Below are 69,321 nucleotides of genomic sequence, written 5' to 3' on the forward strand. Positions count from 1 at the left end.
AGCTCTATGTGCATCCGTTGTATGGCAATCACTACTCCTCGCATAGCTTCGATTATAAGACTTCCTCTTGTCTAATGATCACTTATAGCTTTGTGAGCCTTTCTTTCATTGGCCTTCCAAACCCCCATTAACGTTCTTTATGCCATAACATCCTGGTGCCAATACCAAATGCTTGCGCTCACCGGTTGAGTAGACTTCGAAACAGTTGATTCATGATGTTCATGTTTATGTTTACTTGACTGAATCCTTCTTATGTTGTGAAAATTTACTTGATGCTTAGAATGAAGGATAGAACTTCTATGCTGAATACTTAACACATCTTTAATGAACTTTGTACGGTTTCATGTCTTTAAAGCAATAGTTCATGAAAACTTCTAGCTTGTTTAACTCTTGCATTATCATCTCTTATATCAATATAGACATTTGCTTTGAGTGATTTGATCTCAGTTCATATGCTTTACATCATTATTGGATCAAGATTGTGTTGGTAGCATGTCACTTCAGAAATTATCTTTGTTATCGTTTACCTACTCGAGGACGAGTAGGAACTAAGCTTGGGGATGCTGATACGTCTCCAACGTATCTATAATTTCTTATGTTCCATGCTTGTTTTATGACAATACGTACATGTTTTATTCACACTTTATATCGTTTTGATGCATTTTCCGGAACTAACCTATTGACGAGATGCCGAAGTGCCAGTTCCTGTTTTCTGCTGTTTTTGGTTTCAGAAATCCTAGTAAGGAAATATTCTCGGAATTGGACGAAATCAACGCCCAGCATCTTGATGTCTACGTTCCCCCTCCTTTCCTGTAGATAGTGTTGGGCCTCCAAGAGCAGAGGTTTGTAGAACAGCAGCAAGTTTTCCCTTAAGTGGATACCCAAGGTTTATCGAACTCAGGGAGGAAGAGGTCAAAGATATCCCTCTCATGCAACCCTGCAACCACAAAGCAAGAAGTCTCTTGTGTCCCCAACACACCTAATAGGTGCACTAGTTCGGCGAAGAGATAGTGAAATACAGGTGGTATGAATATATATGAGCAGTAGCAACGGTGCCAGAAAATAGCTTGCTGGCGTGTAGTTGATGGTGGTAGTATTGCAGCAGTAGTAACACAGTGAAACAGTAAACAAGCAGCGATAGCAGTATTTAGGAACAAGGCCTAGGGATTACACTTTCACTAGTGGACACTCTCAACATTGATCACATAACAGAATAGATAAATGCATACTCTACACTTTTGTTGGATGATGAACGCATTGCGTAGGATTACACGAACCCTCAATGCCGGAGTTAACAAGCTCCACAATTTGTTCATATTTAAGTAACCTTGTAGTGTAAGATAGATCAACAGACTAAACCAAGTACTAGCATAGCATGCACACTGTCACCTTCATGCATATGTAGGAGGAATAGATCACATCAACATTATCATAGCAATAGTTAACTTCGCAATCTACAAGAGATCATGATCATAGCATAAACCAAGTACTAACACGGTGCACACACTGTCACCTTTACACACGTGCAGGAGGAATAAAACTACTTTAATAACATTGCTAGAGTAGCACATAGATAAATTGTGATACAAAACTCATATGAATCTCAATCATGTAAAGCAGCTCATGAGATCATTGTATTGAAGTACATAGAAGAGAGATTAACCACATAGCTACCGGTACAGCCCCGAGCCTCGATGGAGAACTACTCCCTCCTCATGGGAGCAGCAGCGGTGATGAAGATGGCGGTGGAGATGGCAGCGGTGTCGATGGAGAAGCCTTCCGGGGGCACTTCCCTGCTCCGGCAGGGTGCCGGAACAGAGACTCCTGTCCCCCAGATCTTGGCTTCGCGATGGCGGCGGCTATTTAAGGTTTTCCGTATCGTGGTTCTTCGCATCAGGGTTTTCGATCCAGGGGCTTTATATAGGCGAAGAGGCGGCGCAGGAGGGTCGAAGAGGCGGTGGCACCATAGGCTGGCGCGGCCAGGGCCCAGGCCGCGCCACCCTATCATCTGGGGCCCACAGGGCCCCCCTCTGGCGGCTCTCGGGTGTTCTGGATGCTTCCGGTGAAAATAGGAACCTGGGTCTTGATTTCGTCCGATTCCGAGAATATTTCGTTACTAGGATTTCTGAAACCAAAAACAGTAGAAAACAGGAACTGGCACTTCGGCATCTTGTTAATAGGTAATTCCAGAAAATGCACGAATATGACATAAAGTGTGCATAAAACATGTAGATAACATCAATAATGTGGCATGGAACATAAGAAATTATCGATACGTTGGAGACGTATCACATCTTATAATTCCACGAAGCTTCCAGAACACCCGAGAGGGACCAGAGGAGAGCCACAGGGCCACCACACATGTGGCCGGCGCGGCCCAAGGGGGGGCGCTCCCCCCTATTGTGTGGCGCCCCCGTAACCCTTCCGACTCCGCCTCTTCGCCTATAAGAAGCCCCCTGATCTAAATCTTCGAAACGAATAAGCCACGGGACGAGAAAAGGTCTGCAGCCGCCGCCATCGCGAAGCCAAGATTCGGGGGACAGAACTCTCTGTTCCGGCACGCCGTCGGGACGGGGAAGTGCCCCCGGAAGGCATCTCCATCGACACCACCGCCATCTTCATCAACGCTGCTGTCTCCCATGAGGAGGGAGTAATTCTCCATCGAGGCTAAGGGCTGTACCGGTAGCTATGTGGTTAATCTCTCTCCCATGTACTTCAATACAATGATCTCATGAGCTGCCTTACATGATTGAGATTCATATGATGAGCTTTGTATCACTATTAATCTATGTGCTACTCTAGTGATGTTATTGAAGTACTCTATTCCTCCTCCATGATGTAACGGTGACAGTGTGTGCATCATGTAGTACTTGGCATAGGTTATGATTGTAATCTCTTGTAGATTATGGAGTTAATTATTACTATGATAGTATTGATGCGATCTATTCCCCCTTTCATAGTCTGAAGGTGACAGTGTGCATGCTATCTTAGTACTCGGTATAATTGCAATGGTCTATCATGCACTCTAAGGTTATTTAAATATGAACATCGAATGTTGTGGAGCTTGTTAACTCCGGCATTGAGGTGCTCTTGTAGCCCTACACAATTAATGGTGTTCATCATCCAACAAGAGAGTGTAGAGAAAGTAGCATTTATTTATTCAGTTATGTGATCAATGTTGAGAGTGTCCACTAGTGAAAGTATGATCCCTAGGCCTTGTTTACTGTTTTACTGCATATTTACTTCTTGCACGCCAATAAGCTATTTTCTGGCGCCGTTGCTACTACTCATATACATCCATATTACTTGTATTTCACTATCTCTTCGCCGAACTAGTGCACCTATACATCTGACAAGTGTATTAGGTGTGTTGGGGACACAAGAGACTTCTTGTATCGTGATTGCAGGGTTGCTTGAGAGGGATATCTTTGACCTCTTCCTCCCTGAGTTCGATAAACCTTGGGTGATTCACTTAAGGGAAACTTGCTGCTGTTCTACAAACCTCTGCTCTTGGAGACCCAACACTGTCTACAGGAATAGAAGCGTGCGTAGACATCAAGATCTCTAATTTTTTTGTTTTTTCCATTAAGCCTAACTAGTAAAAATAAAAACAAGAAACAAAAAGATGCAATTGCAGGATCTAAAGGAAATAGCTTCGAGCACTCACACACCGGCAACAATGCTAGGAAATGGCTTAGTAGTCGGAGGATGTGAATACCTTTTACCTTACCTCCCCGGCAACGGCGCCAGAAAAGTGCTTGATGTCTATGCACACTCATTTTCCTGTAGACAGTGTTGGGCCTCCAAGAGCAGAGGTTTGTAGAACAGCAGCAAGTTTCCCTTAAGTGGATCACCCAAGATTTATAGAACTCAGGGAGGAAGAGGTCAAAGATATCCCTCTCAAGCAACCCTGCAATCACGATACAAGAAGTCTCTTGTGTCCCCAACACACCTAATACACTTGTCAGATGTATAGGTGCACTAGTTCGGCGAAAAGATAGTGAAATACAAGTGGTATAGATGAATATGAGTAGTAGTAACGTCGCCAGAAAATAGCTTATTGGCGTGCAGGAAGTAAAGATGCAGTAAAACAGTAAATAAGGGATGACTGCAGTATTTGGAAACAAGGCCTAGGATCATACTTTCACTAGTGGACACTCTCAACATTGATCACATAACTGAATAAATTAATGCTACTTTCTCTACACTCTCTTGTTGGATGACAAACACCATTCATTGTGTAGGGCTACAAGAGCACCTCAATGCCGGAGTTAACAAGCTCCACAACATCCGATGTTCGTATTTAAGTAACCTTAGAGTGCATGATAGACCATTGCAATTATACCAAGTACTAACATAGCATGCACACTGTCACCTTCAGACTATGAAAGGGGGAATAGATCGCATCAATACTATCATAGTAATAATTAACTCCATAATCTACAAGAGATTACAATCATAACCTATGCCGAGTACTACATGATGCACACACTGTCACCATTACATCATGGAGGAGGAATAGAGTACTTTAATAACATCACTAGAGTAGCACATAGATTGATAGTGATACAAAGCTCATCATATGAATCTCAATCATGTAAGGCAGCTCATGAGATCATTGTATTGAAGTACATGGGAGAGAGATATGAACCACATAGCTACCGGTACAACCCTTAGACTTGAGGGAGAACTACTCCCTCCTCATCATAGGAGACAGCAGCGGCGATGAAGATGGCGGTGGTGTCGATGGAGATGCCTTCCGGGGGCACTTCCCCGTCCCGGCGGCGTGCCGGAGCAGAGAGTTCTGTCCCCCGAATCTTCGCTTCGCGATGGCGGCGGCTCTGGATGTTTTCTCGTCCCGTGGCTTATATGTTTAGGGTTTTCGCGACGGAGAGCTTATATAGGCGAAGAGGTGGAGTCGGAAGAGACCTGGGGGCTCCACACACCAGGGGGGCGCGCCCCCCCTGGGCCGCGCCGCCACCATGTGTGGGGCCCACCTGGCTCTTCTCTGGCCCCTCTTCGGTGCTCTGGAAGCTTCCTTGAAATATAAGATATTGGGCGTTGATTTCGTCCAATTCCGAGAATATTTCCTTACTAGGATTTCTGAAACCAAAAATAGCAGAAAACAGGAACTGGCACTTCGGCATCTCGTTAATAGGTTAGTTTCGGAAAATGCATAAATATGACATAAAGTGTATATAAAACATGTGAGTATCATCAATAAAGTAGCATGGAACGTAAGAAATTATAGATACGTTTGAGACTTATCAGGGACCCTTCTAAGCCTATATAATGGAGTGGGGAGAAAAGGAAGAAAATATCATCCATTCAAGCCACCACGGTGGAGCCCTGCCGCTCCACCGCCTCCATAGCCGATGCCGCAAAAATCTCCACCATCAGCACGACACAAGAGGAGAAGCGACTTGGATACTTGGAGGCTTGGGCATCATCTTCATCACCGTCAGCTGCACCAACACCGTCATATCCATCATCATTCCCCATCTTGTTGTATTTCTTATACTTTGGTGTCGATTTGAACAAGTATCCATTCATCCCCATGTAGTTGATCCATATTATTACTAAGATGATGTTGCTTACCTCCATGTGTGAGTAACTCCTTCGTTCTTGCCGAGATGGATTAACGCTAGTATAAATTATTATTTGAAATGAAGATGGTTATACTTTGTTTATGTTTTGTGTATTAGTTTTCTCTCTTGATATTGTGTGAAGACGTCCATGCAATATTTTCCTTAGGGATAAGAGAGGGAACTACCTCTAGACATATGGTGGTAAGGCCGGAGACGTCTAGTGACACTCTAACACTAATATACCATCATGTGGTTAGAGGGAGAATAAAGGAGACTCGCAAAGTTCATCCATAACCATGGGATCCCGGTGCAACCCTTAATAGCAATGTCTTGGGGTGGCTTTCCCTTTACATTACTGTGGTTATGAGGGGTGGTTGATCAGATGGCTGGTCGTAATCACCCATTTAGAAGCTCCTCCTTTTACATGCATAGATAAAAGGCTGATATCACCTTGTTAAACACATAGTCTATATTCTAGTGGTGGAACCAACACTCCCCGCGAACTTCTTCACCATATTGCTACACTCCACAACCATACTCGCCTGCTTTTGTTCTTGTTTAGTAATTAAATTACTCTTATTGTTCTGGTTTATTATTGCTTTATCTACAAATATTATTACACGCTTTCTTGGAATCGATGACATCTTAAAGGCATTCTTTGGTGATGGGTAACGAGGGGCATAAAGACCATAGATGATAGGTTCTCTGTGGGATCGATACTCTTATTTAGAAACTAGCTACATCCACATGTGCACTTGCAGTTATCATCAATCTAATTTGCTTGAAGGGGCTCATGAGTGGTCAGTTTATCTGCACATGCATATGCAGCTGCTCGGTCCATGAATGCATCATCAACGTCCATGCCTACTCATGTGCAACGCAAGAAATGAAGTTTGGACTCTCTCATACCTCAAACTCGTTCCGGCGCCTGGACGAGCAAGTAGTGGGCGCACGGGCTAGCGACTTGCCGGCCAAGCGTTTGGATGGAGAAGAGTTGGTTGCATGGCCACTGGGGGGCCGGATGGATGCAAGTAGGCATCCAACTTCGGCAGCACGCGGGGTATGCATCGGTGCTGGAAATGGGGGAGAAGTCACGATGATGGTCGGGCACAACAACTGCCAGTCATCCCTTCTGATGATGGTGCAAAATAGCGGCCAGAGAACGTGGTTCCTAGACAGCAGGATCCGCTATCCGCTGATGGCAACGGTGACCCAAAGCGCAGATGGCGGCGCTGCATGCCTAGGGTGGTGGCAGAGATGGCATGCGAGGGTTTGGGGCATGTGAGTAACTTCCGTCTATTTTGTGAGCCACTGGCGGGAGGTCCTGGGGTGGCTAAAGGGAGGACGCAGGAGGACGCGCATGTTGTCCGGTCCGACACATCAACGGCCCAAATTTGGTGGATGGATGTGTCGATCCCCGCGAGTTGGTCCATTTAGGTCATGCAGCTCAAGCGTGCGGTGCCTGTCTACCAGTTCGCGCAGACCGTTTCACACAACCTAAGACAGGATGGGTCACCCCGCTGAAGATGCCCTTATGTCTAGCCTACCTATGGTGTAATTTCACCTATAATGAAGTGTTCAAATGAATATACTTTCTCGTTCCATGCTTTTGCTGGTATTTTAGAGAAAATTTGTTGCCTATATTTATTAGGATTTTTATATTTCTTACATTTCAGTTTTTTTTTGTTTAGGGCATTTTGTATCAAACACATCAAATGGGGGTTAAGCTCCATGTAGCTATTTTTTAAAGAAAAATACAAAACTTCACTCTTTTTACTTTCACAAATCTAAAAGAGAAAACGCGTGCAAATTTGTATATCTAGTACGACATGCAATTTTTTATTTATCAAAATATGCTCTAGTTTGTGACCTACAAAAAAAAACAAAGGTGAAGAATAAAAATATTCTTTTAATGCCAACTTAGGGTCACGTTTTTCTGATTTTCGCAGAATCTAACATACGACATATAAATTTTACATGTACATATAAATTATCTTTATGTATCTACACAGAAAAGGATTTTTGAATAAATAAATATGACTTTTAGTTGTTGAAAATAAAGAGGTAAATATCCACACTTGACGATCCTGAGGGCCTGCGGAACCCTTACCTATCTGGCAAACACTCCGATGGTTAGCCCTTGCTGGGCCCTAAAACTATTCGCGTGCCCCAGGCCCCTACTCACTGCAAAGCGTGTTTGCTACAAGCAAACCAATTTGGCACGCATGATGGAGTTATGGAGGCTCAATTATTTCACTTGCTGGATTTTGTTTTCAACTTCTTCAGTCCATACATGTTGGTAGCAACAGTATACATCAGACAAGCTGGCACCAAACAAGCATCAACCATCACCAAACACCTGCTGATGCACAGTGCCACTGTTTTATCTGCAACCGAGCTAGGGCTCTCTTGGAAGAACACATCTACCATCAGTAAACTGTGTTGTCTATTGTGTCATACTAGGAAGCAGTGGCATGACGACACGTCGGGCCCGTAAGGTAATCACGAGATGATTAATAACAAAACTATATCAATAGCAAAAAAAATCGAATAGAAGAGACGACCCACAATGTAGTAATATTTTGTTGATGTTGTTGTGGTAGAAGGTAGTAGTATTCCCGTAAGATAACGATGAGGCGATACAAAAATATATTTTTTGAGTAAAAGAGGTGACGATAGTGGAATATTTTATTTCTCGGCAGTAACGATTGCAGAACCATGAACCTACTATAGAAGAAGGCAACTAAAAATAGATAGGTACGATCGAGAGATTATAGAGATTGTTGCCCCTGCACCTTTTAAAAGTACGACTAGAATGTTAGCGCTAAAAAATACTGCTCGTGCACCTTTGAAAATTACCGCTGGAAAATTAGACATAGTTGAAAAAGTATTGTCAAATACTTATCATAGGGAGAGGCTGATGATTTGCGTTGAATAACTACCGGCGCGCCGATGAAGGATTAATGTCGAATAATCACTGCTGAGATCGGAGATCCGTGCCGAGAAATAGACATAAAAAATTAAAGAAATCACCTTCAAAATTAACAGGGTGAAATCACGCCAGGGAACATGTGTCAAAACATTATTCCTAAAGAATAGAATAGGAACAACGAAATATTATATTAGTGCTGGAGAAATATTGTCGAAGAATTACTTACCGTCGAGGAGGTACCGTGGGGTAACTACCAGTCGGAAACGGCCGAGAAGTTATCTTGAAAAGTTGCTGTAAAAAAACAAAAGGAAAAAAGTTAAAAAAAGAAGTAGTTGCATATTTTTTTACAAAAGGATGACATGGCGAGCTCTGATGGAAGAAAATGCGCCTCTGCGGTGTCAAGCCGTGGAGCATTGTGAGGGTCTCATTTCATCCATCCTTGATATATAGATAGAAAGTTTGCTGTTGCTAAATAGTGTCGTGTTGAAATAAGTAATCTAGTTACTGCAGATTTTCATAGTAATTTGTTGGTAATATACTAGTTTTACTGAAAGTGTTTTTCAGCTTAAGGAAAATAAAAAAGATGTGGCTTTAAGTTTTAGAAAATTATGAAAAAATCTCATATGTACCTATGGACTATGGTTGTATTCTACCCACCAGTGATTTTTTGTGCGTGAGGTTACTGAGGTATTAAGTATAACATGGTTTTGTGATGTTAACCAAAAAAAAATCAACATTGAGATGCCACAGAGCAACTTTTGTATGCATCAATTTTGTTCTTTATCCAAGGGAAGATGGAATGCATGTTCTTGCACCATAACAACGTCTACATGCAGTATTCAGTCATCTACATGTGTGGTTATTTGAAAGTTTTTGAATAAATAAATTATTATGACTATTCAGCGAAGACCAAGAGCTCGGGAGTATACTTAGCGTCTTTCAGACGACCACAATATGTAAAACAGAAATAAATTGCTGGAAAGGACCATGCAAACTATAGGTTGGTTCTCCAAATTTCTGGAAAATTCACTGCATTCGATTCATATAGCCCATTTGATGGATTTTAGACGGGTTATCTATCATCACACATTCATTCCTTCCAGCATAAGATACGCAAATACATGTGGACATAGTGTATTTCACAATAGCTTCCCTAAAAAATTAAAATAAACAATATAATAACAAGCATAATAGTACACGCATGCGTGCGTACACCGCAGCAGGGCCTGGCACAAACCCTACATATCGATCCACACAAACCTACTCGTACATCGGTCTTTGTTACAGATCTTGGAGCCGATCGAGCGATGAATGGATGAAATTGCTTGACTTATTCCACGGGCAACAGAAAGCAGGAGAACAGATTTACCATGGCATCGATCGTACGTAGGAGTTTGTCTTGAACTGAATCTGTTCACGTGAAAACATTGGGGAGCTCTAGCCTTTAGGCGCTGTCGTGTAGCCGCTGGAGTAGCGCGGAGCGGAGTGCTGCGCCGTCGTCGTGCTGCAGCGCGGCCGGCACCTCCACGACGACATCTTGCACGGTGACGCCCAGCACGCGGCTCACGCACGCGTGCTGCACCGGCAGCTCCAGCGACCGGAGCGCGCCCATCAGCCGCGCCGGCGCGTGCGGGGCGGATCCCGCTGCCGTCGTCACGCGCAGCGCCGCCGCGTCCCGCCCCACCATCCGCACCTCCACCGCCTCGTCGCCAGCATGGAGGTTCTGGAAGGAAGCGCCGCCGCCGTGGTAAGCTGCGCTCGTCTCCCACCTCGCGGCGGTCACCTGCTTGCTCTCATCCTCGAGCCGCGCAACGCGGCCGCGCAGCTCGGCGATGTAGGCGGCGGCGTCGGCGAGGAGGGACGCCTTGTCCATGCGGGACACGGTGGGCACGGCAGCGCGGAGGTCGCAAAAACGGCGGTTCAGCTTGTCGCGGCGTTGCCGCTCCGCCTCCACGTGGCTGACAAGGGGCCCCTCGGGGCGGGGCCCGGGCTTCCGCCCACGCCGCTTCGTCGCCGCCCGCGGCGTTGAGGACGTCGAGACCGAGAGGCTCTCCGGCGGCAGCTCGGGGAGCTCGGAGTCCGGGGAGACCAAGGACCCCGCGGGCCATAGGTTTCCGTCCTCGTTCTTGGCTGCCACCATGATATCGCCGAGCAGCCATTGCTCAGGGACCTCGCAGGAGTCGAACTCGAGAAACTGGTGGCTGCTCTCGAGGTCGACTGGCGAGAACTGGGAAGGGGGCGACGGCGGGAAGTAGATAGAGCACGGGGAGCGGAGCTCGTCGTCCATGTCCTGCACTGCCAATACGCGCGTACACGGAGATGCGGCATCGTTCAACTATATGTGCTCATATTTATACCGGCGGCACATTTACGGTTAAGACCTCGGAGAGAAGTTTATGTCACGGAAGGGCTCGGTCCTTTACCATTTTTCTGCCCCCAGAAGCTACAAATACGAATTTTGGGGCCCACAGGTTATAGGGGTCGTCATGACTACCATGTTCCACTGCTTATTTCGTCCTCATAGTCTTAGAAGTTTGACGAGTTTGGAACTCATAGCGATACTAGCTAACTGAGATTCAAACTCTCAAAGAAATGTGCAAGTCTAGAGAGCAAAACCTCTACCACCGAAATGAAACCCGGTAAGCACTGAGCATCAAAACTGCGACCTGGCTAAACTTCACGATCCGTTCACAGTTTCACATCGAGTTTTGATGCTCAACACCTAGGGAGATTAAGGATTTTTTTTCCTGAACTCTTGATACAGAGGCTATTCTCGGCTTACAGGTTTCAACATCACTGATAACACACTTTGAAACATGGGTGAGGTTGTAGCTAAACTTTTAGGGTATGTGATTGAGAGATTTGTTGGGATTAATCATGGAGGGTCGTTTTAATATTGGAGATATACGCTACGTCTAGGGTTATGGAAGCGCGGGGCGACGCTGAGGCGATCGCGCGCCGCCACCAAACAATGGACGGGAGCGCTATGGATTTGAGTAGTCTTGGAGTCTACGATGGTCAACAGGAGTCTAGATCGAATACTTCTTTCAAAGGAAGAGATAAAATCCGTGCTCCCCAAGGGAACATACCAGATTGGATCGGGAAGATTGGGGATAAAAAGGCGGCCTGCGATGGCCAAGTCTCGAATCTAATCAAAGCCTTTGAGAAGCCAACAAGGACATACGACCCAGGAGCTGCTCCAATCTCGACGCCGTCTCAAGGTACGATGCTGGCCGGTGGTGGGGGTGAAAATGGGGGATCTGATAAGGAACCTGCCCACCCGAAGCTGTTGGTAGGCACCGAACCTGTGGCGGCCCAGATAGATCGGCAGCTCGTGACAATACGACGGGATCAGATGGATGCTTTGGAGGGGAACTGGGACGGGCCAGCGATGGAGGAAAGGAACGCCGGACCAGAGGCAAGGCTGACTGGCGAGGTGGAGTTGGAGGATGAATTATGTATGGAGGAGGAGGCTGAGGAGGAAATTCCGCCTGCAACACCCACGGTATGGCGTCTACTAGCCGACCCGGAGGAATGGAACCTGGGTGCGCGCGCACCCATTTACGAAGAGTTCAAAAAATTGCTATTTAAAAGTTTCCAAAAAATGTGAAGTAAAATTTTGCATGTAGATATTATGTTGATACTTACTCGTGTGTGTTTTCACGGAAAAATACCATTGTGTGTGGCCTGCATAAAAATGACAAAATGTCCAAATGAGAATAGTGAACAGGAATTGTACTATTCACAGGAATAGGAATTTGCAATTTTGTCATTTTTGTGTAGGTCACACACAATGGTATTTTTCCGTGAAAACACACATGAGTAAGTATCAACATAATATCTACATGCAAAATTTTACTTCACATTTTTTGAAAACTTTTAAATAGCATTTTTTTGAACTTTTCGTAAATGGATGCGCGCGCACCCAGGTTCCATTCACCATTTCCGGTCTACTAGCTCGCTATTACTCGATTAAGGCTGCCAATTACACTCTCCTCCACCAGCCCTTCTCAAGAGTATGGCACATGCGCACCAAGATTATTTTCAAACCTCTGAAGAACAACTTCTTTATCATCACCATTACCTCTGAAGGAGATTACAAATTTGTGGAAGAAGGAGGGCCCTGGATCCACCAAGGAACTGTATGTCTGATTGCCCCGTTTGTTAACAATGCACAACCATCTGAAACAGTCATGAACTCTCTTTGCATGTGGGTACAATTCTACGATGTTCCCTGGAATAAGCAGACGAAAGCCTATGGTATGTTGCTTGGTTCAAAGGTTGGGAAACCACTAGCAGTAGATGTTGATAATACCGGAGTTGAGCTTGAGGATTACCTGCGTGTCCGTATTGAATGGCCTCTGAAGCAGCGACTGCTGGCAAGGTTTAAAACCACAATTTCAGGCCAGCCAACACCACTGGTCTACCCGATGCGGTATGAACGTGTTCCTTTTTTCTGCTTCCATTGTGGTCTGATAGGACATAATGAAGATCAGTGTGAGAAGAAGGCTCGTGGCACGAACTCGCTGAACTACGATGCCACGCTACGGTGCTCGCCCAAACGCAAGTACCAGAATAGAGCAGTCTATACAGAGGAGACTGCCGCCAAACGTAGCCTGCGTTTCGCAACACCTGAGGGTAGTGTGAACTCTTCATCCTTGGGGATTCCGTCGTATGCTGACAGGTCTAGCAAGGGCGCTAATATGAAACCGACAGTTGAAGACCCACAGGCGGTGGATGCACATGACGGCTTTGAAGACCAAGAGTGCAGAACGGAGGAGTAGAAGCAGCGCTTGCCCGCACTGTTGAGAGCATGAACCTGAAACTGAACAAAGACAGGGGTACGGCTAAGGCTAACCAACTCCCTAGTGACACCAACATGAGACCTGGTATTTTGCATGTTTCATCATTATTGGAGGATCAAGCACCGGAGCCAGGATTCTGCTGGAAAAAGCACCGTCAGAATACAATATTTCGGAAGATCAACTGTGGGAGGAAATTATACCAAAAATCCTATTTTTCAAGATGACGAAGGAAGCCAGAAGGAGGGGCCAGGAGGACCCAGGGTGGGCCCACACCATAGGGCGGCGCGGCCCATGCCCTGGCCGCGCCGCCATGTGGTTTGGGGGGCCCACGACCCCTTTCGCCTCCTTTTCTTCGCGAAACCCTTCGTCCCGAAGACCTAAGCCACAGAGGGTACCTCGCGAAGAGTTACAGCCGCCTCTGCGGGGCGAAGAACACCAGAGAGAAAAGAGCTCTCCGGCGGCCAGGAATCCGCCGGGGAAATTCCCTTCGGGAGGGGGAAATCGACGCCATCGTCACCGTCATCGAGCTGGACATCATCACCATCACCATCATCATCATCTCCACCATCATCACCGCCATCTCCTCCGCAGCACCTCGTCACCGCTGTAGCAATTTGGGTTTGATCTTGATTGTTTGATAGGGGAAACTCTCCCGGTATCGATCTCTACTTGTTATTGATGCTATTGAGTGAAACCATTAAACCAAGTTTATGTTCAGATTGTTATTCATCATCATATACCCTCTGATCATGTTCCATATGATGTCTCGTGAGTAGTTCGTTTAGTTCTTGAGGACATGGGTGAAGTCTAAATGTTAGTAGTGAACTATGGTTGAGTAATATTCAATGGTGTGATATTTAAGTTGTGGTGTTATTCTTCTAGTGGTGTCATGTGAACGTCGACTACATGACACTTCACCATTTATGGGCCTAGGGGAATGCATCTTGTATTCGTTTGCTAATTGCGGGGTTGCCGGAGTGACAGAAACCTAAACCCCCGTTGGTATATCGATGCAGGAGGGATCGCAGGATCTCAGAGTTTAAGGTTGTGGTTAGATTTATTCTTAATTACTTTCTTGTAGTTGCGGATGCTTGCAAGGGGTATAATCACAAGTATGTATTAGTCCTAGGAAGGGCGGTACATTAGCATAGGTTCACCCACACAACACTTATCATAACAATGAAGATTATTTAGCCGTATGTAGCGAAAGCACTAGACTAAAATCCCGTGTGTCCTCGAGAACGTTTGGTCATTATAAGTAAACAAACCGGCTTGTCCTTTGTGCTAAAAAGGATTGGGCCACTCGCTGCAATTGTTACTCTCGCACTTTACTTACTCGTACTTTATTCAACTGTTACATCAAAACCCCCTGAATACTTGTCTGTGAGCATTTACAGTGAATCCTTCATCGAAACTGCTTGTCAACACCTTCTGCTCCTCGTTGGGATCGACATTCTTACTTATCGAAGATACTACGATACACCCCCTATACTTGTGGGTCATCACTATGAAAGAAGTATGGGAGCTCCCAGCTGATGCTACCATTAAAAATGCTGGGAAGGAATGGCTGCTGAACCTCCTGCATGCCATACCCCTGGATCAAAGAGCTAGGACCTTAATGGTAATGTGGAGAATTTGGCATGGGCACAATGAGCTCACACATGGTAAGTCCTGCCCTCCAATTGAAGGATCTCGCCGATTTCTGATAAGCTATTTGAACTCTCTCCTCCTAATCAAGCAATGGCCGGAAGGTTCCATGGAGAAGGGTAAGATGGTTGTAGATGCTGAGCAAGGTTTTAAGAAATTCAAAACTGACAATGATGAGCGACAGAAGGTAAGGAAACGCTGGATGCCTCCCAGCCTCGGCAAAGCCAAGCTAAATGTGGATGGGGCTTTTGGTAAAGTTGGTGAAGCTGGGATAGGCATTGACTTGCGCGACTGCCAAGGGGACATGATAGTGGCGGCCTGTCGTGAAGTAAAAAATTGCAGGGATGCTACCGAATCAGAGCTTATGGCGATCGAAGAGGGTTTGAAGATCTCTTATACCTGGACATCAATGGATATCACCGTCGAGACAGACTGTTTAGAAGCTGCGGAGTTGATCAAGGAAAGCACCCCGAACACCTCTATTTACGCGTTTAGAATAAATGTTATTCGTGAACTTCTTCGGGAAAGGGATTCTACTTTGGTAAAGATTAGTAGAGATTGTAATCAGGTTAGTCATGAACTTGCCCAAATGGGAAGGTGCATGCGTCGGACTCAAGTCTGGCTGGGCAACTCTCCACCTGAGATTTCTCAAGCGATGCAAAATGATTGTAACTCTGTGATAAATTAATGAAAATACCTTTCCCCCGCAGAAAAATCATGTTCATGACACGAGAAAAATCATGTTCATGACATGAGAGCAGCTTCACTAAAGGCAGCTTTGGAAGGTATGTTTCTTGATCATGGCTTGTCTATGTTCAAATTGAGAGGGCAAGGGTATAATGGAGCTTCTAACATGAGAGGGCCATTTCGTGGCTTGCAAAGGTTAATACTGGATGAAAATCCATATGCATTTTTCATTGATTGCTTTGCCCATCAGTTGCAGTTAGTGGTTGTTGCAGTGGTCAAGTGTTGTTCCTCCATATTGGATTTTTTAACAACACCACTTTGATTTTCAATACTATTAATGCTTCTTGTAAACGATGTGATGAAGTAGCCCAACATCAACATGACACAATGGTGAGCAAACTAGAGTCTGGAGAAATATTTTCAGGAAGAGGAAAAACCAAGCAACCAATCTTGTAAAACCTGGGGATACACGGTGGGGCACACACCATAAAACTTTGTGTAGATTCATTTCAATGTGGGGATCTGTTCTTCATGTATTAGAGAATGTTCATGATGATGCAGAAAATCTTACACAGAGAACCACAGCTGGTGGCTTGATTACTCAGATGGAGAGCTTTGAGTTTGTTCTCATATTGCATCTTATGATCAGATTATTGGGCAAGACTAATGATTTATCACATTGTTTGCAAAAGAAAGATCAAAACATTGTTCGTGCTGTGAGTTTGATAGGCGTCACATTGGAAAATCTTCAAGGTATCCGAGAAAATAGTTGGGATGAACTCTTCAATGAGACAAATGACTTTTGTGTCAAATATAAATTGTAGTACCAAACATGGATGATACAATACCCGCTCGAGGTCGCTCCAGGGGTCATGAAAGTACAATGGTAACTTACTATCACTTACTATCACCGCTTTAGATATGAAATATTCAATGTTGTGCATAACCAAATTATTGTTGAGTTGAATAACCGCTTTGCTGAAAAATCAACTCAGCTGTTGAGGTGCATCGCTTGTCTTGATCCAAAGAACTCATTTGCTAACTTTGATGAAGACAAACTTATTGAACTTGCTGCGATGTATGCTGATGACTTCTCCATATATGAGATCTCTTTTGTTCTTAGAAAGCAACTTGAGACATTCATTGCTGATGTGAGAGGTGATCCGGATTTTTTGAGTTGTCATGACCTTGCTAATTTTGTTGCGAAGATGGTTCAGACTGATAGACACACTTCTTTTCATTTGGTTTATCGTCTTATTGAGTTGGCATTGATTTTGCCCGTTGCAACGGCATCAGTAGAGAGAGCTTTCTCGGCTATGAACATTATCAAGACCGAGTTGAGAAATAAAATGGGTGATGATTGGATGAATTATAACATGGTATGCTATATTGAACGAGACGTATTTCACTCTATCAATGATGATGATATCTTATATCATTTTCAAGGATATAGCTCACGGAGAGGAATTTTACCTCGTTGTTTCGGTAAGTTTTCATATTTGTATGAATGATTTTCTATTGCACTTCATGTTTGCGCCTTTCCATAAGAAATATTCTTGCTTTCTTGAAGGTATAGGTTCCTCTTCTAGTGTTGATGAGGTTGTTGACGAAGTCATGGGAGGCACGGACGCACAGAACTAGTGACTTGGTACCATATTTTGTATCCCATTAAACTATTTTAAGTTTTTTAGTTATTTCTTATGCATGTTCTTGGAGAATTAACAATGGATATGAAAATATATTTTCATTCTTGCTACTGTACCAATTATTATGTGCTATTACAAGATTTTTTTTAGTAGTTACTTTTGCGCTTAGTTTTTTGCCCGGGGCTTGCTTCAATCCTGGCTCCGCCACTGGCTAAAAGTAGCTAAAAACAAACGGTAGCTCCAGCATCAAACCGGTTACAGCAACAATCACATAAAGCGTATCTTGTAGAAATTTCAAAGATTAAGATAGTAAAGGGTTGAGTCCTAACCAAGCAAGTATTCAAGTTTCACTAGAATCTTAGATATCTTATATGTCTGTTTTATACTCAGTGTGATTCTTGCAACCACCAGCATTAATAGTCATCTATACTAGTACCTTCAAGCCATGCTTTCTCCTTAATTAACTCTTTGAGGGGAGGAGAGACATGAGTTAAATTATCAATGTAAACTTTGTAAATCGTCCAAGATTGATGGTGCTACCATATGCTAAATTGCTAATTCATTTTCCAACTTGGTAAGTTGGTATAAATGCCAAAAGCCTCTCCTCCGATCCTTTTAGACTAGTCATAGTGGAAAATAACAAAGTAGTATCTTGGAATGTGATGTTACAGTAACTACCTATGTTACTCTATCCTCCTCTCTTCTCATTAACTTACTGCCACATAAGCAATTTAGTGAGTTGAACACTTAGTTTACTAATGAAGTTACTCTCACTATGAGTAGTCTTACAGTTGAGATTGAAAGGTCACGGAGATAACATCCAACGGACAAGTGAGTCTATAAATGGCTTTGAAACTCACCATCATGAATGATATTCCTCCTGGCGTACCAAATCGTCCACATAGAAATCGTGGCTTTTTCGTAAAACTAGATAAAGGACATCTGAAGAACTAAATAAAAATATCTCGGATATTCTTTTTATCTAGTATAATATTGTTAGATTCTTATGAAAAAACATCTGATCGAAAAAACATAGGAGAAAGCTTGCTAACCTTTTACCTTTTCCGGAAGTACCTGCGCCAGTTGCCCGAGATAAAAAAGAGCTCAGATGTTCTTTCAGTTAACAGCTCCGGCCGTCTCTCGTGTGTGTGTTTAAATTCAACACGCTTCACTAGCTAGTTCCGTCGTATGTGGGGCTCCATGCGTCTCTAAAAGCAAATCTTCGATCTCTCCGACCTAGACATGCATGTTGCAACCTTTACGACACATTCTGACGTGCTTCTATCAACACCGATGATCTCGTCTCACCCGTAAGTTCATGAAGCATGAGTTTGCGGATCAGCCAATCTATACACAAAACTCTTGACGTTATCACGCAACAAGACAACAAAGTGCACTTTTTTTTTCATCTTAGCTCGACTAGCAGGTGGCCCTAGCAGTAATCTAACTAGAAAAATCGTACTAGCTTCCTAGCAAGATCTCTCCGAGCCTCTTATGGATGTGTCGTGATCATCATCCAAGCTTAGATCGATTGTCAGTCAGATCATGGATTCGACGTGCTAGCTGCCAGACTTGATTGACGGCGTTATGCATATGCATCGATCGTTTAGCTACTCATTTGACTACGGACGTACGCTACCCAACAAACAACTTTAAGATTGCAAATAGTAACACCAATTTTTTGGAATTCCGAACTACGTTTTCAGTTAAAGAGTATGAAAGGGAAGGAAGAAAAACTAAGTTTTAAACATAAGACAAAAGCCCAGCTTTAAAATAATAAAGCCACAACAGCAGAGTTACAAGATGCTGAAAAACAGCTTACAAACATCAAGGACCAAGCAACCGAAAGATAACAAAAAAACACAACTTGATCTCGATGCCATCATCTGAAGGAGAAGGCAAAGCTTAGGAGAAGCCATGCCGTGCAGCTCGCCACCGGAGCGCCCTGTCAACATCAAGTCTTGGCGCAACGCAACCAGCCAGCCATCCGCCTCCACCTCCAAAGAAGGCCCTAACCTTCTCGCCCTGGATCGTAGAGCGTCGGACCATCGGCAGGCGGAGCAGCTCACCGTAGAGCACGCATGAGCACCTGGGCAGAATGCCAAGAACCATCGCCAGACAAGATCACAACACACGAAGAACAACGAGCAGTGCCACCGACCACCTCACCGACACCCAAAAGACTTTAGCTTCAGGACAGAACTCTCTAATTAAAGAAGACACAGCAAACGCCGCTACCAGCAGACCAAACAACACCCGCAGTATGACCACCTCCCGCCGTCCCAAGGCGACGTCTACAAGGAGAAGAACGACACCGCCTTGGGACAATAATTTAAAGTTCTTGATGTTTACATTGGTCAATCATAAGATAGGAATAAGACAATAATTTATATTTATTCAGATCAAACCGCAACACTATTGGAGTAAAAAAAGGAACCCCAGATGTTGTCGAAATACAAAATCGTCAACAAGGGCGTTCTAGTGTGAAAGCGTTGATTTCAACGGCAACGGTCGGTGCCGCAATCATATCCACCAATCCAATCACTGATTTGAGATTTGGTAAGCTTTTGGCATATATCTAATATACATAAAACACAAGTGAGCCTTTTATGAAACTAAACTGATACATGGTAACATTGTGAAACTATTTGGTAACAGGTGAAACTGGTGATGTCATTGCTTACGTAATTGCGGTATGTTTCACAGAAAAAATCTTGTTTCAGTTATATTTAAATTATGATTCAGTTATATTTCATAATTTTGCAAAAGGATTAACCAGCACATGGGTGACTCGTTACTCGTAAAAAGATGTTTTCGGTTCTAGTGAATTGTAGATTCCAAATTTCAGAATGCCAAAAAAAAGAGCCAGAGTCAAAAAGAGGATCTTTCTCTACCTTGTCTCAGCTATTCATATGCTAGGCTCCTCCACACTTGTGGAAAAGAAAATTGAAATGAAAACATCTTCGAAAAACGGACTTTGTATTTACTAAAGTATATACTTCAACTTTCATGCGAAGAAGTTCTTCAAATTCCTTGAAATATGCAATTGAAAGAAGTTCTTTAAACACGGAAAAACATCATTGGCTTGAAGCAAGTGAATGTTTAAATTCAAGTTATTTCACAGAATAACACTATAAGAGGTAGAATTTCTTCTTTTTTCAGGCTATTTTTTCAAGAATTTTGGGGCAAAAGGTCGCCTTCTATTTTTTTAGTCTTTCACTAGAAAAAAGAGTAGTTAATAACCTATTTCTTGTACCATATCTCTATCCCGTGAAATTCCAAATTGTTTGAAGCTGAAACCATTGAGGTTGAAAGGTGCGTTATGTGTGGAGAAAAGGTCACTTTTTGAGGTCTAGAAAAAACAAAGAGTCACTGGTTAAAGAAAAACATACATACATATTTAGTACCGCCCGGTGAGTTTAAGAGATGCTATTGATTAAGTACTATTTCCCTATTTAATTTTTTTGAAATTTAAAAAACCCATTTCTTTATTTGTGCTATCTTTAGACTAGGGTTTGTTTTTGATAGTGGCCATGGCTATACAATGAGTGATAAGGGGTTGCCCGATCTTATCAGTAAGCACGATGGTAGTGACGAACACACGATGAACACAGCAGATGTAACACGATGAGGAGGTGGAGATAACTTGTATGACGTCGATGAAGTCTCTCGATCGATTCCTATCACCAATCCAACAGCTCTCAACCCTGCAAAATATTCGCAACTCCACACACTTGCGCACGTAGCCACCGACTACGAAGCGATAAATTGCAACCGTCTAATTCCCATGAAACGGCAGATCACACAAACTTTCAGTAGCAAAACACCAGATCGATGCGAATTGGTGTATAGATTCAATAGAGTTGCAAAACAATCAACTATGAACTAGAGTTTATCTTAAACGTGGTCTAAAACTATTATGGGGCATCCTGGGCACTTATATAGGGTTCAGGACGATCAGAAGTCGAAAAACAACAATAATAACCAACCAGAACGGGATCTGGTCGACACTACAGGAATGGCCGGAGACGCCGACGGCCAGAGTGTACGCCGACGGCCAAATGTCGGGGCCGTCGGCGTACGGCCTCGCCAGGCCAGCTCGGAACGCCGACCGTCGGCGTAGACATACCGTCGGCGTAGAGGTTGATATGCCGAGGGCTGCCGTCGGCGTCTACCTGGCCCTCGGCGTAGGCACCGGCATGGCTCCTGTTTCAGCCGCGACGCAACGGCACGCTCACGGCGTCAGGTAAGACGCCGAGGGCTACCCTCGGCATAGGGCCTGGTCCCCCTATGCCGACGGCCACCCTCGCGAGACTGACTCGGACACGGCCGGCCTGGGGGCCGGTCGACCGAACCAGGGGCCGGACGGGCCGGTTTGGACCGGGCCAGGGACCGGGCTGGAACTGGACGGGGTCGCCAAGTTTCCTGGACTATGCCCGGTTCGCACCGGTGCAGGACCCGGCTAGCGCCGGGCTCATCCGGCGTAGGGGCCGGTATGGCTGGGCGTGGGGCCGGGCCGGCTGGCGTGGCGACCGGTTCGGCCGGGCGGGGCACCGTCCTCGACTTCTTCTCTCTCCCTCGTGCATGACTCCCTCTCCTCCCTCGCGCGTCCATGGGATGTCTTCATGTCTAGCTTCATGTCCAGCTCCATGTCCAGCTGCTCCTCTTCTCCTCGTGTGATGCTTGCTCCATCTTCGTACCTGATCATACATAAGTAAACGATTTAGGCAGTATAAAGTTCTCATCGATCAAAGTACCATTTAGGAGTGAATTCGCCTGCTCCTTAAGTAGCTTTGCATGAGCCCTTGTAATGGGTCCAATCCTGACTTCATTGGACTTAAGCTTCACAGCAGCATCGTCTTCATCTTGTAATGACGGAGGTAGTAGTTTGGTAGGGATGTCCTCATCAATGTGGCAATGGGCTACTATCTTGTCAACGACAAATATCCAGATTGGGCAACATTTGTGAAAACCATCAAGCTACCATACAACCGAGTTGAAGCTGCATTTGCAAAGACACAAGAAGCATCCAGAAAAGACATCGAGAGAGTTGTCAGTGTTCTGCAAGCTAGATTTGCGATAGTTTGAAGTCCTAGCAGGTTTCGGGACAAGAAAACCCTCAATGACATAATGACCACTTGGGTGATTCTCTTCATAATATGATCATCGAGGATGAGAGTGGTTTGAACTTGGAGTTCTTCTTTCACATTGTTAATATTCTGGTGAAGCAACCAAGAAACTCGGATAAAATCCAGACATTTCTTGAGACATACTGTGGTATTGAGAACTACGGCGCCCACGAGACCTGCTTCAGCATTCATCACCATTGACGGAGGCTCGACACTCAATAGTGTGGCACTTCTTTTTTATTTGATGTCACATTCATCATGTGTGATTTAAACCATTATTTTTATTCCAAACCATTCTTTTTAGTCTAATTATTTGAATTTGAACTATTGTTGTAATTTGGATTATTGTTGTATTGTGTGATGTTTAAAACTAGTATCAAATTTTAGATTATGTTGTTGTCATATTTGTATTTTTATAAACTATGTCATACATATATATGGGCTGAAATGTTGCATATGCGATTTAACGTCTCGTGGGGGTCTGGTCTACGCAATGCATTTTCAGCCCCAAAACGTGTTTGCCGTGTCATATATCCGCGATTTTAAGAGCTTCGGGATGCGGGGTCTATTAGAGATGTTCTAACTCCCTAAGTCGCATAGAGATAAACTTAGTTATCAAGCTAAATAAAAGTAGAAAAAAATATCCCATGGTATCGATCAAATCAAGCCTTCATTGTTCATAATTTACATGGTTCTTGCCATCTTGGACCAAGCTGAATATAAAACGTTGACCAACGGGGGAATGATCCCTCCTTTGGCTATACGTTGTCAGGTAGGATGAGACTCTCCCCACGGATGGACGCGGATGGATGATAACCCGGTTTATTCGTCCCTCCTGCGAAATTACCGCGGATGGGGATTCGAACCCGGGTGGGCTAGCTGCGTACTCGCTTGCCTTGCCACTGAGCTAAACTGAATATAAATCCGTCAATCGTCTGATTTATTCCATGTAGATAAACACTAGGAGAGCTGATTAACCGATGTACTGTAGTATCCTAGTATTTGTATTCAGATGTACGTTAAACTCCCGGAATGGCGAGTCCGTGCGTGTGCCAAAACGTAGGGTAGCTTAGCTTCATCTAGGTTAATTAGCTAGGCACTGTCGCGTAGCATCTTCAGCAGCGCGGAGTGGAGGGCGCCGCCGTCGTCGTTCTGCAGCGCGGCGGGCACGTCCACGAAGACGTCCTGCACCGTCACGCCCTGCACCCTGCTAACGCACGCGTGCTGCACCTGCAACTCCAGCGAACGGAGCGCGCTCATCAGTCGAGCCGGCGCGTGCGGGGCGCCCCCCGCCGTCGTCACACGCAAGGCCGCCGCATCCCGCCCCACCATCCGCACCTCCACCGCCTCGTCGCCGGCCAGGCGGTGCAGGGAGTAGCTGCCTCGGCTCGAAGCAGACCTGCTGCTCGCCTCCCACGTCGCGGCGGCCTCCCGGCCCTCCTCTTCAAGCCGCGCGACGCGGGCGCGCAGCTCGGCGATGTAGTTGGCTGCGTCCGCGAGGAGGGAGGCCTTGTCCATGCGGGACACCGTGGGCACGGCGGCGCGGAGGTCGCAGAAGCGGCGGTTCAGCTTGTCGCGGCGCTGGCGCTCGGCCTCCACGTGGCTGACGCTGGGTGCCTCGGACCGGGGCCCGGGCTTCCGCCCACGACGCTTCGACGTCGACGCCGGGAGACTGCACGGCGGCATCTCGGAGAGGAAAGAGTCCGGGGAGAGCGTGGAGCTCCCAGCAGGCCACACGTAATCTCCACCCTCGCTCTTGGCCGAGAGGACGATGTCGTCCAGCAGCCATTGCTCGGGGACCTCACAGGAGGCGAACTCGAGGACCTGGTGGTGGGAACCGTCGGCGGGGGAGAACTGGGGCGGCGGCGACGGCGGGAAGATGATGGAGGAGCAAGGCGAAAGCAGCTCGTCCATGGCCGGCACGCCGCAGTACTTACGAGCGCACGTGTCGCTCCTGTAACTGAGGAGCTCGAATTGGCAAGCTAGCTCAGGTGCAGACTCTGGCTAAGTGTGGGCGTGTTCTTATAGTGGTGTCACATTTTGGTGTTAAGCCCTTGCTCAAACATACGTGTCACGGCCGGAAAATGTTTCTGTCCTTTCCGATTTCATTTCCTCCCGCGAAAAACATGTTGGCTAATTTGGGCTTGAGAGCTCTGAACCATTCGGTTTTGCAAATTCTCTGCCGCCTCAGAATTTGCTGAGTTTTCAATCGACTCCTAAATCATAGAATTGCAGCTTACGTGATTTATGCTAGATATGAGTTGTAAATGTGGTTGACAAGGGTTGCAAAACTCCTAGTCTGGTTCTGTAATAATGTTTCCTGAACGTTAGCATTAGGCGGCGATCTCTTCCCCCCTCTTTTGCTTTTTCTTTTGTGGCAAAACTGTGTTGTATTTTCGTTATCTCCATGGTAATGAAATTCGATCCCTTGGTGGGTCGTTTGGAAAAAAATGAGTTGTAAATGTGGGTTGCAACTGAATTTTTTACAGCTGCACATAAGGTTAACTGTGAGTTAACTACTTACACATAGATAACACTATTTTACTGGAATTCGACCGAGAATTAGTCAGTCCCTGAACAAAAATAGATAACTATAGCATATGTCATATATACTTTAGAATTGTAGATATGGATGATCATATCAAGTGAGAGCTCATTTTTTCTACTATAATAAGCTCTACAAACTACAAGTTTTGCTCGGCTCCGGTGATGGAGGGTGATGATGGTAGCGCACCTTCGGCTTACGCTAATGTATCTAGTCGGTGATCTAAATATCAATTTGTAATCACTAGTAGAAAAGAGGTCTTTCATCTCAACCCATTAGTCCCTAAATATTATGGCTCGGGAGTAATGAGGTCTTTAGTCCCGGTTCTGCTGGGGAACCGGGACTAATGCTCCGGCCTCCATCGCCAGCGGGTTCAAACAGGACCTTTAGTTCCGGTTGGTGTTACCAACTTGGACTAAAAGTCTACTCCCGGTTGGTATCCCTAACCCGGACTTGTTTTCAGATTCTTGTATGTTATGCAACCTACTATTCGGTGAAATCAAGATATTCGAATTTTGACTTTTTTTGCAAAAAAAGTTTGAAAAATGGTAAAACGGCTTTTCTGGTTGCATGTGATATCGAAAAAAAACTTATAAAATATCAAAATGATCGTGGGAAAAAGTTACATCCAAATCTACTGGGGTTTACCGGTTAGCCAATGTTTAGATTCTCAAAATTCCAAAGGGAAGCATGAAAGCAGGAAGATTTTAGTTTTTGCTAGAAATTCAGGATTTTATATTTTTTTATTTATAAAAATAAAAATTAATAATTGCAAACATTATTATTACATCATTACTACTGAAAAGTATGAAAAGTTTTTAGATTTGGTTTCGCAAAAAAACTAAAATAATAATAAATAATAATAAAACTAATATTTTCATTTATTTATTCAAGATTATTATTACATCATTACTTTTGTTTATTAAAATAGTTATCTAAACCATCAAAAACTAAATAAGTGTGAAATTGTGACCAATAGGTTAATAGGATTGATATGATAATACTATCAATACCATGCGCGCAGAGCACTTGGAAGCAGGACTAAAGGAACTGAGAAGTTAATCGTGCTAGTTGTGGAGCATTCTAAGGATGGGTGACCGAGCGGGGACCTTTAGTCCCGGTTCGTATTCGTAAGCAACCGGGACTAAAGGGGGTGGACTTTAGTCCCGGTCGCACAACTGGGACTAAAGCCCCTTATGAACCGGGACTAAAGGCTCTTTTTCTACTAGTGAATTTTTTTTTTTTTGCGTTCTTTGTACTTCTATGAATGATTACAATAGATTGTTGTATTTTTTCGCAAGAAGAGAGAAAAAGAACGAGAAAGTTGTATTAATAAAATAGCTTCCTATTTATAAAATGTTTTCACAATTTAATTTAAACTGCCAGAACCCATGATATTAAGTACTAGCTACAGTACAACGTGCACGTAGTTTGAGAAAAAAAATTAATAATCAACTTTTCCAACAAAATATGAGAGGTAACCATAAAAGATGTACCATTAGATTAATATGCAAAACAAGATTCTAATGGGATGATTTATGTGACATATAATTCATATTTGTTGACTAAATTAATGGTAAGCTTTTTTAAAAAATTAGGTGCATACGCGTTAAACTTTACCGGAGGGAGTAACATATTTTCGCATTGAAAACATATGACTCAAGATTTAAAAGAAGTTAAGTTTGGGTGTTTCTGAACGGGCACTTGGTACTTGTCAACCAACTTTGGGCTGACCTTGTATGCATGCAATATTTTTATCGTGCGTTTCCAATTTCCCCCCATAATTTATCAAAGCTATCCAAAACCATTGCAACATTCAAACATGACTTTGCAACACAAAATATAGGTGTTTCAACAAATCTCCATTGGTGTCAACAAATAAAATTAGAATGGACTACAACTTATGTACTCCCTCCATCGCAGAAAGGATGTCGCAAATCTGTGTAAATTTTGATGTATAAATACATCCATATTTACACAAATCTGGGGGAGGGGTGGAGGGAGTACAATAAATATAAAAAATATAAACATTGTTAGAGATATATATATTTGGTATAGCTATATTAGGTAGTCTAGTATTTGTAATCTCTGCCTACCATATCTCTACGAGAGCTATCTTAGCCTCCAAGTCTGTACCATTATATATACTCGCTCGAGAGGCTCAATACAACATCCAACACATTACGTTAAACCCCTCTCTATCTTTCAACATGGTATCAGAGTGGCGCCGATCCTAACCTAGCCGCCGCCCAAGCTTCCGTGCCGCGCCACCCCCGGGGAGGTCGATCTCCATGATCTACTCCGGAGGCCACCATCGACGTCCGAGGCCACCACAGCGCCTTCGGCGCGGGTCGCCTCCATCCGCGCATGATCTTCGTCATGCCGCCGGGTCTTCCTCGCCTACTTCATGTACCGCCGCCGCACCCCCACCTAGGTCGCCGCTAGGCTCGCCAACCACTCCAGGTCACGCTGGGCTCGCCGCCTTCTACGTCTTCGTACACTACAGCTTTGCCGCCAACGTCCTCGCCTCTTCCCAACTATGCCACCTACTCCTCTACTCCGACACCCGTCGTTGAGACCTCCTCTGCTTGTCTACTCCGACATGGCACGCACTTTGTATTGTTCCCTGCCACCGCACGCCCGGTATTAGCAACACCGGTACGTGCCTTCGTCCCCGACGCGTTCCCGGTCCTGGAAAACTCGGACCGACGCCTCGTCTTCATCGGCATCGCCTCTACTACTGCCTCGACCGCGTCACCACCGAGTTCTTCTATGCGTACTCGGTTCTAGCAAAACCAGAATATGCCTTCGTCCCCACCGTGCGCCTGGTTCTGGCAAAAACTATGGTTGAACTTCATCCATGACGGCTCAGACTGCATCGACTTCGGCATCGACCATCTCCACGACTGCCTCAGCGCGTCTCTGTCACTCTCCTCACACACCACCTCGCATGCGGCTACATCGACACCGGCACCCGGCCACGACATCGACCATGGCAATCCCTCGCGCGGCTTCCTCGACCAAGGTTGCAGCGCCCACACTCTCGGCTACCTCGACATCGACACAAAGGGCTATCACCTCGCATGAGCACCTCGGCTTCTTCTACAGTCCAAGCATCCGCGACGCGACATCATCGACGATGCTCACGCTACGACTGCGAGGGAGTGTCAGCCCGTTGGTTCCTACCTTCGGCTTCTCTCCAGTCTGACCGTCCGCGACGCTACTATTGTTCACGTCACTACCGCTACGACTGCGGGGGAATGTTAGAGATATATTTTGTATAGGTATATTAGGTAGTCTAGGATTTGTAATCTATACCTACCATATCTCTAGGAGAGCTATCTTAGGCTTCAAGTCTGTACCACTATATATACTTGTCCGAGAGGCTCACAACATCCAACACATTACGCAAAACCCGTCCTTCAAAAAACATCATAGGCAATGTCAAAAATATAAACATACCAAAGAAACACATTTGCAACATAGATTCAGCTGTTCCTAACAGAGGTCTAGAAAAATGCAACTTATTTCTCATGTGCCTACAAAAGCAAAAGGTATACCGGCTATAGCTTGTGAAAACATCATCCGCAACGTCAAAATCGTCGATTTCCTAACATCATGTTGCGGCTCCGCGGACGTTGGATAGATTCATAGATACTCCCTCCATCCACAAATAAGTGGATATCTAGCCCTAAACTTTGTCCATAAAAAAATGTACTCATATCTTCCCAATGCACTTTAATTGCTTCTCTCTCATTGCACGGAAATCAATCCCCGTAATATTGAGCATATGTTCTCCTTGTTTTCTACAAGCACTTAGCTCATTAGAGGTGAACTAATTAAAGAGGGGAGATACATCTTCCCAATGCATTTTTTACTTCACTTCATAAAGTATATTGAAAATCCCGCACGTATATTTATTTGTGGACGGAGGGAGTATGGTGGGTCGGAGCGCTACCCCACGTTTTGGGGGGGGGGGGGGGGGGGGGGGTCATATTTGTGTTAATAAGCTGTGTTGAAACTTAACACGACATAGGATGATGTTTTTGGACTTGAGTACATGAAGCACTGGAGTACAAGGTACATTCTCTGTTTCCGGTCATGAATTCGTGCGTACATGCATGTAGCCCTAAAAGGACGTTGACACGTAGGCTACAATCACATTTGGACTTACATTAAGTGTGTGTTTCGTGTGCGCGCCTTGGCCGGTTGAGTGAGCATGAGATGCATGCATGATGGATGCACTCGTACGTTGGCGTGTCCAAGGAGAGTGACACTTGGCAGTCGCAATGCAACGAGGAGATTCTTGGACTCGGCGCATCTCCAACCGGGTAACGCAAATTAGACGCCAAAATTGACTGGTTGCTTTCGTTTGGATCAGCCTGCGGACACCAAAACGATCACCAGACCAAACTTGTCCGTTTGCGTCAGTAGCCCCAGCGGCCCGGCGCATTTTGTTTGGCGAGAGGCCAACATATGCTCTATTTTTTTATAGTTCCACATCGTAGTTCCGGTCATGTAGCACTAGTAGAAAAAAGGGCTTTAGTTTCGGTCGTGCAAGCGGGACTAAAAAAGCGAGACTAAATCCCACCGCCTTTAGTCCCGGTTGCTTTGTGCCCGCATGTATGTGATACTAGTATCATATCAATCATATTAACATGTTGATCGATGTCATATTTCTTTATTGTTTAATTTTAAATAATTCTTTTAATAAAAAAAAGTAATGATGTAATAATAATCTTGAATAAATAAATAAACATTAACTTTTTAATTGGTATTGTTTTAACTTTTAATTTTTTTTTATTTTTTAAATATTTATTTTTTGCCAAACCTAAAACCAAAAATTTGAAAATATAAAAATTGGGTAAAAGTAATAGTAATCTTTATGCGGGATGCAATTATTAATTTTAATTTTTAGAAAAATAAAAAAATATAAATCCATAATTTATAGCAAAAACTAAAATCTTCCTGCTTTCATATTTTCATTTGGAATTTTGAGAATCTAAAAATTGGCTAACCGGGTAAACCTGGGTGAATTCAGATGTAACTTTTTCCCACAATCATATATTATACGCTTTTTTCTGACGTCGTATGCAAAAAATAATCCCGTTTTACCTTTTTCTAAACTTTTTATGCAAAAAAGTCAAAATTCAAATTTATTAGTTTTTCCTAATAAAAGGTTACGTAGCATGTAGGAATCTGAAAACATTTTATTTTTAAAATTTTATATCATTTTTCTTTTATATTTTACAAAGCAAAAAAATACGATCCACGAGGAGGGGGGAGTGAAGGGTGCGTTGGGAGTAAAAACCAGAAAAACCTTTAATCCCGGTTGGCGACACGAGCCGGGACTAAAGGTCTACCCTTTAGTTCCGGTCGGAGCATTAGTCCCGGTTCACCAGCAGAACCGGGACTAAAGACCCCAATAGTCTCGGACCAAAGTATTTGGGGACTAATGGGTTTGGATGGAAGGCCATCTTTCTACTAGTGTAGAAAGAAGATTTTGAAAGTACTCAAACATGTTGAAACAATGTTAACATAGAAACTGTCAAAAAGATGTTCAAACTAATTTTTAAACTAAATACTTCTTCTTAGACGGCCCCGCCTCGTCATCTTCGCGGAGGCGCTTACTTCTCGTAACCTCTTCGGTAGAGCTCGTGGTGTCCGACGCGTCCGAGGAGCTTGTGTTCCCCTCCGACGAGTAGTCCTTGGTGTCTTCGTCGTCGTCGGTGCACATCGGCTACGCATTCGCCTTCGGTCGGACCCTTGCCTCCTTCTTTGTCGTTGCCTTTAGCTTCTTCATCCTCTTCCTCTTCCTCCTCCTCGTCCTGCTCATCATCGGCGACGGCCTCCCCCTCTTCCTCGTGGCCGTCTGTCGATGGGAGCAAGAGCTGATCGGCGTGGCAATTCTATCCCACCAATGTCGCCATCCCGGCGACTTCCCCTCACAATTGGAGTTCGATGGCAAAGAGAGGTTGCTCATGGCGCCGTCGGTCGTAGAGATAAATGGCGTCGGCCGGTTGGAGATCCGAATGCACAGACGTAGGAGTCTTACTGAGCGGGGATGAATGGTACGTCGCGGATATCAAAGAGGGCGGCGGTTACTCTTCCGCAGCAGTTTATGAGTTCGCGCGTCGATCGACACAGTTGCCACTCCAGCGATTTCCCTTCCTTGTGCTTAAAGTCGCACCGGCTGAGAACACGTATCGAGCTAGGATCGCTGTCAGGCGAGCCCGTGGGAGAAGCACGCGGCCGCCTAGCGTCCGCGTAGACGCAAACGTGCCGCATATTGGACCGCGTTTGCGTCCCTACGGACACCCCGGTCACTATGCGTCAGGCTGCTAGGCCTGGTTCCAGACGTCCACGGACGCAAACGAATGCGTCGCCTCGTTGGACATGCTCTCACCCTTGAGCTGTCTGCCTGTCTTTGACCTTTCTTCCCTCGGCTAGCTAGCTGCCACCATGGCCATGGCCCATGGTGATGGATATACACACGTGGGCGAGCTGTGCTGGCCGGCCGGGCTCCACCTTGGCCTCTTGGGAAATGGACGGATGCGGCAGTCGCAGATCGCTGGTGCAGGCGGCCGCAGGGCGCGCAGCGGGGGCCTCCGGCGAGCTGGGACAGACCGGAGGAGTAGGAGGAGGTCCATGTCGTGGCGCGGGCTAGGTCCTCCTCCTACACGACGTACACGGCGAGCCTTGGTCTGTCGTCTGGTCCTCGCGACACTCCGTCCTCACGGTCGTACGTCGTAGCCCAACAACGTACGGATTGTCTGCTGGCTTTTGCTCCTCTCCGCCGGCCAGGATGCAGAAGGCTGTAGACAAGGCTTGGCTTCAAGATTCTCCGCACTGCCGATACGTCATGAGTGATGTGTCAGGCTTTTGTTCAAATTTGAGCTGAATGACACCTTGAGTGTTTGGATAAGGTATGATTTCTAAAAAAAATCTCATGTGTGAGTAAGTTGATGTGAGAAAAGAATCATGACAAAAACTGAAGTTTGTTTTGTTAAAGCAACTATTAGACTGTAAATTTGGTGAATCATGTGCACCCATAAAGCACCAACATGTGTGCGATAATTGACATATGTAAATGACAACTGCATATCTAAAGTGCCATCTTTTAATTTCACACAGGCTTAATTAATACGAACACACATACCGTTACTACACAAAAGAAATTTCTTTTCAAAAAAAATAAATTATGCATTTCTTTACAACGAGTTAAATAAATTTCCTACAAATTCATGCACATAGTTTGGTTTTGTGGAAACCTTTTTCGAAATCAAAGAATCATCCCATGTGGTGGTTGCATCTATATTCAAGAACTCTCACTGATGAATCACAACACAAAAGGAGGTAAATCATTTGTTACCGCTTATTGAATTAAATTTTATTTGACAACGAACAACTACCTAGGCTGAAACTAAAACCTCAGCTGCTGAACAAATTGAAACTCCAAAGCGGGAGAGCATAGTAGGCAGGAGACGCGAAAGACCAAAAGAAGCATAGAAAGCTCCAGCCCGGGAGAGGCATACCAGGGCCGGTGGTGCCGGGCGAATCGGGATTGTGCATGGTCCGCGGAAGCACAAGTATGAAAGGATCAGTATGGTCACTTTGAGAGGGTGAATAGTCCATTAATAATTTATAGTTTTTTTTCAATTTTAGGGGAACAACAATAATAAGGTAAGTTGTATAGATATGCTACTAGCAATGTTCTCCTACGGATATGTTTTAACCTAAAATCGACTATATATATGCCCTTCTTCGTGAATTCTCGAAAAGGCGGCAATCATCACATAAATAAGAAACCGGAGATAAAAGCATAGCCTCCATTGAATTGGAGGGGAATTGTGCCCCTGGTTGCTTCATCTCGACTCATCCAACATCGTCTCCTTGATGGAGAGTGAGCAGTCCACCCAAGGTTTCCATGGATAAATATAGATGTGTTCATCTTTAAATTTTGGGCTATACAAAAATCTAAAAATGTGTCTCTAAAAGGCCAAACCAATTTGATTTTTCTCCCCACATTTATATTTTTTGTGTAGATCACATCTGCAAACTACATATTTCAATGGAGCGTACATACAAGACATATGTGCTTGTATATATTTTAAGAAACTTGCCAGTTTTAAAAGTTAAGTTAAAAAAATTCTGTGGGGGCTCAAGCTCCAAAAGAGGTTTCCCATTTAGTTGATGCTACAAATATGTTGTGCAATTGTGTTATTATAATCATAAAATTATACATATATGCGGGTTGCATTATATGGAATTTAATTATTCCATACAATGTAGACATGTTAAAACTATATTATATGCAACTAGTGTTCATCCACAATTTTGTTAAATATATCTATTGCCAACTTTTATCTACCTAGTGTATGTATACAAACTATAAAGCCCAAGTTTTGCTTATATTCAGCTCCAATCGAGAACATGAACACAAAAGAAACTAAGATGACACTACGGGAACCAGTCAAGGTGCCGACGGCTGCCATGCCATCGATACAGCCAGAATTGCCGTCGGCACAACCCCGTGCCGACGGCCGCCGTCGACACATCACCGTCGACACAATTTGTCCTCGGCACATACCCATTTGCCGTCGGCAAAGCATCCTGTGCCGACGGAAAAGCCGTCGGCATAGAACCAACGGCCGTTTGGCAATTTTGGCTCGAACTTTAAAAATATCATTTTTTTCAAATCATTTTTTTTTTGTTTTGTTAATCTCTTACATGGACCATTTTAAATCTAACTACACTTAATATTAGATCACATTGCACTCATGGTTAAACTTCCCAGTCAGTCATCCATCCTCACACTGCTCCAGCCCCACCTAGCCCCAGCACACTAAACTTCTTTGTTCCTTCCGGACAAGCTTCCAAGAAAGAAATTACACTTTGTTGATAATGCTACCATATCAATCCTATTAACTCCTATTTCTTGAAGTCCCGCCTCTTTATATTTTTGAATTCAAAACAATTACTTATGTAAAATGAATAAGTAATATTAATCTTGAATTCAAATTTTTCCTATTCTATTTAATATGGAATAATTAATATCTTTAAATCTGTAAATCGGAATTTGACAAATAATATGTCTAAATCGATCAGAAAAATGAGAGGAATCCAACCATGACATCTATATCATATTTTGAACCAAAAAATGAGTTTCCAAAAAAATCATGAACATTAGATCATGTACTTGTAGTTCAAATATGGCCGACTTCCTACCGATTTAGCAGGAATTTGTCTTTTTTTACTAAGGGTTAACAAAAACGTTTAAGATTGCCTGTTTGGGAAATTATGCATGTAATGTGGTCTAGTATTTTTAAATATGGGGGGTACCATTGTGAAACTTTCATTTGGTGGTTGCTTCAGAAATCACCCCATTTTTGGAACTCAGAAAATGGAAAATAGCTTTTTGGTGCGACGAAAAGGAAATCTTCCTCCTGCAACATTGTTTGCCATCTCAAGATGCACATGTGTGCACAATATGAAAACATTATCGCAAACTATGCCACGAATCTAGCCATAACATTGGTCGTTCGACCTGAAAGTCATGAAACATCGGACATGATAGCTCATTTCTGAGAAGATTTTTTGAGATATTTGCAATATTCCAAGTTTGATATTTTTCATTTCAACTATGTCACATAATGTGACACCACACGAAGGTTTTTCATTGTTTTGATCGTTTTTTTAATTTCTTATGCCCATTTTAAACTGTGGTCAAAACAGCGGGCATGAAGATTCTTAGCTCGGGGATGAGCCTCGCTAAACTTGCAGTGGATCTCTGATGAAATAGCATATTGGGAACCTAAAAATATTTTTCTGAAAAATCATGAGCATTAGATCATGTACCTGTAGTTCAAATCTGACCGACTTCCTACTAACTTGGCAGGAATTTGTCTTTTTCAGGAGGGGTGGACGAAAATGTTTTAGATACCTCGATTGGGGAATTGTGTAGGTAAGGTGGTCTAATATTTTTGAAAAATGAGGTGGTACCATTGTGAAACTTTTATTTTGTGGTTTTTTCACAAAGCACCCCATATTTTGGACAAGAAAAATGGAAACTAGCTTTTTGGTGCGACAAAAATGAAAGCTTCCTCCTAGAACATTGTTCGTCATCCCAAGATGCACATGTGTGTAAAATATGAGCACATTATCGCAAACTATGCCATGAATCTAGCCATAACATTGGTCGTTCGATCTGAAAGCCATGAAACATCGAACATGATAGCTTATTTCTGAGAAGATTTTTTGAGATATTTGCAATATTCCAAGTTTGATATTTTTCCTTCCAACTATGTCACATAATATGACCACACGTAAGGTTTTTCATTGTTTTGATCTTTTTTAATTTTTTATGCCCATTTCAAACTATGGTTAAAACGGCATGCATGAAGATTCTTAGCTCGGGGATGACCCTCGCTTAACTTGCAGTGGATCTCTAATGAAATAGCATATTGTGAAACTAAAATGATTTTTTTCGAAAATCATGAGCATTAGATCATGTATTTGTAGTTTAAATCTGACAAACTTCCTCCTAACTTGATAGGAATTTGTCATTTTCATGAGGGGTGGACGGAAATGTTTTAAATACCCCGGTTGGGAAATTGTGTATGTAAGGTGGTGTAGTATTTATTTTAAATGAGGCGGTACCATTGTGATACTTTTATTTGGTGGTTGCTTCACAAAACACCTCATTTTTGGGACTCGAAAAATGGAAAATAGTTTTTGGTGCGACGAAAATGAAAGTTTCCTCCACCAACATTGTTTGCCATCCCAAGATACACATGTGCGCATAATATGAGCATATTATTACAAACTATGCGACGATTCTAGCCATAGCATTGGTCAATGAAAACCATGAACCGGGACCAATGCCCCCCATTGGTCCCGGTTTGGTTCTGCACTGGGATATTTGCTTAGAACCAAAGGCCTCTTCTCCACTAGCGAACAACGTACATCATAGCTCATTTTTTAGAAGGTTTTTTGACATATTTGCAATATTCCAAATTTGATATTTTTCCAAGATAGATCATAGTTTTCTGAAAATTTTGATACAGTATTTGTATTTTTCTGAATTATAATGATTTAGTTGTGATTTTTTCTAAAATTAATGTGGTAAACGGAAAATAGCTATGCAGAGGGCTTTGCCGTCGGTACAGAGCTGAAGGCTGTGTCGTAAGTACAGTTTCGTCGGCATAGGGCTTCCTATGCCAACAGCTTTTCTGTGTCAACGGCTTGCCTACTGGCTTGGCTAGAATGGGCCTTGGCCGTTGGCACAGAGGATAGCCGTCGGCACCATGTGCATTTCCTGTAGTGTAACCAACATCGATCTTGTACCGATAACTTTGCCGTCTAGCCAATGATGTTGTAAGAGCATCTCCAGTCGCGTCCCCCAAAGCGTCCCCCAAAGGGATTTGGGGCGCGCCGGACAAAAAAAGCGTTCCAGCCGCGTCCCCCAAAGCCCATTTTTGTCTGGCGCGGCCCCATACGGTGTCCGGCGCCCCGAGCCCGTCCCCGTCCCACAGGGGACGCTCCGGGGACGCCGGACACAACGAAAAGCGAGGCGGGCTCCCACATGTCGGCGACTATTTGCATAAACCGTTGTTTCGCGCCTCTTTTCTCGTCGCTCCTTCCTTCCCGCGCCTCCCACCCCACCGCCGCCGCTGGATTTCCCGGCCGTTTGGGCATCTGATCTGTGCTGCGAGTCAGCACCGTTGTCGCGGCTGGGGCTCCCGCCAGTCGTGCCGCCGCCGCGTCGCCAGCGCCTCCCAGAACGCGCCGTCAAATCCGCCCCACCTCCGCGCACAGAAGGTGCTCGACGACTTGCCAGGTAGGCGTGATTGGTCGCTGTTTGTTGCGTCGTCTGCCTCGGCGCAATTTTAACCATTGATTTTGCTTTAGCCATGGACAGCGACGATGAGATGGTTGCCCTGCTGCTGGAGGACGAGCAAGCGTTCGACGACGACCTGCGGGAGCATTTGCTGATCATCGCGTCCCTCCAGGACATGCTTGACGCTGAGGCGGAGAAGAGGAAGAGGCCGCGCCGCGGAGGATCAAGGCCGGGAAGAAGGAAGTCGAAGCCCCGGCAGAGGATGGAGGGGCATGCCATGCTGCACAACGACTACTTCGCCGACGGGGCAACACATCCCTATGAGTGTCAAGGCCCTCTCGCGGAGGTTGATCATGAGTTGCCTGCAGATTTTGCTGATTTTCTCGCCATGCACGCAGAGATCCGTGACAGCAATGTGCATGAGCAACTTCAAGCTGATCTCGTTGAGCATTTGTGGAGGATCAAAGGAAATACCGTGGCACCTTGATGTATCATCTAGCCCTTTTCATTATATTTGATTACTTGTTTTATTGTTTATTGTAATTTAATTTGAAAACAATCCTCGAAAACATTTTTTTTCATATCCTACATTTGATATAAATGGTTTATGTGTTAAAAAATTATTTTAAATGTTTGGGGGCGTCGTTTGGGGGACGCGGCTGGGGAGCGACGTCCCCCAAACGCGGCACGAACAAAACACGTCCCCCAAACGCTCAATCCGGCGCAGTTTGGGGGACGCTTTGGGGGACGCGACTGGAGATGCTCTAACACTAGGATCCGTTTGAGTTTTATCCTCCCTCCGCTCCCTTTGCAGTGTGACACGGGACTGCTATCGAATGTACAATAGTTTTCTTCCGGTTGAATTAACTTCACCAGGAGGTATGCATCATTTTCCTCATAAGTGCACCGTACTCACATAGCCATCACTCTTTCGTGGAGTGATAGTTGGAAGCCCAACAAGAACATGTTCCGAAGAAAAGTATGGATACACTGATCTACTCGCATAGCCGTCACTCTTAATCGATCATTCTCTTACATGCACCATCTGTACATGTGATCTCCTTTCTCCGTCACATTCCATGCCAGGGTTATTGTTTGAGTTCCAAATTTTACTTAATTAGATACCAAATATAACTTTGGAGAGCAACTAGAGTAATTAACTACATAGTACTCTCTTTGTCCATTGATATAAGATGCTATTACAGCCAATATAATATAAATCAACACAAATAATCTGCGTAGGACCTATATATACGTCTCTATGTGTAGGGATTTTGCTACAATTCGACCTTGACTCACTGGTGGAAAAAGGGCCTTTGGTCGCGGTTCGCAACTGCCATTAGTCGCGGTTGCGTAACCGCGACCAAATAAGCGCGACTAAAGGCCCCCCTTTAGTCGCGGTTGCTTAAGAACCGCGACTAAAGGCCCGTCCACGTGGGCGTCAGGCGGCCGTCGGGGCGGAGGACCTTTAGTCGCGGTTCTTCTGGCCAACCGCGACTAAAGGCCGCCCGCAGGTTTAGGGTTTTAGCCCCCCTAAACCTGCCCCCTCTAAACCTGTTTTCTGTTTAATTTGTATTGTTTTATTTCTTTTGTGCTTTATTTTAATTTTGAAGGAGTTTCACATATTCTACGGTACTACATACATGCATATGAATGTACAATTTCAAACAAATTTGAAATTAGAACCAAAAAGAATTCAAGAGGAATATATATTCAATATCATCGGATGTCCATATACAATTTTGACCAAGTTTCCATACATAATTTAACGCATATAAAGTTCTACGTCCTCGTAATGGTGTTCTCCTTTAGGATGGAGGACTTCCCTCCTGAACCATCCAGCTAGTTCCTCTTGAAGTGGTAGGAAGCGAGCTTCTGGACTAAGCATCATCCGGAGGCTATTCCTCTGAGCAATGGTATCACTCGGAACCCGCTCAGAGGTGTATCTCCGGATCATCTCACAGACATAGTATCCGCATAGATTGGTCCCCGCTGGCTGAATATCCCCACCATTCTTAGCCTTTGACCTTTTGAATTCTAGCTCTTTTTTGAATTCACCGACCTTTGTATCTACGAACCGTCTCCAAACCCTACGAGGCAAAGAACAAGAGAGTTATTAGTTACTTGATATTAGGAAATGAACGAAATAGGCCGATCGATATAGAGCGCAAATGAATGAAAATAATTACTTCTGCAGGGTTTTTCTCATGCCGCCCCAAAGCTTTGGATCCATATTCAGAGAGTCGTGGACGAGACATTCTGAGGTGTCAAATTTAATTACTAGCAGAATCCAGTGGAACCTGCGGACACGATACATGCACAGTACGTCATGCATAACTCATCGATTAGCCGGCCACATACCATGCATGGAGTAAACAAAAGAGAATGTGCTCAAGACAGAAACACTCACCCAAAATGGTAAGGAAATAGAATATCACTTTTGAGTTCCTGCTTTGTAAGAAACTGCCACAGGTCTGCCTCCACGTCGTCGGAGTGATGCTCTAACACATATCCATTAACGATGTGTGGGTCAATGAACCCAACATCATGGATGTTCCTTACTCTGCATTCCTTAATCTTCATTCTGCATGTATAATAGCGGACACAACAATATAGTTAGGACATATATATAGTGCAGGCAATATGAACGAGATGGGGTAGAAATAAATCACTTACAGAACGTAGCAACTGATGATAGATTTGTCGAGCTCGCGCAGATTGAAAAGCTGGAACAATTCACTCAGATGAATTGTTACATAGTAATGTTTGAAGTGATGCTCATGTCTAACTTCCGCATAAATATATTCTTTGGCGTTTTTATTTTGTATGTAACCCTTGTACCATTTCAGCAGACCTTTCATTTGTGGAGGTAGATCCTCTTCCTGCGCAGGCTCGACGAGAGGCCCATTCTTCACATATGTAATTACTACCTCCTTCACTGGCGCCTCATCAAGGCCTAACAGTTCACGAAGAGTAATACCTAAGTTGGCCGCTTGTTCTCTGGCACTCGTTACAGTCAATCCCTGTGCCGCCGCAGCTTCTATGATCTCGGGGGCATCCGGATCGGCGGTTTTCACTATAAGCGGGGCAATCGATTGTTTACTTTGTTCCCCGAGCTGGGCAACTCGTTTCCCGCTTTTTTTACTTTCTAATTCCGTTTTCTCGGCCTTCTCCCGCTCTTTGTTCTCCTTGAACATGAGTGCCTGCCTGCGAAGTTCACGTGCATAGTCGTCAGGCAGATTCTTCGCGGCTTGGGACGGTGTGCTCAAAAATGACTTAGCCCACTTCTTTTGCTCATCAGAATATACTGGCTTGGGCTCGGGCTCTCTTTTCTTCTTGCAGGCCGCCTTCCATTTCTCCAAATCAGCAGCCGCGGCCGCGTCGACTTCCTCGGCACTACGTTCCCAAGGCCTTGTGGGGAGAGGCTTCAGTGATGGCTCCGGTACCTTTGTGGTCTTAGGTACATAAGGGTCCGGGTTAATAATCCAGGACTGCTTCTGCTTCTTTGCCGGAGGTGGATTGTGGGGCGGCGTCTGATCACCCGCCGGACGAGGACTGGGGGGCGGCGGCTGATCACCCGCCGGACGTTGTGGACTGGGGGGTGGCGTCGGCTGACGTGGCGGAGGTGTAGGTGAACCGCCACCACCACCACCACCACCACCACCACCGTAGGGGGGTGGACTTGTTGTCCTTGGCGCCTCGCCTGGAAACTTGATAAACTTCTTTTGCCATAGAATGAACTGGCGCTTGACATCTCCAAGTCTTTTCTCCCCTTCAGGTGTAGCAATATCAATGTCCAGGTCCTCAAACCCTTTGACTATGTCCTCCACCGTGACACGAGCATAGCCATCTGTAGGATAACGTTGCATAGAAAACAAAAATTTTCCTACCGCGAACACGCAATCCAAACCAAGATGCAATCTAGAAGACGGTAGCAACGAGGGGGTATCGAGTCTCACCCTTGAAGAGATTCCAAAGCCTACAAGATGAGGCTCTTGTTGCTTCGGTAGACGATCACTTGCCGCTTGCAAAAGCGCGTAGAAGATCTTGATCACGATCGGTTCCGGCGCCACGAACGGGCAGCACCTCCGTACTCGGTCACACGTTCGGTTGTTGATGAAGACGACGTCCACCTCCCCGTTCCAGCGAGCAGCGGAAGTAGTAGCTCCTCTTGAATCCGACAGCACGATGGCGTGGTGTCGGTGGTGGTGGAGAAATCCGGTGGAGCTTCGCTTAAGCGTGCGGGATGTGGTGGAGGAGAGAGACCGCTAGGGTTTGGGGAGAGAGGGGGGTTGGGCGCCGGCCCTCTAAGGGGTGCGGCCAAGGCTGAGCCAAAGAGTGGCTGCCCCCCTCCCTCTCCTCCTCATTATATAGGTGGAAGCCCCAAGAGTTCTAGTCCAAGTCTTCGAATAAGACCCCAACACTAAAACCTCCCATATGTGGGAAACCTACTCAAGGAGGGAGTCCCACCCAAGGTGGGATTCCCACCTTTCCTTGAGGTGGGTTGGCCGGCCACCCTAGGGGAGTCCACCTTGGACTCCTCCCCTTTAGGGTTGGCTGGCCATGCAAGGTGGAGTCCCTCCGGGACTCTACTTTCCATGGTGATTTCTTCCGGACTTTTCTAGAACCTTCTAGAACCTGCCATAAATGCACCAGATCATTTCCAAACTTGGAATATGACTTCCTATATATGAATCTTATTCTCCGGACCATTCCGGAACTCCTCGTGATGTCCGGGATCTCATCCGGGACTCCGAACAAATATTCGAACTCCATTCCATATTCAAGTTCTACCATTTCAACATCCAACTTTAAGTGTGTCACCCTACGGTTCGTGAACTATGCGGACATGGTTGAGTACTCACTCCGACCAATAACCAATAGCGGGATCTGGAGATCCATAATGGCTCCCACATATTTAACGATGAATTTAGTGATCGAATGAACCATTCACATACGATACCAATTCCCTTTGTCACGCGATATTTTACTTGTCCGAGGTTTGATCTTCGGTATCACTCTATACCTTGTTCAACCTCGTCTCCTGACAAGTACTCTTTACTAAATACCGTGGTATGTGGTCTCTTATGAACTCATTCATATGCTTGCAAGACATTAGACGACATTCCACCGAGAGGGCCCAGAGTATATCTATCCGTCATCGGGATGGACAAATCCCACTGTTGATCCATATGCTTCAACTCATACTTTCCGGATACTTAATCCCACCTTTCTAACCACCCATTTACGCAGTGGCGTTTGGTGTAATCAAAGTACCTTTCCGGTATAAGTGATTTACATGATCTCATGGTCATAAGGACTAGGTAACTATGTATTGAAAGCTTATAGCAAATAACTTAATGACGAGATCTTATGCTACGCTTAATTGGGTGTGTCCATTACATCATTCATACAATGACATAACCTTGTTATTAATAACATCCAATGTTCATGATTATGAAACTAATCATCCATTAATCAACAAGCTAGTTAAGAGGCATACTAGGGACTCTTTGTTTGTCTACATATCACACATGTACTAATGTTTCGGTTAATACAATTATAGCATGATATATAAATATTTATCATAAACATAAAGATATAAATAATAACCACTTTATTATTGCCTCTAGGGCATATCTCCAACAGTCTCCCACTTGCACTAGAGTCAATAATCTAGTTTACATTTGTAAAGATATAACACCTTGGCCTTATGGTGCTCTATCATGTATTGCTCACGGGAGAGGTTTTTAGTCAACGGATCTGACACGCTCAGAAACGTATGTATTTTGTAATTCATTTGCGTCTCAACGCATCACTCATTTCCAAATGAGTCGGCATTAAATATGTTTGGTCTTCTGGTGGAACCTTAATTCCGCGGTCTGAAATATGTCACTAATATTGTCACATACAATATAGCTTCAAAGTTACGACTCTGTCGAACTACACCAAGTTCTCAAAGAACCTCTTGACTTAACATCCTTTGTCATTGTCAAAACAATGACATACTCTGCCTTCTTTTGTAGAATCCGTCACAATATTTAGAACTCTTCTAAATCTAGCATAGACAATTTCTAGCTCATTGTGTTACCTTTTAAACAACACTTAGTCTAATTTGAGATTGAAATTATAATTTATATGTGACAAAACCAATATCGGTGTAACACCTTACAGCGATTTGTTTGTCATTTCTTCATACAAAAATATATATATATATATCCTTAGTTCTTCTAAAGTACTCAAGGATATTCTTACTGTCATCCCATGATCATCTTATGAATCATTCCGGTATATGCTCATAACATTTTAGAGCACAAGATATCTGATTTTGTACATATTATTCGTGATCTAAAATCACTCATGTGTTTTTACTCATCGAGTGTCAGATACACTCAAGTCTTGTTAAACCTTCACATGACAAGAACATTTTCTTAATATTTCTATATTGAACTACTTCAATATCCATTCTATGTACTTTGACTTAAACTTATTTATGTGTTTCAATCTATCTTCATAGATCTTGACACTAAATTTGTTTCAGTCCATATCCTTTCATTGAAGTTAATTCTCAATGAAACCTTTTAATCAAGTATATAATTACATCATTTATAACCAACTATATGTCACCTACATAAAGTATTATAAATGTGTCTTAGCGCTCCCACTTAATTTCTTGCAAATGCAAGCCTCTTCATCGTCTCTGATGAAATCAAAAAACTCTTTGACTATTTCATCTGGTGAAGATTCCAACTCCGCGATACTTACTTCATCCAATTGAAGTTCGTATACCTATCTAGTATTTCACGGACCAGCAAAACTCTTGGTTTGTATCTAGTATACACCTTTAATATACACTACATTAAGTAGTGTATTTTGCCATCCTACTAACATATCTCATAAAAGAAATATGTAGTGATTACTAGAATAATCCACATAGACTATAAGCATTGCTACGGAAGATCTAATCTTATCGTAGTCAACTCTTTGAACTTTGTCGTAAACAACTTTTCAATAAGTTGAGCTTCTTCAAGGATATTTCATCCAAGTCCATCAATTTCATAGATCCATTTACTTTCAAAAAGTATTCATCTATCTTGGATTTTATGGCGTACAGCCATTTTAACGAAGTCAGGGCCCATCATAACTTCTTTGTTTGTAGTTGGTTTATCATTGTTCAAAATCAATCCTTTGTCCACAAATCATTTATTTGATAGTAAACCATACCTACAAGGTTCAATATGTACTTCGATCTCCATGGCTAAAACACTTTGTAGTCATGAGAGCCATGATCGTCGTGGCCGCTTCCGAAACCAATTCCGATGCTGCGCTACTCTGATCATTATGCTTAGGTTCATAAACCTTATCAAATTATATTGTCCTCCCACTCAAATACTTCACTCGAAACAATTTCTCGGAAATAAGAAACATTGACAAACACTTTTGTCTTTGTCTCGTGGGAAGAATTCCCAATTAAATCTCTGGGATAACCAACAAAGACATTCATCCGATTTTGGTTGACTATTAGGGTTTATACCCATGCCATAACTTGTATGGTGTCATTTCAACGGATCATGATGATGCTCTATTCAGTGTAAAAGCGGTAGTCACTAAAGCATAATCCACAAAAATATAATGGCATCAATATTTTATCTCATCATTGATCCAACAAAATTTGGATATATTTCTTGGATACTTCATCATCACTATGATACTCCAAGAAACGTAAGTTGTAGAACAATTTCATAACTCTCTTAGATGTTCGCTAAAACTCGTAATTCAAATATTTCCACCATGATCCAATCATAGATATTTGATTTCTATTACGATGATTTCCACTTCATACTGAAATTTATTTGAATCCATTCAAATGTTTCAAACTTCTTCCTTATTGAATATATCCACATATATATACTCAATTCATTGTTGAAAGTTTTCATGAAGTAGAAGAATCTCCCGCACACAACTATGCCCAGTGAACCACATACATCATCATGTATTTTTCCACTAAGTTAGTTGTCCGTTCTACTTTTGGCCTATGAACGGTATTTTAATCATTCTCTTTAGAAAAGATTTGCAAGCGCCAAATGATTCAAAAATCAAATGACTCCAAAAATCCATTTGCATGGAGTTCCTTCATGCGTTCCTTTCTAACATGACCTAAATGGCGGTTCCACAAATAAGTGGAATTCAAATCATTTGCCTTATGGCATTTTAGCGTCGAGTGTTATGTATGTGTGTTTCACCATTAAGATTTATAATAATTTATCCATCGTATATGGAGTAATGTCATAATTTGAACAACTCATTGTTTTCATTTGACCAGAGCAAAATAACAATTATTAAGTTCTTTATTATAAATTCTAAGGGCTAGATAGAATGCTAACGACGAACATAATAACACTTTATTTTGTTCCGAGTGAACATTCTTATCATATTCCTTGTCAGTCACTTAGGCCATTGTATTCTTGTATTGCGTTGTTTTGTATGACACTTCATACCAACCAATATAGTACTAATACCCAAGAATTTCATAGTGTGACTTAACTAGAAATACAACCATAACATGTATATCATTTATATACACTGAGCTAGACTTTCTAGTCTTTTCTTTTTCTTTTGCCAAAATATCTTTTGCAGTTTCTCTTTTAGCTTTCCTCATTATTCAGAGAAACATATCAACTTCAATAACTTCTCGGTTTGTTGGTCAAATACCAATAACCTTGAGGTTCTTACTTTGAAGTTGATCATCATATGACAAGTGTTCCAGATTTCACTATTAGTAACTTTGTAATATGATGAACAATTTCACTCATAATTTTATCCATCATATCATGACGACTTTCCGAGACCACGTCCATACCTGCAAGGCTCGTAAAGTTTAAACCAGGGTAATTGCATGTGCAAATCTAGCTTGCACCCGTTGTATGCACTCGGAGAATCTATCACACCCGATCATCACGTGATGCTTCGAAGCAGCGAGTCTTAATAACGGTGCATATTAAGGATGGTCACTTCATGGATATGCGAATATTGTTAGTGCCCCAATAGTTGGAGGATTGTGGCCTTTGGCGTCTTCAACCTTCATACATTCCCATAAAACTTATGAGTTTATGTAGTCTCACCAAATTATATTCTATTATCTTGTAATAAGGTCTTAGATATCACATATATCTCATACCTTGATTATTTCTGAAAACTAAATTTTCAGCTCCTTACTTTTCAAACAAATTTGAACTTCAAGTTTGACGGAGACAAGATAACTTTAGGTACTAATTGAAAACATAGCTCTTTGAATCAACAATGTGAGGTTTACTAAAAGTTTGCAATAGGACTTAATCAATTCTTGATTCTTTAACAATACGGTACCAATCCGTAAAGTTTCTTGTCGATTTTATGAGTATTTCTATCTCAATAACAAGACTAGCGCATGGTAGAAAACGGATGCCAATACTGCAAAATTAATTCAAAATACTACTCAGACTATGTTTATGATAATTAGTTCATGTTTTAATCTAATTACTAATGAACTCCCACTTAATACAACATCCCTCATAGTTGTTAAGTGGTACACGATCCAAAATCCACTACACCAAAACCGATCATCACGTGAGATGATGTAGCTTCAATGGTGAACATCAACATGTTGATCATATCATCCATATGACTCGTGTTCAACCATTCGGTTTCCGTTGTCCCGAGGCCATGTCTGTACATGCTAGGCTCGTCAAGCAAACCCAAGTATTCCGCGTGTGCAACATGGCTTACACCCGTTGTATGTGAATCGTTGAATCTATCACATCCGATCATCACGAGATGCTTTGAAACGACGAACTGTTACAACGGTGCATACGAGGGGAGAACACTTTATTATCTTGATATTAATGTGAGGGATCATCTTATAATGCTACCGTCGCGATCTAAGCAAAATAAGATGCATAAAGGATTAACATCACATGCAGTTCATATGTGATATGATATGGCCCTTTTGTCTTTGCGCCTTTGATCTTCATCTCCAAAGCACGGACATGATCTCCATCATCAACAGGCATGATCTCCATCATTGTCGGCGTAGCGTCAAGGTTCATGGCGCCGTCTTCATGGTTGTTCACCTCATGTAGCAACTATTACAACTACTTTGAAATACTACTCAACATGAAAATTAAAGACAACCATAAGGCTCCTGCCGGTTGCCACAATACAATAATGATCATCTCATACATATTCATCATCATATCATGGCCATATCACATCACCAAACCCTGCAAAAACAAGTTAGACGTCTCTAATTTGGTTTGCATATTTTACGTGGTTTAGGGTTTTCGTGTAAGATCTAATCTACCTACGAACATGAACCACAACGGTGATACTAGTGTTGTCAATAGAAGAGTAAGTTGAATCTTCACTATAGTAGGAGAGACAGACACCCGCAAAGCCTCTTATGCAATACAAGTTGCATGTCGAACGAGGAACAAGTCTCATGAACATGGTCATGTAAAGTTAGTCCGAGCCGCTTCATCCCACTATGCCACAAAGATGCAAAGTACTCAAACTAAAGACAACAAGAGCATCAACGCCCACAAAACCATTGTGTTCTACTCGTGCAACCATCTATGCATAGACCTGGCTCTGATACCACTGTAGGATAACGTTGCATAGAAAACAAAAAATTTCCTACCGCGAACACGCAATCCAAACCAAGATGCAATCTAGAAGACGGTAGCAACGAGGGGGTATCGAGTCTCACCCTTGAAGAGATTCCAAAGCCTACAAGATGAGGCTCTTGTTGCTGCGGTAGACGATCACTTGCCGCTTGCAAAAGCGCGTAGAAGATCTTGATCACGATCGGTTCCGGCGCCACAAACGGGCAGCACCTCCGTACTCGGTCACACGTTCGGTTGTTGATGAAGACGACGTCCACCTCCCCGTTCCAGCGAGCAGCGGAAGTAGTAACTCCTCTTGAATCTGACAGCACGACGGCGTGGTGTCGGTGGTGGTGGAGAAATCCGGCGGAGCTTCGCTTAAGCGTGCGGGATGTGGTGGAGGAGAGAGACCGCTAGGGTTTGGGGAGAGAGGGGGGTTGGGCGCCGGCCCTCTAAGGGGTGCGGCCAAGGCTGAGCCAAAGAGTGGCTGCCCCCCTCCCTCTCCTCCTCATTATATAGGTGGAAGCCCCAAGAGTTCTAGTCCAAGTCTTCGAATAAGACCCCAACACTAAAACCTCCCATATGTGGGAAACCTACTCAAGGAGGGAGTCCCACCCAAGGTGGGATTCCCACCTTTCCTTGAGGTGGGTTGGCCGGCCACCCTAGGGGAGTCCACCTTGGACTCCTCCCCTTTAGGGTTGGCTGGCCATGCAAGGTGGAGTCCCTCCGGGACTCTACTTTCCATGGTGATTTCTTCCGGACTTTTCTAGAACCTTCTAGAACCTGCCATAAATGCACCGGATCATTTCCAAACTTGGAATATGACTTCCTATATATGAATCTTATTCTCCGGACCATTCCGGAACTCCTCGTGATGTCCGGGATCTCATCCGGGACTCCGAACAAATATTCGAACTCCATTCCATATTCAAGTTCTACCATTTCAACATCCAACTTTAAGTGTGTCACCCTACGGTTCGTGAACTATGCGGACATGGTTGAGTACTCACTCCGACCAATAACCAATAGCGGGATCTGGAGATCCATAATGGCTCCCACATATTTAACGATGAATTTAGTGATCGAATGAACCATTCACATACGATACCAATTCCCTTTGTCACGCGATATTTTACTTGTCCGAGGTTTGATCTTCGGTATCACTCTATACCTTGTTCAACCTCGTCTCCTGACAAGTACTCTTTACTCGTACCATGGTATGTGGTCTCTTATGAACTCATTCATATGCTTGCAAGACATTAGACGACATTCCACCGAGAGGGCCCAGAGTATATCTATCGAGTCATCGGGATGGACAAATCCTTTGTTGATCCATATGCTTCAACTCATACTTTCCGGATACTTAATCCCACCTTTCTAACCACCCATTTACGCAGTGGCGTTTGGTGTAATCAAAGTACCTTTCCGGTATAAGTGATTTACATGATCTCATGGTCATAAGGACTAGGTAACTATGTATTGAAAGCTTATAGCAAATAACTTAATGACGAGATCTTATGCTACGCTTAATTGGGTGTGTCCATTACATCATTCATACAATGACATAACCTTGTTATTAATAACATCCAATGTTCATGATTATGAAACTAATCATCCATTAATCAACAAGCTAGTTAAGAGGCATACTAGGGACTCTTTGTTTGTCTACATATCACACATGTACTAATGTTTCGGTTAATACAATTATAGCATGATATATAAACATTTATCATAAACATAAAGATATAAATAATAACCACTTTATTATTGCCTCTAGGGCATATCTCCAACACCATCTTGAATGGGGTTGTTGTGGTGGAGTGCTCCAGGTAAACATGGTAAAGCACTGCCGATGGCTACCTTCATGGACATGTTCCCGACAGGATAATACAGATGACATTCTTTCATCTCCTTTATATCGTCCACGGGGTAGCGAGGAGGCTCCGGTGCAGTAATTTCGACCGCCAGAGGCTCCGGTGCAGTAATTTCGATCGTCGGTGCATCTGCACCAGCCGGTGGGGCCTCCGTGGAAGCCACGCTGCTTCTCCGCTGCTGGCTTCCGAGATCCACTGGATGATCTTCATGCTGCGCCCGAGCTGCATCTCTTTCGGCTACTAGTACATTCACGGTTTTCTTCAATACATCCATTTCCGATGCCAACCGCACCACAACATCTGCTTCCCGATCCATCTTTCTCTTACGGCTTCTGTAACCGTACGGGTCATCGTTCTGGGGGAACCCTATTTTCCACGGAACGTGCCCCATGCCTCGTACACGTCCTGTGTGTTCAGGATTCCCGAGGGCTTTTGTCAGCGCGTCGTTCTCTCTGTTGAACTTGATCTTCCCCTCTTGAGCATCCCTCATTGCGTCAATAAGGGCTTGGGTGGGTTTAATTATTTTGCCCCGGTAAACACACTCCCTTGTCTCCGGGTTCAGCGTTCCCCCATGCCCGTACCACCAGCTTTTGACCCTTGGGTCCCATCCCTCCGTTCCTGGACGGATTCCTCGCACCCTCAGCTCATTCTCCATCTTCTCCCACCTAGGCTCCCAAAGGCGATACCCTCCTGGCCCCATAATATGATTGTACTCCTTCTTAGCCGTATTTTCCTTATTTTTTCGATATTTGAATGAACTGCTCCGATTTCTTTTGCTTCACAAATTCTGGCCAATCATGTTTCAGTTTCTCATATTGTCCTTTGAAATCCGGAGTCTTGTTCTGCTTGACAAAGTCATGGGCTAGATTTTGCTTGAATTTCCGGAATGCGTCGGCCATCTTATGAAGAGCGAACCGTTTGACTAGCCTCCTCCTCTCCTTGTTTTCCTCAATCTTGTTACCCTCCTCATCGAATTTGTTGTATTCCGGAGGTAGAACGAAATGTTCCATAAGCTTGTTGAAGCAATCTTTTTTTGTTTTCTTATCGACAAAAGTGAAACCAACACGTGCCTTCTTTGGCGCATTCCACTCCTGGACGGTGATCGAGACGTTGTCTCTAACAACGGCTCCGCATTGGCTGACAAACTTGGTGGCGTTCTTGCGGGGCTCCAGCGGCCTGCCGGTTGCTTCCTCGACAACCTCGATGGTGCATGTTTCTCCTGGTTTCATCGTCTTGGTTGCGCCACGCTTTGACGACGTACTCGATTGTTTCGACGATCCGGCCGAGGGCTAAAATAAGAAAGAGAGTCGTGCGCGTTAGTACACACATATTTATTCAAATCAGTTAGTTTGTATCACCAGAGGCTCAATGTATATATATACCTCGGCGCCGGAGGTGGTTGCTACTTCCAATTGAAGATCGTCGTTTATCGACGTTTCTTCGGCATCATCTTGCTGACGGCGCCATTCATCTTCACCCTCAAGGTTCAGATAAGAAGAGATATCATCTTCTTCTTGTCCGGTCGGCACATATAGAATATCGCCTTTTATGATGCCAAAAATATGGTCTTCAGCGTCCGGATCATAGTTGTCCATAATCGGGTCAGCTCTATCGTCCACCATATGTCAGTCCTGAAAACATGTAGTCAAAACAAATTAATTGTGTATATGCATTATCACATCTCTTCTACATATAAACAGAAAGGGCGACGAGCGGGAGGCGAGAGGGGTGACGCAGTGACCGCGTGACCGAGAGACCGGTGGCGGTGGCGAAAGGGCGGTGGCGAAAGGGCGGTGGCGGTGCCGAGGACACATAACCCTCGCGGTGGCGTTGGCGCGTTGATGGCGTTGGCGCGTTGAATAGAGGCGGTAGCGTTGACGGCGTTACATTTTTATGAATAGAGGTAGCGTTGGCGCGTTGACGGCGTTGGCGACGGTACGGCGGCGTTACAATTTTAGTTCATTTTTTATTAAGTCAAAATTTTAGTTCATTTTTTATTAAGTCAATTTTTATTAAGTCAAAATTTTAGTTCATTTTTATTAAGTCAAAATTTTAGTTCTTTTTTTAAACAAAGTTTTTAATTAAGTCAAAGTTTTTAATTAAGACAAAGTTTTTAATTAAGTCAAAATTTTAGTTCTTTTTTTAGTACCCATTTTAGTTCAATTTTTATTAAGTCAAAGTTGTAGTAATTACTTTTTTTAGTTCAATTTTAGTTCCAATTTGTGTAATTACTTTTTTTAGTTCAATTTTAGTTCAATTTTACATGTAATTACTTTTTTTAGTTCAATTTTAGTTCAATTTTTTTAGTACTTTTTTTATTTCAATTTTACATGTAATTACTTTTTTTAGTACTTTTTTTAGTTCAATTTTACATGTAATTACTTTTTTTAGTTCAATTTTAGTTCAATTTTTAAGTAAAAAAAATAAAAAAAAATAGAGAGAGGAAGCGCCAGACGCGGGGGGCGCTCCTCTCTCTCTGTGTAGCGCGTGTCTGGCGGCGAAAAGCCTTAGCCGGCGCGCCACGGGAGACGAATGGCGGCGCAGCCTTGTGGCGGCAGCGATGGCGGCGGCACACGTACACGTACGACGGCGCGGCGCGGTGGCGATGTGAGCGAAGCGGCCGGGCGGCGGAGGAGCGAAGCGGCGCGCGCAGAGACGTCTGGGGGCGGCGTTCGGCGGCGTTCGGCGGCGGAGGAGCAGCTCGATCGGCGGCCGGAAGCGGCAGCGAGGCGGCGCAGCGATACGTCGAGCGATGGAGTCGACGGAGGGCGGCGGAGAAGCGATCGAGCGACTGGCGGTTCGAGCGAGGAAGAAGAAGTGGTCGCTCGCTCGCCGCCCGCAATTATTTATAGCCCCCCCTTAGTCGCGGTTGGGGAGGCGACCCGCGACTAAAGGGTACCCTTTAGTCGCGGTTGGCCAGTCCAACCGCGACTAAAGGGTATTTCGGCGGGTTTTTCATTTCCCGCGCGCAGCCACCTTTAGTCGCGGTTGGCCTGGCCAACCGCGACTAAAGGTTTTTTGAAAATACTTTTCTTTTTCAAAATCAGAAAAATAAAACTAATTCAATTCAAATTCTTAAAAATACAAATAATATATCAAAAAAATAATATATCAAAAAATTCAGAAAATAAAACTAATTCAATTCAAATTCTTAAAAATACAAATAATATATCAAAAAATTCAGAAAATAAAACTAATTCAATTCAAATTCTTAAAAATACAAATAATATATCAAAAAATTCAGAAAAATAAAACTAATTCAATTCAAATTCTTAAAAATACAAATAATATATCAAAAAATTCAGAAAAATAAAACTAATTCAATTCAAATTCTTAAAAATACAAATAATATATCCAAAAATTCAGAAAAATAAAACTAATTCAATTCAAATTCTTAAAAATATAAATAATATATCAAAAAATTCAAAAAAATAAAACTAATTCATTTCAAAAACTCAAAAATACAAATAATATATCAAAAAATTCAGAAAAATAAAACTAATAATTTCAAAATCTTAAAAATGCAAATAATATATCAAAAAATTCAGAAAAATAAAACTAATTCATTTCAAAATCTTAAAAATACAGATAATACATCAGTTCTTCCCACCAGTTCTTTCCTGCTGCCGCTGTCTTCCCGCCCCCTCTTCCCACCAGTTCTTCCCGGCCGCCTCTGTCTTCCCGCCCCTCTTCCGAGCAGTTCCGAAGGAGCAACTTCCGAAGATGTCGTAGGGCGTGTGCTGCAAACGACATCTTCGAGAAGCTGCGCCACGGGTGATTTTCCAACCCTTTACCCAGCACTGTTAGAGGAGATGGAGTCTTTCACGGGTTTGCAGGAAAATTTTCCCGAGGAGCAACTTCCGAAGATGTCGTAGGGCGTGTGCACCGACGACATCTTCGAGAAGCTGCGCCACGGGAGATTTTCCAACCCTTTACCCAGCACTGTTAGAGGAGATGGAGTCTTTCACGGGTTTGCAGGAAAATTTTCCCGAGGAGCAACTTCCGAAGATGTCGTAGGGCGTGTGCACCGACGACATCTTCGAGAAGCTGCGCCACGGGAGATTTTCCAACCCTTTACCCGGCCTTTGTTAGAGGAGATGGAGTCTTTCACGGGTTTGCAGGAAAATTTTCCCGAGGAGCAACTTCCGAAGATGTCGTAGGGCGTGTGCACCGACGACATCTTCGAGAAGTTGCGCCACGGGAGATTTTCCAGCCCTTTACTCCATCCATGGGGATGAAACTCTCCCTACCTGCTAGGTTGGCTTGTTGGTCTGCTTGCCAAGGCGTATCGATGCTCCTTTTATAGGCACGGCGTCGCTGCTGCTTTGTCTTGTTCCTCCGACAGGGTGTCGTGCGCTACATGCTTTATCTCATCGAGCAGTGCGTCCACCCACGCGTCCTTATCCTGCCGACAGCTTTAGTCACGGTTGCAGTCTCCAGCCGGGACTAAAGCTTACCCAAACGTCCTTATCCCACCGACAGTTTTCTTAGATGACACAAAAACCACATTTAGTCCCGGTTGCAGTCTCCAGCCGGGACTAAAGCTTACCCAGACGTCCTTATCCCACCGACAGTTTTGTTAGATGATACAAAACCACCTTTAGTCCCGGTTGCACCCACCAGCCGGTACTAAAGGTTAGATGACCATCTCTGGATCCCTCTTCTTCCCGCCATTTCTTCCCTGTCTTCCCGCCTCTTTCTTCCCGCCACTTTCTTCCCGCCTCCTGTCTTCCCGCTCCCATTTTTCCCGCCATTTCTCACTACATATATGTCGCCCGGCTTGGCCAGAATTATCACATCTCTACAATCTCTCATCACTCTCACATGGCTTCCACCGCACCCACTCTAACCTACCAGCAGGTGGAGGAGCTTTGCGCCTCGAACTACCCTTGCCCACCGGGCTACCGCGTCCCCGCCGGCTGGAGCCTAAGCGTCGGCGGCGTGCCGGTCCCTCCCGTCCCTCGAGAATGCGCGCGCGGGCGGCCATCACGAACCACTACTACCTCGACCTCACGCCGGAGCAGCGGATGAATCCCGATGGCATCCCGATAACCAGCATACTTGGGACGCCTTCTTCATCAATCGGCGTGAGAGCGCTCGCCAGTATGAGGAGGACGGTGCGCCTCCTGGGAACTTCCACGAGGCCGGCCGTCGGCTATGGTGGTACGGCCGGACTCTGCAGAGCGTCATGGACTACATCACGGCCGGCGATATCCCCCGCCTGCGCTACCCTCAGTTCGAGCCACGAGCGCCGCCCGATGACAGCGACGACAGCAGCGACGACGACGGCGGCAACTTAGAAGGCGACGACTACCAGTACAACGGCGGCGGCTATGAAGACTACGAGTATGCATATTATACGCCTAGGCAGGAGTATGACTAAATCACTCCAAATTTCATGTATCATCAGTGGTATCTCGAATCATTCGAAAATGGACACCAAACACATCACGGGTACTATAATTCACATGATCCATTCAACAAAGTTTGGTACAAAAAATTATTACACATCATTTCTTCCCTTGTGTCCCTGCTTGCTTACGATTGTGCCGTATCCATGGAGCATCCTCATCATTTAACTTAATGCTTGGGTCGGTGTTCACTTTGAAGGGCGGAATTTCAGCAAACATATTATAATCTTCGACATGTCTGTCTTGTCCTCCACTCCCACGATGTTTCTTTTCCTGAAAGAACAATGTGGCGCTTTGAATCATCGCATGATGTCTTGATCGTTTTCTTATCTTTCCGTTTCCTCGGTTTGCTACACATGTCCTTGACATAGAAAACCTGAGCGACATCTTTCGCTAGGACGAATGGTTCGTCAAGGTAACCAATATTGTTGAAATCCACCATTGTCATTCCGTATTGCTGGTCCACCTTTACCCCACCTCCTGTTAGCTTGAACCATTTGCACCGGAACAAAGGGACCTTAAAGGAGGGTCCATAGTCAAGTTCCCATATCTCCTCTATGTAACCATAATATGTGACCTTTTGCCCATTCTCGGTTCTTTGCATCAAAGCGGACACCACTGTTTTGGTTGGTGCTCTTTTTATCTTGGGCGATCGTGTAAAATGTATTCCCATTTATCTCGTACCCTTGGAAAGTCGTTATAGTCGAAGATGGTGTCTTGGCCAACATGTACGACTGATCTCCAACATCATTGTCATTCATTAAATGTTTTCTCAACCAAGCCGAAAGTCTCCATGTGGGCCTTCCTAATCCAGGATTCGGGCTTCCCGGGTTGTCCAGCGTAAAATATTCTTGTGTTTCTCAAAGTACGGAGCCACCAAGCTGGAATTGGTCGGAGCGTGTGGTGTGCTTCGAGTCATAGAATGGCCGTCCATACATATCGTTGATTTCCTTTCGATCGTGCCTTTTCCACTTAGTCTCCCCTCGTGCCGCGATCGAGGAAGACCAATCGGCTTAAGGTCAGGAACAAAGTCAACACAAAACTCAATTACCTCCTCATTTCCATAGCCCTTGGCGATGCTTCCTTCTGGCCTAGAACGGTTACGAACATATTTCTTTAATACTCCCATGAACCTCTCGAAGGGGAACATATTGTGTAGAAATACAGGACCGAGAATGGAAATCTCTTCGACTAGGTGAACCAGGAGGTGCGTCATAATATTGAAGAAGGATGGCGGGAACACCAACTCGAAACTGACAAGACATTGGACCACATCGTTCTGTAACCGTGGTAGAACTTCTGGATTGATTACCTTCTGAGAGATTGCATTGAGCAATGCACATAGCTTCACAATGGCTACTCGAATATTTTCCGGCAGGAGCCCCCTCAAAGCAATCGGAAGCAATTGCGTCATAATCACGTGGCAGTCGTGAGACTTCAGGTTTTGGAACTTTTTCTCCGCCATGTTTATTATTCCCTTTATATTGGACGAGAATCCAGACGGGACCTTCATACTGCTCAGGCATTCAAAAAAGATGACCTTCTCTTCTTTGGTCGGGCGTAGGCGGCACGACCTTGAAACCATTCCGGATGCCGGTCATCAGGGTCTTTCAAACGTTGCTGGTCCTGCCGTGCTTCCTTTGTATCATTTGTCTTCCCATACACGCCCAAGAAGCTCAGGAGGTTCACGCAAATATTCTTCGTAACGTGCATCACGTCGATTGCAGAGCGGACATCTAGGACTTTCCAATATTCTAGCTCCTAGAATATAGATTTCTTCTTCCACATGGCTGCGTGCCCGTCAGCTCCCTTCGGAACTGATTGTCCGCCAGGACCCTTTCCAAAGATGACTTTCAAATCCTTGACCATATCAAATACCTCAGCACCAGTGCGTTCCGCAGGCTTCGGCCGGTGATCTGCCTTGCCGTTGTAATGCTTGCCTTTCTTTCTTACTGGATGAATTTTCGGAAGAAATCGACGATGCCCAAGGTACACGTTCTTCTTACAATTTGGCAAATGTACACTTTCAGTCTCATGTAAGCAGTGCGTGCATGCATTGTATCCCTTATTTGACAGTCCCGAAAGGTTACTAAGAGCAGGCCAATCGTTGATGGTTACGAAAAGCAACGCTCGTAGGTCAAATTCCTCTTCTTTGTGCTCATCCCACACACGGACACCAGGTCTGCCCCACAGCTGTAAAAGTTCATCAACTAATGGCCTTAGGTACTGATACGTCTCCGACGTATCGATAATTTCTTATGTTCCATGCCACATTATTGATGTTATCTACATGTTTTATGCACACTTTATTGTAGGAAAACGTTGCATAGAAAACAAAAAATTTCCTATCGCGAACACGCAATCCAAGCCAAGATGCAATCTAGAAGACGATAGCAACGAGGGGATGATCAAGACTAACCCTTGAAGAGATTCCAAAGCCTATAAGAGTAGGCTCTTATTGCTGCGGTAGACGATCACTTGCCGCTTGCAAAAGCGCGTAGAAGATCTTGATCACGATCGGTTCCGGCGCCACGAACGGACAGCACCTCCGTACTCGGTCACACGTTCGGTTGTTGATGAAGACGACGTCCACCTCCCCGTTCCAGCGGGCAGCGGAAGTAGTAGCTCCTCTTGAATCCGACAGCACGACGGTGTGGTGTCGGTGGCGGTGGAGAAGTCCGGCGGAGCTTCGCTAAGCTACGCGGGAGATATGGAGGAGAGGGGGCGGCTAGGGTTTGGGAGGGGGTGGCCGGCCACTTCAAGGGGGGCGGCCAGCTTGTGGTCTTGGGGTTGGCCGCCCCCCTCCCTTGGCCCCTCATTATATAGGTGGATCCCCAAGTGTTGGTGTCCAAGTCTTCGAATAAGACCCGAACCAAAAACCTTCCATGAGAGGGGAAACCTAGCCCAACTAGGACTCCCACCAAAAGGTGGGATTTCCACCTCCCATGTGGGGGGTGGCCGGCCCCCTAAGGGGGAGTCCACTTGGGACTCCTCCCCACCTAGGGTTGGCCGGCCATGGAGGTGGAGTCCCATGTGGACTCCACCTTCCTTGGTGGTTTCTTCCGGACTTTTCTAGAACCTTCTAGAACCTTCCATAGAACCTTCCGCGACATTTTAATTCACATAAAATGACATCCTATATATGAATCTTATTCTCCGGACCATTCCGGAACTCCTCGTGATGTCCGGGATCTCATCCGGGACTCCGAACAAATATTCGAACTCCATTCCATATTCAAGTACTACCATTTCAACATCCAACTTTAAGTGTGTCACCCTACGGTTCGTGAACTATGCGGACATGGTTGAGTACTCACTCCGACCAATAACCAATAGCGGGATCTGGAGATCCATAATGGCTCCCACATATTCAACGATGACATTAGTGATCGAATGAACCATTCACATACATTACCAATTCCCTTTGTCTCGCGATATTTTACTTGTCCGAGGTTTGATCATCGGTATCACTCTATACCTTGTTCAACCTCGTCTCCTGACAAGTACTCTTTACTCGTACCGTGGTATGTGGTCTCTTATGAACTTATTCATATGCTTGCAAGACATTAGACGACATTCCACCGAGAGGGCCCAGAGTATATCTATCCGTCATCGGGATGGACAAATCCCACTGTTGATCCATATGCCTCAACTCATACTTTCCGGATACTTAATCCCACCTTTATAACCACCCATTTACGCAGTGGCGTTTGATGTAATCAAAGTACCTTTCCGGTATAAGTGATTTACATGATCTCATGGTCATAAGGACTAGGTAACTATGTATCAAAAGCTTATAGCAAATAACTTAATGACGAGATCTTATGCTACGCTTAATTGGGTGTGTCCATTACATCATTCATATAATGATATAACCTTGTTATTAATAACATCTAATGTTCATGATTATGAAACTAATCATCCATTAATCAACAAGCTAGTTTAAGAGGCATACTAGGGACTTCTTGTTGTCTACATATCACACATGTACTAATGTTTCGGTTAATACAATTATAGCATGATATATAAACATTTATCATAAACATAAAGATATAAATAATAACCACTTTATTATTGCCTCTAGGGCATATCTCCTTCAGTCTCCCACTTGCACTAGAGTCAATAATCTAGTTTACATTTGTAAAGATATAACACCTTGGCCTTCCGGTGTTTTATCATGTATTGCTCACGGGAGAGGTTTTTAGTCAACAGATCTGACACGCTCAGAAACGTATGTATTTTGTAATTCATTTGCGTCTCAACGCATTACTCATTTTCAAATGAGTCGGCATTAAATATGTTTGATCTTCTGGTGGAACCTTAATTCCGCTGTCTGAAATATGTCACTAATATTGTCACACACAATATAGCTTCAAAATTCTGACTCTGTCGGAACTACACCAAGTTCTCAAAGAACCTCTTGACTTTAACATCCTTTGTCATTTGTCAAAACAATGACATATTCTCGCCTTCTTTTGTAGAATCCGTCACAATATTTAGAACTCTTCTAAATCTAGCATAGACAACTTCTAGCTCATTGTGCTACCTTTTAAACAACACTTAGTCTAATTTGAGATTTGAAATTATATTTTATATGTGACAAAACCAATATCGGTGTAACACCTTACAGCGATTTGTTTGTCATTTCTTCATACAAAAATATATATATATCCTTAGTTCTTCTAACGTACTCAAGGAAATTCTTACTGTCGTCCAATGATCATCATATGAATCATTCTGGTATATGCTCATAACACTTTATAGCACATGATATCTGATTGTGTACATATTATTCGTGATCTATAATCACTCATGTGTTTTTACTCATTGAGTGTCAGATACACTCAAGTCTTGTTAAAACTTTAACATGACAAGAATATTTTCTTAATATTTCTATATTGAACCATTTCAATATCTATTCTATGTACTTTGACTTAAACTTATTTATGTGTTTCAATCTATCTTCATAGATCTTGACACTAAATTTGTTTGATCCATATCCTTTCATTGAAGTTTAATTTTCAATGAAACCTTTTAATCAAGTATATAATTACATCATTTATAACCAACTATATGTCATCTACATAAGTATTATAAATATGTCTCAGCGCTCCCACTTAATTTCTTGCAAACGCAAGCCTCTTCATCGTCTCTGATGAAATCAAAAAACTCTTTGACTATTTCATCTGGTGAAGATTCCAACTCCGTAATACTCACTTCATCCAATTGAAGTTTATATACCTATCTAGTATTTCACGGACCAGCAAAACTCTTGGTTTGTATCTAGTATACACCTTTAATATACACTTCTGTTAAGTAGTGTATTTTGCCATCCTACTAACATATCTCATAAAAGAAATATGTAGTGATTACTAGAATAATCCACATAGACTATAAGCATTGCTACAGAAGATCTAATCTTATCGTAGTCAACTCTTTGAACTTTGTCGTAAACAACTTTTCAATAAGTTGAGCTTCTTCAAGGATATTTCATCCAAGTCCATCAATTTCATAGATCCATTTACTTTCAAAAAGTATTCATCTATCTTGGATTTTATGGCGTATAGCCATTTTAACGAAGTCAGGGCCCATCATAACTTCTTTGTTTGTAGTTGGTTTATCATTGTTCAAAATCAATCCTTTGTCCACAAATCATTTATTTGATCACAAAGTAAACCATACCTACAAGGTTCAATATGTACTTCGATCTCCATGGCTAAAACACTTTGTAGTCATGAGAGCCATGATCGTCGTGGCCGCTTCCGAAACCAATTCCGATGCTGCGCTACTCTGATCATTATGCTTAGGTTCATAAACCTTATCAAATTATATTGTCCTCCCACTCAAATACTTCACTCGAAACAATTTCTCGGAAATAAGAAACATTGACAAACACTTTTGTCTTTGTCTCGTGGGAAGAATTCCCAATTAAATCTCTGAGATAACCAACAAAGACATTCATCCGATTTTGGTTGACTATTAGGGTTTATACCCATGCCATAACTTGTATGGTGTCATTTCAACGGATCATGATGATGCTCTATTCAGTGTAAAAACGGTAGTCACTAAAGCATAATCCACAAAAATATAATGGCGTCATAATATTTTATCTCATCATTAATCCAACAAGGTTTGGATACATCTCTCGGATACTTCATCATCACTATGATACTCCAAGAAACGTGAGTTGTAGAACAATTTCATAACTCTCTTAGATTTTCGCTAAAACTTGTAATTCAAATATTTCCACCATGATCCAATCATAGATATTTGACTTTTCTATTACGATGATTTCCACTTCATGCTGAAATTTATTTGAATCCATTCAAAATGTTTCAAACTTTTCCTTATTGAATATATCCACATATATACTCAATTCATTGTTTGAAAGTTTTCATGAAGTAGAAGAATCTCCCGCACACAACTATGCCCAGTGAACCACATACATCATCATGTATTTTTCACTAAGTTAGTTGCCCGTTCAACTTTTGGCCTATGAATGGTATTTTAATCATTCTCTTTATAAAAGATTTGCAAGCGTCAAATGATTCAAAAATCAAATGACTCCAAAAATCCATTTGCATGGAGTTCCTTCATGCGTTCCTTTCTAACATGACCTAAATGGCGGTTCCACAAATAAGTGGAATTCAAATCATTTGCCTTATGGCATTTTAGCGTCAGTGTTATGTATGTGTGTTTCACCATTAAGATTTATAATAACTTATCCATCGTACATGGAGTAATGTCATAATTTAAACAACTCATTGTTTTATTTGACCAGAGCAAAATAACAATTTATTAAGCTCTTTATTATAAATTCTAAGGGCTAGATAGAATGCCAACGATGAACATAATAACACTTTATTTTTGTTTCTGACGTGCATTCCTATCATATTCCTTGTCAGTCACTTAGGCCATTGTATTCTTGTATTGCGTTGTTTTGTATGACACTTCATACCAACCAATATAGTACTAATACCCAAGAATTTCATAGTGTGACTTAACTAGAAATACAACCATAACATGTATATCATTTATATACACCTGAGCTAGACTTTCTAGTCTTTTCTTTTCTTTTGCCAAAATATCTTTTGCAGTTTCTCTTTTAGCTTTCCTCATTATTCAGAAAAACATTTCAACATCAATAACTTCTAGGTTTGTTGGTCAAATACCAATAACCTTGAGGTTCTTACTTTGAAGTTGATCATCATATGACAAGTGTTTCAGATTTCACTATTAGTAACTTTGTAATACGATGAACAATTTCACTCATAATTTTATCCATCAATTCATGATAACTTTCTGAGACCATGTCTGTACATGCTAGGCTCATAAAGTTTAAACCTTGGTATTTGCATGTGCAAATCTAGCTTGCACCCGTTGCATGCACTCGTAGAATCTATCACACCCGATCATCACGTGATGCTTCGAAACGACGAGTCTTAATAACGGTGCATATTAAGGATGGTCACTTCATGGATATGCGAATATTGTTAGTGCCCCAATAGTTGGAGGATTGTGACGCCTGGCGTCTTCAACCTTCATACATTCCCATAAAACTTATGAGTTTATGTAGTCTCACCAAATTATATTCTATTATCTTGTAATAAGGTCTTAGATATCACATATATCTCATACCTTGATTATTTCTGAAAACTAAATTTTCAGCTCCTTACTTTTCAAACAAATTTGAACTTCAAGTTTGACGGAGACAAGATAACTTTAGGTACTAATTGAAAACATAGCTCTTTGAATCAACAATGTGAGGTTTACTAAAAGTTTGCAATAGGACTTAATCAATTCTTGATTCTTTAACAATACGGTACCAATCCGTAAAGTTTCTTGTCAGATTTTAACAGTATTTCTATCTCAATAACAAGACTAGCGCATAGTAGAAAACGGATGCCAATTCTACAAAATTAATTCAAAATACTACTCAGACTATGTTTATGATAATTAGTTCATGTTTTAATCTAATTACTAATGAACTCCCACTTAATACAACATCCCTCATAGTTGTTAAGTGGTACACGATCCAAATCCACTACACCAAAACCGATCATCACGTGAGATGATGTAGCTTCAATGGTGAACATCAACATGTTGATCATATCATCCATATGACTCGTGTTCAACCTTTCGGTTTCCGTTGTCCCAAGGCCATGTCTGTACATGCTAGGCTCGTCAAGCAAACCCAAGTATTCCGCGTGTGCAACATGGCTTACACCCGTTGTATGTGAATCGTTGAATCTATCACATCCGATCATCACGAGATGCTTCGAAACGACGAACTATTACAACGGTGCATACGAGGGGAGAACACTTTATTATCTTGATATTAATGTGAGGGATCATCTTATAATGCTACCGTCGCGATCTAAGCAAAATAAGATGCATAAAGGATTAACATCACATGCAGTTCATATGTGATATGATATGGCCCTTTTGTCTTTGCGCCTTTGATCTTCATCTCCAAAGCACGGACATGATCTCCATCATCAACGGGCATGATCTCCATCATTATCGGCGTAGCGTCAAGGTTCATGGCGCCGTCTTCATGGTTGTTCACCTCATGTAGCAACTATTACAACTACTTTGAAATACTACTCAACATGAAAATTAAAGACAACCATAAGGCTCCTGCCGGTTGCCACAATACAATAATGATCATCTCATACATATTCATCATCATATTATGGCCATATCACATCACCAAACCCTGCAAAAACAAGTTAGACGTCTCTAATTTGGTTTGCATATTTTACGTGGTTTAGGGTTTTCGAGAAAGATCTAATCTACCTACGAACATGAACCACAACGTTGATACTAATGTTTTCGATAGAAGAGTAAATTGAATCTTCACTATAGTAGGAGAGACAGACACCCGCAAAGCCTCTTATGCAATACAAGTTGCATGTCGAACGAGGAACAAGTCTCATGAACGCGGTCATGTAAAGTTAGTCCGAGCCGCTTCATCCTACTATGCCACAAAGATGCAAAGTACTCAAACTAAAGATAACAAGAGCATCAACGCCCACAAACCATTGTGTTCTACTCGTGCAACCATCTATGCATAGACACGGCTCTGATACCACTGTAGGAAAACGTTGCATAGAAAACAAAAATTTTCCTATCGCGAACACGCAATCCAAGCCAAGATGCAATCTAGAAGACGATAGCAACGAGGGGATGATCAAGACTAACCCTTGAAGAGATTCCAAAGCCTATAAGAGTAGGCTCTTATTGCTGCGGTAGACGATCACTTGCCGCTTGCAAAAGCGCGTAGAAGATCTTGATCACGATCGGTTCCGGCGCCACGAACGGACAGCACCTCCGTACTCGGTCACACGTTCGGTTGTTGATGAAGACGACGTCCACCTCCCCGTTCCAGCGGGCAGCGGAAGTAGTAGCTCCTCTTGAATCCGACAGCACGACGGCGTGGTGTCGGTGGCGGTGGAGAAGTCCGGCGGAGCTTCGCTAAGCTACGCGGGAGATATGGAGGAGAGGGGGCGGCTAGGGTTTGGGAGGGGGTGGCCGGCCACTTCAAGGGGGGCGGCCAGCTTGTGGTCTTGGGGTTGGCCGGCCCCCTCCCTTGGCCCCTCATTATATAGGTGGATCCCCAAGTGTTGGTGTCCAAGTCTTCGAATAAGACCCGAACCAAAAACCTTCCATGAGAGGGGAAACCTAGCCCAACTAGGACTCCCACCAAAAGGTGGGATTTCCACCTCCCATGTGGGGGGTGGCCGGCCCCCTAAGGGGGAGTCCACTTGGGACTCCTCCCCACCTAGGGTTGGCCGGCCATGGAGGTGGAGTCCCATGTGGACTCCACCTTCCTTGGTGGTTTCTTCCGGACTTTTCTAGAACCTTCGAGAACCTTCCATAGAACCTTCCGCGACATTTTAATTCACATAAAATGACATCCTATATATGAATCTTATTCTCCGGACCATTCCGGAACTCCTCGTGATGTCCGGGATCTCATCCGGGACTCCAAACAAATATTCGAACTCCATTCCATATTCAAGTACTACCATTTCAACATCCAACTTTAAGTGTGTCACCCTACGGTTCGTGAACTATGCGGACATGGTTGAGTACTCACTCCGACCAATAACCAATAGCGGGATCTGGAGATCCATAATGGCTCCCACATATTCAACGATGACATTAGTGATCGAATGAACCATTCACATACATTACCAATTCCCTTTGTCTCGCGATATTTTACTTGTCCGAGGTTTGATCATCGGTATCACTCTATACCTTGTTCAACCTCGTCTCCTGACAAGTACTCTTTACTCGTACCGTGGTATGTGGTCTCTTATGAACTTATTCATATGCTTGCAAGACATTAGACGACATTCCACCGAGAGGGCCCAGAGTATATCTATCCGTCATCGGGATGGACAAATCCCACTGTTGATCCATATGCCTCAACTCATACTTTCCGGATACTTAATCCCACCTTTATAACCACCCATTTACGCAGTGGCGTTTGATGTAATCAAAGTACCTTTCCGGTATAAGTGATTTACATGATCTCATGGTCATAAGGACTAGGTAACTATGTATCAAAAGCTTATAGCAAATAACTTAATGACGAGATCTTATGCTACGCTTAATTGGGTGTGTCCATTACATCATTCATATAATGATATAACCTTGTTATTAATAACATCCAATGTTCATGATTATGAAACTAATCATCCATTAATCAACAAGCTAGTTTAAGAGGCATACTAGGGACTTCTTGTTGTCTACATATCACACATGTACTAATGTTTCGGTTAATACAATTATAGCATGATATATAAACATTTATCATAAACATAAAGATATAAATAATAACCACTTTATTATTGCCTCTAGGGCATATCTCCTTCATTTATGTCATATTCGTGCATTTTCTGGAACTACCTATTAACAAGATGCCGAAGTGCCAGTTCCTGTTTCCTGCTGTTTTTGGTTTCAGAAATCCTAGTAACGAAATATTCTCGGAATTGCACGAAATCAACGCCCAAGTTCCTATTTTCACCGGAAGCATCCAGAACACCCGGGAAGGACCAGAGGGGGGGGCACTGGGCCCCGAGACCATAGGCCGGCGCGGCCCAGGCCCTGGCCGCGCCGCCCTATGGTGTCGTCGCCCCTTCGACCCTCCTGCGCCGCCTCTTCGCCTATTTAAAGCCTCCGTCGCGAAAACCCTGAGACGTTGGACGAAAACCACAGAAACCTTCCAGAGCCGCCGCCATCGCGAGGCCAAGATCTGGGGGACAGGAGTCTCTGTTCCGGCATGCTGCCGGAGCGGGGAAGTGCCCCCGGAAGGCTTCTCCATCGACACCGCTGCCATCTCCATCGCCATCTTCATCACCGCTGCTGCTCCCATGAGGAGGGAGTAGTTCTCCATCGAGGCTCGGGGCTGTACCGGTAGCTATGTGGTTCATCTCTCCCATGTACCTCAATACAATAATCTCATGAGCTGCTTTACATGATTGAGATTCATATGAGTTTGTATCACAATTTATCTATGTGCTACTCTAGCAATGTTATTAAAGTAGTTTTATTCCTCCTGCACGTGTGTAAAGGTGACAGTGTGTGCACCGTGTTAGTACTTGATTTATGCTATGATCATGATCTCTTGTAGATTGCGAAGTTAGCTATTGCTATGATAATATTGATGTGATCTATTCCTCCTACATATGCATGAAGGTGACAGTGTGCATGCTATGTTAGTACTTGGTTTAGTTGTATTGATCTATCTTACACTATAAGGTTATTTAAATATGAACATTAATTGTGGAGCTTGTTAACTCCGGCATTGAGGGTTCGTGTAATCCTACGCAATGGTGTTCATCATCCAACAAGAGTGTAGAGTATGCATTTATCTATTCTGTTATGTGATCAATGTTGAGAGTGTCCACTAGTGAAAGTGTAATCCCTAGGCCTTGTTCCTAAATACTGCTATCGCTGCTTGTTTACTGTTTTACTGTGTTACTACTGCTGCAATACTACCACCATCAACTACACGCCAGCAAGCTATTTTCTGGCACCGTTGCTACTGCTACTATATATTCATACCACCTGTATTTCACTATCTCTTCGCCGAACTAGTGCACCTATTTGGTGTGTTGGGGACACAAGAGACTTCTTGCTTTGTGGTTGCAGGGGTGCATGAGAGGGATATCTTTGACCTCTTCCTCCCTGAGTTCGATAAACCTTGGGTGATCCACTTAAGGGAAAACTTGCTGCTGTTCTACAAACCTCTGCTCTTGGAGGCCCAACAACATCTCTGAGGAAAGGAGGGGGAACGTAGACATCAAACACTTTTCTGGCGCCGTTGCCGGGGAGGAAAGGTAAAAGGTACTCACACTCCGGACCTCGGCTACCAAGCTATTTTCCGTTGTTGTAAGTACTCGAAGCTATTTCCTTTAGATCCTGCAATTGCAACTTTTTGTTTCTTGTTTACACTAGTAAGGCATAATGGACAACAATGAGCTTTTTACTCTATTTCCTGATTTAAGACATGGATGGTTTGATCCGAAAATTAAAAAACCCATGGAACATGTTAGCATGAATACTTTGAACACCGTTGTTGCTAATGATATGGAAAATTCTAAGCTTGGGGAAGCTGGCTTTGATGAGCATGATCTTTTTAGTCCCCCAAGCATTGAGGAGAAAATTTTCTTTGATGATACTTTGCCTCCTATTTATGATGATTATAATGATATTGGTCTTTTAGTGCCGCCTACTATGGAGAGTAATTTTTATGATGATAATACTATGCCTCCTACACTTGATGAGAATAATAATGATAGCTACATTGTTGAATTTGCTCCTACTACAATTAATAAGAATAACTATGCTTATGTTGGGAGTAGTAATAATTTTATGCATGAGACTCATGATAAGAATGCTTTATGTGATAGTTATATTGTTGAGTTTGCTCATGACACTACTGAAAGTTATTATGAGAGAGGAAAATATGGTTGTAGAAATTTTCATGTTACTAAAACACCTCTCTATGTGCTGAAATTTTTGAAGCTATACTTGTTTTATCTTCCTATGCTTGTTACTTTGCTTTTCATGAACTTGTTTATTTACAAGATTCCTATGCATAGGAAGCATGTTAGACTTAAATGTGTTTTGAATTTGCCTCTGGATGCTCTCTTTCGCTTCAACTACTATTTCTTATGAGTGCATCATTAAAACTGCTGAGCCCATCTTGATGGCTATAAAGAAAGAACTTTTCTTGGGAGATAACCCATGTGCTATTTTGCTACAGTAATTTGTTTTATATTTGTGTCTTGGAAGTTGTTTACTACTGTAGCAACCTCTCCTTATCTTAGTTTTGTGTTTTGTTGTGCCAAGTAAAGTCTTTGATAGTAAAGTCAATACTAGATTTGGATTACTGCGCAGAAACTGTTTTCTTGCTGTCACGAATCTGGGCCTAATTCTCTGTAGGTAACTCAGAAAATTATGCCAATTTACGTGAGTGATCCTCAGATATGTACGCAACTTTCATTCAATTTGAGCATTTTCATCTGAGCAAGTCTGGTGCCATTTTAAAATTCGTCTTTACGGACTGTTCTGTTTTGACAGATTTTGCCTTTTATTTCGCATTGCTTCTTTCGCTGTGTTGGGTGGATTTCTTTGTTCCATTACCTTCCAGTAGCTTTGAGCAATGTCCAGAAGTGTTAAGAATGATTGTGTCGCCTCTGAACATGTGAGTTTTTGATTATGCACTAACCCTCTAATGAGTTTGTTTCGAGTTTGGTGTGAAGGAAGTTTTCAAGGGTCAAGAGAGGAGGATGATATACTATGATCAAGAAGAGTGAAAAGTCTAAGCTTGGGGATGCCCCGGTGGTTCACCCCTGCATATATCAAGAAGACTCAAGCGTCTAAGCTTGGGGATGCCCAAGGCATCCCCTTCTTCATCGACAACATTATCAGGTTCCTCCCCTGAAACTATATTTTTATTCCATCACATCTTATGTGCTTTACTTGGAGCGTCTGTATGCTTTTGTTTTTGTTTGTGTTTGAATAAATTGGATTACATCATGCTTATGTGGGAGAGAGACACGCTCCGCTGGTTCGTATGAACACATGTGTTCTTAGCTCATAATATTCATGGCGAAGTTTCTTCTTCGTTAAATTGTTATATGGTTGGAATTGGAAAATGATACATGTCGTAATTGCTATAATGTCTTGGGTAATGTGATACTTGGCAATTGTTGTGCTCATGTTTAAGCTCTTGCATCATATGCTTTGCACCCATTAATGAAGAAATACATAGAGCATGCGAAAATTTGGTTTGCATAATTGGTCTCTCTAAGGTCTAGATAATTTCTAGTATTGAGTTTGAACAACAAGGAAGATGGTGTAGAGTCTTATAATGTTTTCAATATATCTTTTATGTAAGTTTTGCTGCACCGGTTCATCCTTGTGTTTGTTTCAAATAAGCCTTTCTAGCCTAAACCTTGTATCGAGAGGGAATACTTCTCATGCATCCAAAATCCTTGAGCCAACCACTATGCCATTTGTGTCCACCATACCTACCTACTACATGGTATTTTCTGCCATT

At 43.4% G+C, this 69,321-nt stretch overlaps 2 protein-coding genes and 1 pseudogene across 2 annotated transcripts; 1 reads left to right on the forward strand and 2 right to left on the reverse strand.

The window, feature by feature from the left end:
* Window positions 1-9,649: 9,649 nt before the first annotated feature.
* On the reverse strand, window positions 9,650-10,869 carry LOC127298316 (transcription factor MYC2-like). The gene has a single exon (XM_051328205.2). It carries the CDS (start codon window positions 10,805-10,807, stop codon window positions 9,965-9,967), a length of 843 nt encoding a protein of 280 aa, XP_051184165.1. The 5' UTR covers window positions 10,808-10,869; the 3' UTR covers window positions 9,650-9,964.
* A 4,212-nt stretch (window positions 10,870-15,081) lies between these two features.
* LOC139831779 (uncharacterized) lies at window positions 15,082-17,300 on the forward strand (annotated as a pseudogene).
* A 6,055-nt stretch (window positions 17,301-23,355) lies between these two features.
* Window positions 23,356-24,410, reverse strand: LOC127298317 (transcription factor bHLH14-like). The gene has a single exon (XM_051328206.2). It carries the CDS (start codon window positions 24,346-24,348, stop codon window positions 23,527-23,529), a length of 822 nt encoding a protein of 273 aa, XP_051184166.1. The 5' UTR covers window positions 24,349-24,410; the 3' UTR covers window positions 23,356-23,526.
* Between the last annotated feature and the right edge of the window lie 44,911 nt (window positions 24,411-69,321).

Source organism: Lolium perenne, chromosome 5 (assembly GCF_019359855.2).
Source record: "Lolium perenne isolate Kyuss_39 chromosome 5, Kyuss_2.0, whole genome shotgun sequence".
NCBI classification, from domain to species: Eukaryota; Viridiplantae; Streptophyta; class Magnoliopsida; order Poales; family Poaceae; genus Lolium; species Lolium perenne.

Excerpts from the sequence above, each read along its gene's own strand:
- LOC127298316 (XM_051328205.2), bottom strand. The coding sequence starts at position 10,807 with ATGGACGACGAGCTCCGCTCCCCGTGCTCTATCTACTTCCCGCCGTCG.
- LOC127298317 (XM_051328206.2), bottom strand. The coding sequence starts at position 24,348 with ATGGACGAGCTGCTTTCGCCTTGCTCCTCCATCATCTTCCCGCCGTCG.